The 64,527-nt window shown below is 51.6% G+C and overlaps 1 protein-coding gene across 1 annotated transcript; it reads right to left on the bottom strand.

Annotated features, from left to right (window-relative positions):
- Positions 1-4,119: 4,119 nt before the first annotated feature.
- On the bottom strand, positions 4,120-51,422 carry CASTOR2 (cytosolic arginine sensor for mTORC1 subunit 2). The gene is made up of 9 exons (XM_081133152.1): positions 51,068-51,422; positions 22,199-22,269; positions 16,172-16,365; positions 15,366-15,498; positions 14,818-14,941; positions 13,961-14,071; positions 13,480-13,562; positions 9,965-10,059; positions 4,120-9,885 (listed from the first exon to the last, which is right to left on the bottom strand). Exons 1-9 carry the CDS (start codon positions 51,178-51,180, stop codon positions 9,820-9,822), a joined length of 990 nt encoding a protein of 329 aa, XP_080989278.1. The 5' UTR covers positions 51,181-51,422; the 3' UTR covers positions 4,120-9,819.
- Between the last annotated feature and the right edge of the window lie 13,105 nt (positions 51,423-64,527).

Below are 64,527 nucleotides of genomic sequence, written 5' to 3'. Positions count from 1 at the left end.
TGTTTTGAGGGGCCTTTTTGCAATTGCTGCTCAGAACTGCAGCCTACAGGAGGGACAGACCCTTTCAGATGGCCTTGAGGGCAGCACCCAGCACTGGCCCCATGAGGCAGCCATCACCCCAGGACCTGCCCTTCCCTGTGATGGGGCCCCAGGAGCTTGCCCCTCCCCCAAAACCCCAGGTGCAATACCCAGCTGCCCTGAGACTCGGGCTGTCCAACAAGCAATCAACCAATGGATGCATAAATAAGTGGAACAACAAATCGATGTTTCAATAATAAAAATCCCAGCCTTTTTTTTTCATACTAATCTTTCTATTAAACATGAAGCAGCAGCAGCTGAGGTTAAACGAGCCAGAGACAAGGTTTGGAGTCCTAACTGTGCTTTTCTCAGATCTGGGGCCACACCGAGGTGCATGCTCAGCAGTCAAGTTTAAAAGGATAAATCCAGATACTGTCACCTTACACCAGGAGTCAACTGTGTTGCTAGGGAGACAAGCAGGTGGGCTGTGGCTGGTAGTGGGGAGGTTGCCTGTGGAGAGAGAAATGTCTTGCTATCACTCTGGTAGCATGATGGCAGCTGAAGTGCCAGGAGACCAGAGAACACAAAGCCATGCCCATGAGAACAATGCCCCACTGGAGTCCACCCTTGGAGTCGGAAACAAGCAGCTCAGGCTCATGGCCGTAAGCTGTTCCACAGCTCCAGCAGTTGACCTTATTGCAGTGGGAGAAGACAGGGTAAGGCAGGGGCTCGGTGAGGTATGTATCAATACTCTTGGGTGCGCACCGTGCTCCAGGCCCTGCCAGGTGCTGGGAGCAGTGGTGAGGAGGACGCATCTGTCCCAGCTTGTGCATCTGGGGGCTGGCTGCCGCTGGTCTGGCCTCAAAGTGAGGCCACCTGCCCACGAGCAGCCAAGGAGGCGGAGTTCACGATGGGGCCTTGGGACAGATTCTGCCCCTTAATCCTGGGCTTCTCAACCCTGGCTGCGCCCTAGGGTCATCTGGGGAGGCTCTTCCTTCCTTTCTGATATGCCACATCTTGGTTACTCATTCATAAGTGGATGGACAGTTCGGTTGGTTCCGCTTCGGGGCTATTGAGAATAGTGCCCAGTCATTCATGTACAAGTTTTACACTGGCCCAGCTTTGTATTTTTTGGAACATTCCCATACAAGCACTTGTGTGAATGTTTTCAGTTCTCTTGGGTATATACCTAGGAGTGGAATTGTTGAGGCATCCATTTAATTTTTAACTCTGACCCTTGTTTCATGTAATCCATAACACACACTGTAAACTTGAGTTCCAAGACACTGAATATTTGTTTTCCTGAACACGGCGTGGGCGTTCCCCACAGGCCCGTTAGTGGCTCTGCCTGCTTCTCTACACTTCTCCCTCCGCATCAGGACCCTCTCCGTGCCCAGAGCTCTCCAGTGTGGAGATGGGCTGCAAGGCTGGCTGATGGCTGCCAGAGCTTCTGCTGCTTCAGCTCAGAGTTTTGGAAAAACATCTCAGAGGATGTGCTCCACTCCCAGCCTTTGTTCTCTCCATCTCACTCTTCCTTCTCTGTGCTACCCTTCACTGTGCTTATAGGAACTTTCTCTAGCTGTCAAGAGCTCTCAGAATAACACACATTTCTTTCTTGGCTGTCCTCCACACGGTGCATCCACACTTGTTGCATTTTCTACATTCCTTTTTTTTTTTTAATCTTTATTGATTTCAGAGAGAGGAAGGGAGAGGGAGAGATAGAAACATCAATGATGAGTCATTGATCCGCTGCCTCCTGCACGCCCCCCTGCTGAGGACTGAGCCCACAGCCCCGGCATGTGCCCTGACCGGGAATCGAACCACAATCTCCTGGATTGTAGGTCGATGCTCAACTGCTGAGCCATGCCGGCCAGGCTACCACATTCCTTTTTTCAAAAAATTGAGATGTAAGTTGCATAACAAACCATTTTAAAGTGTACAACTCAGTGTTTTTAAGCATATATTGTCTCTGTGGTGCAATCATCACCTCCATCTCATCCCACAGGCTCCCTTTGGAGAGCTTCCCCAGCTTGCCCCCTCCCCTCCCCAGCTGAATTTCACATGGTAAAACCAGGAGAGGCAAAGTGACCACAGGTGATGGTTTTCCTTTCTGTAGCCTTGTGCTCTTTTTGTTACTTTTTGAGAGCAAGTAGAGGAGCTTTTAAAACTATATTGATGCCAAGACCAGTTGAATCAGACCTTCAGGTGGAGTCCTGGCATGGGTAACCCCCCCAGGGGATTCCAACATGTTGGGGTGGGAACCCTGCCAAGAAGCAGCCAAAGCTGCTCCCAGCAGGAATTATGCCCTTGTTGGGGGAGGGGAACATTCATGGTTCTACATCCATGACTGCCCACCACCCTGACTCTGCACTGGGAAGGCCCTGAGCCAGCCAGGGTCATCTCTCTGAAGAACTGAGGGCACCTGACCATCCCACTTTCCTTCTTCTATTGCCATAGTTGATGACCCTGACCCACTGTCTCCTGCATAGATGTCCTCAACAGCTCCCCGTGGCCTGTAGGAAAGCATGCGACCCCTGGCTGGTGTGAACACCCGCCTTGCATTTCTGCTCCATTCCCCACCAGCCTTGTCCGTTTCCTCCTTCCCCTCCTCCCCCAACCCCTACCTCTCCACTCCCACTACAGTTCCCTCTAGGCCCTCTGCACCTTTGCTGTTCCCTGTTTGGGTTCCCCTACCCCCACCCCCAACCCCCTGCTTCATCTTACCAAGCTCAACTCTAGGGTCCTGGCTTCCCGGTCTTCCCCCTGCTGCTGCAGAGGTCATTCCCCTGTCCCAGGGCGCAGCACCTCCGTGTGGTCTAGCCTGACATTGCACTCCCTGGAACAGCTTCTGTGTCTACGCCTCCTGGAGCAACTCGGGTCCCAACACTGCAGATTCATCTGGGTCCCCAGCTACTGCACAAGGTCTGGCACTGCCTGGGTGACTGAATGTGAGTGACTGGTGGGAAAAGGAGGCCTTTGTGACTGGCTTGAGAGTATTGGGGTAATCAAGTCCCCATGGATGTTGTGGCTCCAGTGGGGTATCTGAAGGACTGAGGAGGCGTTAGCCTGCAGACACAAGAAGAGTCTTCACAGCAGTCAGAACTTCTTTGGGCTCTGGGTAGCTTCAATCCAGACTTTCACTTCCATCTCCAGTGCTGCTGCTTCTGCGGGTGGGGTGGGGACAGTTTGGTGGGGTCAAGTGCGGGCACGGCCCTGCCCTGCTCATACCTGCCCTCCATGGTAAACATCAGAGAGCGGCAGGGTGAAGGGGATCCAAGTTCCAGGTCCTGCTCGTCTTAGGCCTGTCTCTCTCTTACCTGGGCAGTCACACTGCCCACCTGCCAAGAGGGCAAGAGCCAAACTTCAGAGCACCTGTGGGACACTGACCCTCCACATTAGCAACAAGGCCCTGTCCTGCCCTGACCACCCAGGTCCACCTCTGCCGGAAGCTTGGGGAGGAAGGGTGGGTGTTGCAGCCAGTCTCCAAGATGGCCCCAATGACCTTGGCCTCTTGGTTTTCAGACGCTTGTGTGATCTCCTGTGTCAAATCAGCTGGGGGAGTATGGTGGTGACAGTGTGTGGATTCTGAGGCTAGGGGAAAAACATTTTGGCTTTGACTTTGGCCCTTACTTCCTGTGCTCTGAGGGAAACCAGACACCGTACTGTGAGGACACTGGAGCAGCCCTGTGGGGAGACCCATGTGGAGAGGAACGGAGGCCTCCTGCCAACAGCAGCCCTGTGAATGAACCGCCTTGGAAGGGGATCCTCCAGTCCCAGCCAAGCCTTCAGAGGACTGCAGCCTCGTGAGGGGCTCTGAGCCTCAACTACCCAAAGTGCCCCCGAATTCCCCACCCACAGAAGCCGTGCCACGTAAACAATCATTTCAAGCCATTAAGTTTGGGGCAACTTATTCCGCAGCATCTGGTAACTGATACACCCCTCTTGCTCTGGGGGCTGTTTCCTGTCTGGTTCTGGGTGTTGGGCTGGAAGCTTTTCTGCCTTCCCAGCCCCTGGCCTGGGCTCCCCTGACCACAGGATGGAGAGAGGGGAGATGAGCCGTGGCCCTGGATCCGAACAAAGTGAGACAGCTGTCAGCCAACATCGTTTTCTCCATTTTAATTAACACTTTACAAAGTACAAAATATACTGTCTTTTTTGGGGAACATTAGGTACTTTTTTCTCTCCGTCATACAGTACATGAATCTCGAGGGTTTTGTTTCTTCAACAAAGTAAGTAAGCGTGAGGGGCCTGGGTGTAGGGCTGCCCAGTCCTCCCCCTCCCCCAGGGCCAGGGCCAGGGCCAGGGCCAGGGCCAGGGCCAGGGCCAGGGCCAGGGCCAGGGCCAGGTGCCACTGCTACTGCTGGTGACCTGGGCCATGCCAGGCGAGGGCCAGATTCCCCAAGATGAGGCCCTGGGCAGGCAGAGGCCCTGCAGAGCCTCACTGTGCATCCAACATCCACTCGCCCCCATCTTGGGATAACGGAAATGATTTTGGCATATAGTAAGAAGAGGGCTTGGGAGTTTGTGTTAGATGCCCCCCTCCCCAGTTTTGGAGCCAAAACTGCTCAGTTCTTCCTGGACCATTTCTGAAAAGGTAAACTGAGGCAGCGGACAGAAAACACATTGAGCTTTGTCTCTGTCTTGGGACCTGAATTTGGCCTGTTTTTCATCTTTCCCCTCCCAACCCCCTGGTCTCCAATGTTGCTGGACACCCTTCTCGGAGGAGCCCCAGGAGGTGAGGGGCCCAGCACCCACAGCCTCTCCCTGTGAATACTGACTTCGGGACTGGATGCTTCTGAGGAGTCGCCCGCCAGGTCCAGCCTTTCAGTCCCATTGTGTGGACAGAGTCCCTGTCCCAACCACAGAGCAGTGCTAACAAAATCAAGTGGCCTCGGGCAGTCTTCCAGGTCTGCCACCCCCCCTTCCCCCACCCCGCCCAACCTCAGCATGTGGCCCACAGGTTAAAATGGTACCAAGGCCTCAAAATACTGAATGAGCCAGTCTCTTAGCTCAGGTTTGGACTCCGCACACATATGCTCCAACACACACTAATGTGTATGACACAGCACATACTCACACATCATGTGTAAGTGCAAACACGTGTGGCCATGCACAGAACAATGTCCTGACTCCCAGGGCGGAAGGCACCCTGTACTCCTGACTCTCACAACCCCCCCGTCCCCCTGAACAGAGAGCCACAAACTCCCGCACCACCAGCTGCCCACGGGTGCCATGAGCTGGGCTGCCGGCTTCTGCCTCCACTCTAGGCGACTCAGCCAACAGCTCCCGTCTTTACTCTTTACCTTCCCAACACAGCAGGCTTCCCAGGAGTGCGCAAATATCAAAGCTGAAGGCCACAGCCCACCCTGTGGCTTTCCCCCACGGCCTATGCAAACAATATGAGACTGTTAAGGTTGTCCTTTGGATGCCTCTAATTTGAAAATGAAAACCCCCCCCAAACTAGAATGGGCTCTGAGATCCAGCTATACCAGGGCTCAACTACCCTCGCAACAAGCCCTGGCCACTCTTCCCAGGCCTGCCCTCCTCCCAGGCGGCCTCTTTGAGTGGAGGGCTACTGCTTGCTCTAGGCCTAGCCCCTTCCTGAGCACAGCAGCTAGGAAGCCTGAGAAGGAGTCTTCCCACTGCCAGGGACTCCATGCCCCTCCCCTAAGCTCCTCTCAAGCCAACCACCTCCATTCCCAGAGGCTGGGGCAGCAGTGGCTGGCCGCTCCCCAGCCCTGACAGTGGCAGATATTTTGGGGGTGTTTTCTTCCTACCCCCCACCCAGTGTTCACTCAGGAAGTGGGATCAACAATTTCTCCGGGCTGGAGTGTTCTGCTATTAACAGGGAGAGGCCCAAGGTCCCCTCTCTTAGCTGGGGCTGGGAAGGGCCCTAGCTGTCCCCACATCCAGACTCAAGTCTCAGAAAGGTGGCTCAGGGTGGCCGTGGGGATTCTAAACGTCTGCCCAGAAAATGCAGCCAGGAAGGACCGGAGGTGGGAAGGCAGGTTCATCTTTGATTATTAGGCAAATGGTATCCGTGGCTGGAAACAGGGGCCTGGTCCCTTCCAGATCCTCAGACTTTCAAGGCATTCTGTCGTCTCAGTGGGAACAAGCCTCACCAGACCACACATCTTCTTTTGGAGACTATACAGGTCCCTGAGGCCATGCTGCCTGCTGGGGGAGGCCAGTGGGCAACTCTAGGTCGCCTGGCTCCCTCCCTGCCCACCAGGGCCCTGTAGCCTGGAGGTGGTGAATGCTGGTGCTGGGGGGCTCTTGACCCCCTGAATCTTGGGGAGGGGAGGTCTGCACGCGCCTCTCCAGCTTGGGTGTGTACCCTGGGCTAAGGGCAGTGGCATGGGTGGTGCCTCTTGTGGGGCTCTGGAGACTCTTAGGGAGCAAGGGGGTGCAGAGCTGGCATTGTGCATCTTTGCTATGTCTGGACTGGGGGCTGAAGGGGCAGGAGTTTCCTGGGAACCAGAGAAGCCCAGGCTGAGGATGGAGGAGAGGCAGGTTTTTACAGTTGGGGATGAGGGAGAAGGGTGGTCATGACACCTCCTCCCTCACTCTCCCCTCCTTGAGCTCTCCCCATTGCAGTGTACAGGGATGGGGTGGGCAAGGGGTAAGGGTGGCATTTAGATAGTTCAAGCTTTTCTTCCCAGGGAGTGGCACCAAAGCAAAGACACAGGGCCTGCCTGCTCCCCCTGAGGCAGCCTTGCCTAAGAACTCAGCTTTCCTCCCCATGCTGCATGCCCCACCAACCAGAGCCAAGAAATCCTCCGGGTATATTCCTCAGGCCACCTCTCTGGCAGGTCTGGGTACATGCTCCCTCCAAGGAGAGCCTGAGGTCTGGAGATCCCACACCCAGCAAATCTGGAGATGGTGGGGGCTGGGGGGTGAGGGGGGGTGAACTGCTGGCCAGTCGGAAAAGCACTCATGCCTGCCCCCCACCAAATGCTGTGGAGACCAAATCAGGGACTCTGCTAATCACGGGCACACACAATCCGAGAGGATGCGCCTGCCCAGCCTCCGTGGGCCTTTTCACACAGCAGGACTGGAGCTGGGAAAATAAAGGGTGGGTTTCCCAGGTGGCAGTTGCCCCATTCCCTCCCTGGACACAACATCAAGGGCATACGCAGGTCCGCTTCTCAGTCAGACAGGGCCAAACCCCAGGAGGAGACCTGGGAAAAGAACCTGGGGTTGCTAAGCTTGCAGGTGAAAACAATCAGGTAAAGCAATCAGCGTGAGCACAGCTCCTAGAGGGGAGCAGACCTGGATGGAGACTCGGGATGACCGTCCAGCTGGCCTGGGGCTTCGGGCGGGGAGAACTGGGAAGGGAGCTGTTCTGTTCAAAAGCAAGAGGTTCCAACTCCTCCACTCTTTGCTCTACCATCTTCCAAACACAAGAGTGTCAGGGGTCTTGGCCGTGGAGATGGGGGTGCAGAAAGGGGCTGAACCCAGCATTCAAGGGAGACTGGGGAGAAACCCTCGACACCCCCACCTGGGCTGCTGGTTTGTTTTTCTGTCAAGTCAGGGCCGAGGTAGCGGCCAGCTGGCTTCTCTCAGTCGTATTGCCTATATACTTGAATTAAAAATACACGGTGGCTCAAACGTGCCTGTGTGCACGGCAGAAATGGTGGGTGAGGCCCTCACGCCCACACACACGCATACACACAGTGGGGTCTGCATCCACGTACCACACACACGTGTGTGCGTGCCCACACAGTATATATTAACATATATATTGCTCAAGTATATATGCTATTTACAGTATATATCTATATCAACATAAAACACAGGTATTTATACGTGTGTACAATAGATACGCCCTAGGGGCCTGGGGAGCACGCATTTCTGGGGTCACGGGGCCTACACACTTGCTCAGAAGGGAAAAAAGGCCAAGTGACGTGATCAAGGGGACGGACATGAAGGGGCTGGGAGAGGTGTGCCACGGAAAACCAAGGCCTTCCAGGGACAGAAAGGGGACTTGGGGCTTCAAGTGCTGCCCTAACCAGTTGGCCACTCCCATTTTGGAACCAGCAAACAAGTTACACGTTTTGGTTGTTATGGAGTTTTGTGCAAAATGAATTAACTTAAAAAAAAAAGATAGGCTCCTAATCAGTGCATGGGCCCTGAGATCTCCAAGGATCCAGCTCAGCTGCACAGCTACTGCATCTGGGGGCTTTCAGGGCACAAAGGGTCCCACATAGCTCAGAGAAGGGGGAGTGGGGCTCACACAGGCCCTTCACCAGCCCAAGAAAACACCCCTTTTCCTCTGAGCTTCTCAAGGACAGCACAGATCAGCTGATGCCCGAGGAAGAGCACCAGGAAGGGCAGGGGCCACAGCAGGCCCTGTGAGCTCAGAAAGCACCCCCAGCTGGAGAGGAGGCACCGGGACTCACCCCATTCTGCCTGGGAAGCCTCCAGGGGGACCTGCCTGCCTCAGCTGGCCTGCCACCTGGCTGTCCACCTCCCTGGGCCCTCAGGTCCCCAGATACTTAGAAGCACAGCTGCCTGGGTACCTGTCATTAGGCCTGGCAGGGCAGCCCTGTATGGGGCACCCTGGGGGCCCGTGTAGTAACAGACCTCTGCTCCCAGTGTCCTGCTCCAGAGAGGGTCAAAGGCCCCAGTTCTTATGTTTGTCCCTGGAGTCACAGGGCACCAGCCAAGTGATGCTGAGCCTCTGGGCCCCCCGAAAGAACTCAGTAGGCCCTGTCTCTTGAAACAGCTGCCAACCACAGCCTGGGCGCAAATACATTAAATAAGAAACTAAAACAAAGTATGGTTTTCTCTATTAAGGCTCAGATAAGCTGCCTCCCAGGTCAAGTACTCATGAATGCCACAGTCCCCGAATGAGGGGCGGGCAGGCAGGTGAGTTGGGGGCAGAGGCCTTTCATGTTCCCCAAAGTGGGGCAAGGGAGGGGACAGGACAAGGGAGCCCTGTGCTGGTCAACTGTTGGGGAAGTGGGGGTGACCTAAGAAACCCCAGGCCCAGAATGCTGGGAGTACCCCCACTTGGGGGAAACCGAGGCTCCACCTGCCTGGGCAGGGTCCAGGGAAAGCAGCGGGGACAGGAGCTCGTGCCCTAGGCTGGTGGGTCTCCTGGGAACCACCCTCCCAGGAGTGAGTGCTTGTGGTGGGGAGGGTCTGGACAGGGCCCCCTTGGCAGTCTTGCTGGGAGTTGGGGCACAGGGTCTGCGGCTGGCAGGCAAGGTTCCGGATGGCTGGGGTCTTCCCCAGCTTGGGGCCCCACTCGAGCTTGGCCGAAGTCTCACCAGCACATGTCCCGAAGGCCGCCCACTGGCCTCCACTCTGGGAACCAGCCCCGAGCTGATGGAACCAGAGACCAGGAACCACAGAATCCAGCTTCCCACCCTCATGGGGGCCTCCCCAGGCTCCATGAACTCAGCCCAGCGTGACCCGTCCCCCAAGATAACACACGAATTTGTACCCCAGTGTCTTGTAGGAGGTGCCAGCTTACGTCAGTGTTTGCGCCTGGCTGAGGGCAAGGCTGGGTGAGGAGGTGGGTCAGCTCATCTGCTCCCTGGACCTCAGACGGCATTCTCTGGAGTGGGGGTGGAGGGAGGAGATAGGGGTGTTCTCTGGAGGGTCTGGGGGCTCTGGGAAGGCAAGATGACACGAGGCGGCCCTGGCCTGGGCTCCAGGCCTTGCGGAGTCAGCAATTGGGGGTATCTCTGAGGTCCCTTCCTTGGGGGACCTAGGGCCGATTTTCCAGTCTGTTGAGAAATACTGCAAGAAGAATCTTCGGGAGGGGGGTGGATGGGGAGGAGTGAGACCCTTCTAATGCTTCTCTCCTTGGCTGACTTTCAGGGCGCTGATGACGCCGTTAATGTTTTCTTCTGGTACCTGCAGAGGGCAGGAGGCAGCAAACGGGTGAGCTCCTGGGGCCAGCTTCCCTGCCCCGGGGCCAGGGCTGGACACTCACCAGTGCGTGGTCGAACTTGAAAGTACTGATGTAGTAGGCGGGGATGTCTGCAGCAGCCAAGGGCTCGGAGATCTGGGCTACAATGCCACACTCATCTGGGGACAGAGGTGGGGACTGTGCTCAGCCTTACGAAGCATTATCACCCGTGCACCCTCGGCCCTTCTCGCTTCTCGGCCTTTCCCCTCTCTCTGCCAGCAGTGCCTGTCCTGCACCCACAATCTTCCCAGAGAATTCCCACCCTCCTTGTGAAGGCCTGGTGCAAAGGTCCCTCGATCCAGGAGCCTGCTCTGACTCCCTCGGCCAGCAATGAGCTCTCCATTCAGTTCCTACTTTGGCCACCCTCTGTTTCCATGCTCTATAGCCCCAATTAATCTTCCTGGCCATCTTTAGTTCTCTGATGGAGCTGGAGGCAGTGTGGGCAATGGAACACATGGTTCAGGCCCCCTTTTCTGTCACTGACTCTTTCTAACCCTATGACTGTGCCCAAGTAAATTCCTCTCTCTGAGCATCAGTTTCCTCAGTGGAGCCCTCGCTGGGTGATCCTCATGGCAATGTCAGGCGTTCGGTTGGGGCTGAGATGTGACTTCTACTCCCTCTAGCATCTGAAGCAGGGTCTGTGGTGCTTTCTGGTCTCCCCAAAACCTCATCTGATAACCCTTGGGGCTAGTCTTATCCTCACCAGCAGCTTCCTCCCTGATTTAAAGGCACCATTCAAGGCTTCCTCCTACAGGAAGATCTCCAGGATCTAAGGACTACTCCTCTCCAATACAATCCCATGCGTTTTCCTAAAAGCTACTATTCGGATTTTGATGATGATGCATTTCCCCAACACTGTCCCTCCTGACTGGGGGTGGGGTAGGGGTAGAGTTGGGATCTGGTCGCCAGCTCCCATGGGATTCTGAGGCCTAAGCCTGGAAATTAACCTGGACCCCACCTCCATAGTCACCACACCCAGCATCCGATCTGACCCTCCACTCCCTGGCCCTGGCCTGCTCGTCAACCCACCCAGGGACCTGTGCAGTGACCCTGGAGGTCTCTCAAGTTACCGCTTTCTCCTTGGTCTACCAGGCTTCTGGCCAGACCCCTTTGGTGGCTGTGCAGGCCTCATGCCTACACGCCCGGGGACTGGTTGTGTCCTGAGACACCTTCAGCTACAGACACAACTATTTCTATAGGAGGAGGGGAGGAACTTAGGGTCTAGAATGGTGCATTTCAAATTACAGGTTGGGACCCATTTGTGACATTAATTTAGAAGGCTGGTGACCAGCGTTTTATAAAATGACACAATGGGAAAGGAAAGGCCAAACGGCACAGCGCGTGGCTAGGGGAGTGCAGTTTTGTGACACTGCAGTTCGAGTTGTCTGGGGGTGTGTGGTGTGCACGCTGGGTTACGATGTAAAATATATTTACTCCAACCACGGTCAAACACACATGGGATTCACCGGTCTAGACTGTTCAGCGTCTGAATCACCTTTCTTGCAGGACTCTTCAGAGCTGTCAGCATGGCCCTGAACTCTCCCCATCCTGGGAGGGCAGAGCCAGCTGCTGCCTGCTCGGCTCACACGGCGTCTTACACCCTTTCCCCATCGCTCTCCACGAGGCCAAGCTCTCCCCCAGCAATGGGCAGACGTTTGCCCACCGAGAGATGGTTGTTTCAGCTCCTATCCCACCTATGTTTTATTTCTCCTTCATCCCGGCTCTTTGGGTAATATTATTATACTGAGTGTAACTGGGTAACCTCAGAAGCAAAGCTGGGGATAAAGAGATAAGCAGGCATCTGTGTCTTCCTGCCTCTTTCTGTGTCTCCTGGTGACCCCTGGCTGCTCCCCTCACCTGCGAAGCCCCACTGGTCTCTACCGTCGGGGAGAAGTGGCGGCCGACCCCTTAGTCTGGCGTCAGGACCCTGCCTCTCCGCCTGGGAGGACCTGGCAAGTTTCCTCTCCTACCCTTTCCCCCCTTGGACCCTACCCAGGGTCCAGGGGCCTGGGTGACGTGGAGAGGAGTTATGTCACACCTCCCTCTGCTGGTATTGCCCTCTCCTCCCTGGTGGCCCAGTGAATATCCACCGGTCAGCTTTAGCGCTTCCTCTTGCCAGAAGCCTTCCCTTCCTGAACCTTCTCCAAGCCACCGGGATCCTTACAGGTGACAGTGACAGCAACTGCTGCTTGCTGAGCACTCAGTGTGACTGACACCTTATGCAGTGCTCAGAATCACCCTGAGGCAGCATCTTTACAGATCAGGAAACTGAAGCTCAGAGTTAAGCAACAAGCCTGAGGTCCCACTTCCAGCCTCCTTCACTGGTGAGTGCCTCTGGGCTACTGTATCTTCACAACCCCACAACCCTGCACCGGGCAGCAAATGTGGGCAGGAGGAATGCTGGCGTTTGTGGAGGTGGCGAGAGAAAACACGTTGGGCCCGGGGTCAGACCAGGAGCCTTCAGTGTACATTTACGACCACTGTCCTGCCTCCAGGATGGCTCTGGCTTTGGCCTGATGTCAGCAGAGTTAGGGGGCACTGTCTGTCTATCTGCAAACTCATGAGAAAGGTGGAAGCAGGTGGCAGAACCTGGCTCCATCAACCCCTTGCTCCCAGGTCAAAATGCCCTGCCGCTTCTGTGTCCTGTACCAGGAGCAGAGCCCTTGGGGCTGACCTGATGGCCCTTGGAGCAGTGTGAGCGTTACGGGAACATTCTGTACCTTATCTATGAAATCAGGGTCACCGATCCCACTGGGGCTTGCCGAGGATGCTCCCTGGAAATGACCACTCTGTGATTTACCAAGAGCTGCTTCTGGGTTCAAGCTCTTGGGTCTAATGGTCTAGCCCAAGGAAATAACTTCTAATCAAGACAGAGCTCCACTCCCAGGCACCCTACAGTCACTCCCAGTGGGGCCCCAGCCTGCACCTCACCCCTTCTAGCTGAGAGGTCTGAGGCCTGGGGCCCCTTGGAAAATGCTTACGGAGGAAACTACCAAAGACACTGTGTGGAGACTTGTAGAAAGCGCCGTTAGGCTGAGTCAGAGGGAATTACTGTGACTTTCTCCATGGGATCAGGTCACTGTGGCTCTGGTGGAGGAAGTGCTCCTCCCAGGACAGAAGGCGTAAAGAGTGGGATGTCTGAGACTGACGTGCGATCAGTGAACACATTTACTTATGGGAAGGAAACATTAAAAACTACAATAGCATTACCTGTGAGCAGAGGGACTAAGGAGTGATTTTATTTCCCTCTTCAATTTTTATTATGTCCCAATGTTCTAATAATAAGCAGGTATTACTTTTCTAGTGGGGGGAGAAAGAAGAGTGCTTTGGTTGAAGCCATTCCTCCCATCCTCCAGAGGCCTGTACCTCCTGTCACCCACTTGTCAGGCAACTCAGGCTCCCTAAATCCCAGTCTCCCCATCTGTACCACGGGGCACAGACAGTCTGAGTGACCCTGGGGGACATGAGTTCCTCAGTGCTTGAAGGCACTCGGCAATGCCAGCCCCCCAACCCCCACCACTGAACCCCACAGTGCTCACCAAATCCCAGGGGCTGTCCTCCAATCCGCACCATCTTCCAGAGCTCGCCAGATGCGCTTGTGAACAACAAATTACTAGGAAACCTTAAAAGGGAGTGAGAGAAAACCCCCCGAGGCTGATGTTAACAGTGTGCCCTGGCCAGCACTCCATGGAGATTTCCTTGCCAAGCCCCTGCTCCACCTGCCACAGGATGGCCCCTGAGGACTCCTGCCGAGCCCTCCACCCACTCTCTGTGCACCCTCCCTGCCTGGGCGTGGGGGGCAGGAAGGCAGCTGGGACTGGCTGTGCAACAACTGCCCCTCCCCAGCTCCAGAGAGGGGGCTGAGGGACAAATGGCACTTGAAGGACCAGGGGCCTTTGTCTCTAAGTTGCTGCTCACCTGCAAGGAAGGGTTGTGGGTGATTAGGGGCAAAGTGGGTGATGTGCCCACCACGGGGCCCAGCCCACCCTGGGTCAACCTCCGACCCGTGGCCCGGCTCACCTCTGCTGCGTCTGCACGTCCATCACCAAGGAGATGTAGCCCTCAATGAGGGAGAAGGAGAAGAAGCGGATGTGGCCACAGTCATCACTGGCAGCCATTGGGTCCTTCACGCTGGGGGCAGGGGTACTGGTGAGGGGTGGAGTAGGGGGCCCCACTGCACCTCGACCCCCACCTGGCTTTCCTGCCCTGCCGGCGAGCCTCAGCATGAGATGCTGGGAAGAGCACTGGCTGGGAGAGCAGGGTGAGTTCTGGCCCTGACCCTGCCTTGCTGGGTACCCCTGAGCCAGTGTCCCCCTGGGTCTCATCCGTGAGATGCGCAGGACTGCGCGGCACTCACGGTGGTGAGCACAGCGCTCCACAGTGCTGGCGACCAGCTGGCCCCCAGGGCAGCCTACACTTGCCCCTTCCTAGGCGGGGTTCTCCATCCCCGTGTGAGCCCACATCTTAGGGCACCCACCCGACCTGGTGCTGGCCTAAATTTACAATCGGCTCTGAGGAAAAATACAAAGCCTATCATCCCCGAATGAAAACCCCCGAGGTCACTGCTCCTCAAGGACTGAGCCTGCCCTTGGAGCTCAGGGGACGGCGGGGTGTTTGTTACATACACATGTACACCTGGGCTTCACCAGGTCTTGAGATTCCCAAGGAAGAACGTCTCCCTTCTCAGAATGCGGCTTTTGGGTAGAGCTACCCCTCCCCCACTCCTGCCCCCACCAGACTAGCTTCAGGGGTGCATCTGTGTCTCCCCTTCAGACTAGCGCCCAGGGCAGGTCTGTCTCCCTGATGAGACGGGCTCCTCAGCGCAGCCATGTTTCCTCTCGGCCCACCCTGGGCCCCACACACCCAGGGGGTCCTACCCGTTGGAGTAGAACATCACGTCCATGAGGAGTGTGGCAACAGCAGGCAGCGTGTCGGGGTCCAGGCTGGTGACACAGAAGCTGTTGCTTGGGCTGGACAGTGGGTGGATGACGGGCCTCTGGACTGTGAGGGGGCAAAGACAAGGGTGCTGAGGCCGGTAAGAGAGGAGCAGCGAGTGGCGGGTGGAGGCCCGGAAGAGGGCTGGGGTAAGCCACAGACACTCTGGGAGGCCTGGCTACAGGCCCTGAGACCTGGCCCATCATTCTTAGCTTCCACCACCACCTACAGCTCTTCTGATATGCGAGGCTCACATGCAGGCCCTTTGCACATGCCGTACCATCTGTCTGGAATGCCCTTCCCGACCTTCACCGCCTGGCTTAGCTCCTACTTGTGTTCAAGCTTCAGCTAGAGAGTCACTGCCCCTGGGAGGTCCGCCCTGACACTGGGGGCCAGGTTGGGAGTGGCCTCTGGCCATCGCTGGTTGTGTCCACATCTACGACCCTTATTAGACCTTGGGAACAGGGTCTGAACAGACTCCCCCACTCACCCATCTTGGGCTTCACAAAGCCATTGGTGATGCCAAGGTTCTCAGCTGCCACCGTCTCACCATTAACGACCCGCAGAATGGTAAACTCTGATGACAATGTGTGGGTGACAAAGGGCAGGTCCCGCTCACGTACCTGGGGAAGGGGAGTCAAGGATGTGAGTGTCCCGTGGTCCCTGGATCGAGTGGGCATGGGGGCAGTAACCCCTTCACTCTGAGATTCTGCCCCAGAACCAGCTTCCCCTGTTCTTGCCTCCTGCTGTCCAGGTGGGGGATGGGAGCCTTGGACCAGAAACACACCTCTCTAGGGGCAGCAGGAATGATGTGGGGGGGGAGAAGACACCACACTGAGGGCCGAGAGGTATAAGTCTGTCCCCCACCCCACCCTCTTGAAGGCTGTGCCCAGACCTGTCCCTGCCTCTCCCCTGGCTATGCTCTCGAGGGTGGCCTTGCCCCCTGGGAGAGAAAGAATGACATGGTGACCAGGAGCTGTCTCTGGCCCCATGACCAAACAGACATGCTTGCCATCCTGGCGTGTGAGTGGGGGTGTGGGGAGACAGATGTCCAGCTGAGAGGGTAGCCCACCCACACTCCTGGCCTCTAGGTCAAACCAAGCATGGCCCACACAAAAGGCAGGCGGTGGGTGAGGTGGGGCAGAGACCTAGAGCCCAGCCTGGTCGTAACAACATTTGACTCATGAGCCCGACATCCCCCTGACCTCTCCCGGAGCTGGTCAAAGAATGGGGGCCATAGAACTTTGCAGACAATGTCTGCGGGGGGTGTCCCTGTCGCCCAGCAGCTGCGATTACCAGGATGAAGTCCGTCTGGTAGGTGGACAGCATGAACACGGAGATGTTCTGGTCAGCCAGCGGGGCGATGACCGACTTGGCGATCTTGGTCACCCCGATGGGCTGGGAGCTGGAAAAGCTGCCGCCACCTGACACGACATTGAGGGCCAGCCAAGTGGCGTCTGCCACGCTCAGGTGCTCCGAGGAGGGCAGCTCTGGAGGGGAACACAGAAGGCAGGCCTGTGACTGATGGGACCCCGGTCCCCAGGGCAGAGCAGGCCACAGAGGTAGGGACTGACACGTGGGACCAGCTGTGTGACCTTGGCCAGGTCCACCCTCCGGGCCTGAGCTCTCAACTGTCAGGACAACGGGATCGGCCTCAGAGGTTCTGTTGCGGGAGGATTGAGCCAGGGAGGCCTTCAGATGCGTCAGGCAGCTCACTAGGGCGGGAACTATGGGGACACGTGGTTTATCTGTGTTGGGCCTCAGTTTCTTCAACCGTGAAATGATGAGTACTCAGCTGTCAGTAACGATTCTGTCCTCACTCCCTCTGGGTGGCAGGTGTTGCCATCACCACCTCAGAGCAGTGGAATGGGTCCCACGGTTTTCAAATTGGGTTCCCAGGAACCTCTCAAGAGGCTGGGGGTAGAGGGGAGGTCAGGAGACGACAGGATGGGGGCCCTGGGTTTCCTCCCCGCTTCAATCAGGCCTGCCTGCTGGGCTTCTCTGGAAGAACACCCAGCTCCAGCAGGGCTCCTGATGATGCCACTGTCAGGTGGGCAGTGACTGTTGTCCAAGTCCCTCCCGAGAGCCCAGGAGTCCTGGGGGCTGGCACTGGCAGGGCACGGTGGGGAGGTTCAGAGTGACAGCCACCGCAGACTCCCTGACTAGCTCACGAAGACCCGTGTTCCGTAGGTTTGGACCACCCCTTTCACTCCATCCTGTTGAGAGCCCCCAGAGAAGCCTGTGCACGGGATGTGGGTACACATGTGTCTCCACAAATACGCGGCCGAGGAGCTGAGCACAGGCTGCACACAGGACTCTCCACGCATCACAGGCACCTGCTCAAATCCACCCCACAACGGGGCTGTCGCTCTCCCTGTTGATACCACAAACCAGGGCTCTGAGAGGGCAGCCATTTGCCCAAGGTCACTTAGGGAAAAACAGTGCCAGGATTGAAACCCAGGCCTGACACCCCCATGCTCTGTCCTGGGCACCAAATGGGAAGAAGAGCCAGGTCTGGGACCGGGGCTAAGGAGAAGAGGGGCCCAGGCACCGGGGATGAAGATGACAATGCCCCAGGGAAGGCTGCTCTGGCCTCAGGCAAAGGCTTCCAAGGCAGGGAAATTGAGTGAGGCCCCACCAGGCTCCTACCTGCCCAGCTCGGTCGTCATGGTGACCACAGCCCGGCCAGCCCATTGGCCCTGCTGGCTGGGAAGGGCCAGCCCTTGGCCAGGCTGGCGGAGAGGCGGGCGGCTTTCCCAGAAAAGGGAAAAGGTTTGGAAGGGAGAGCTGGAGAAAACGTTTTAAAAGGCGCTGGGTCCCGGGCAGCTGTGCCTAGTCTCTCCGCCCATTACCCGAGGTGTCAGAAAAGAGATTTCTCAGCCCCAGGGCCGCCAGAGCAAACACGCTCCCAGAACCGGAGGCCAGCTCAGTTCTGAAATTCTAATAATTCTGTTCCTGGCTCCCGGCCCTGGATAGAAGCCCCACAGGTTCTTCAAGTGGCAGGGCTGGAATGAGAGGGTGCTCAGCTCTGGACCCGCGGTCACCCCTCTGAGGCATCCAGGAGGGGGAGCTTTGTCAAAGTGGCAGAAACAGCTGGAGACCACAGCATTTGTGGCCTCTGACCCCATGGACCCCAAACACTGCCCTGGCATTCTGGGGGAAAGGGAAGGGCTATCTAGGCGCCATCCTCACCCCGGGCCAAGCCTTGGGGTGCCTGAGGTGCTGCTTTGGGGCTGCAGGGACGAGCTGCCAAGAGGCGGCGAGCTGGCTTTTCCCTGGAGGAAAAGTGGACCCATTCCAAGACTGAAATGGATTATCTCTGTCATTGCCCATCGTCCAAGGCCCTAAAAATAACTCTTGGAACTGAGGACGCTCCCTCGTAGAGGAGGTAACAGTGTCTCTCCACCCTCCTAGTCACGAAGTTGGGCCACTCAGTTGCTGGGTGGGGCCTCCACCTCCCCAGGAGCCCCCTGTCCTGGCTGCAGGACTGCGGTTCCCTGTGCTATGTGGCCATGCCCTCCACACAGAGCCTGTGTTTCTCAGGCTCCGCCTACCCTGCCTGCAGCACAGTCAAGAGTCCCGGGGTAGGGCCAGCGGGTTTAATCCTGGCTGTGTGACCTTGGGCCCCCAGGGTTTTAGTTTTCAAATGTGGGATGATGAAATCAGGATGTACTGGAGAAGATGCTGGGAGGATTAAATGAGATAATCTCCACCAAGCGCTTAGCTGAGTGCCTGGCACCCACCCAAGTGCTCATCAAAGGCCAGAGCCTTTCAGTTATGATGCCGCTGGTGGCAGTTTTGCTGGTTCTGGATGGCAGTTGGGTAAAGTGTAACAAGAGTTTTAAACATGTTCAATTTCACTGTAAAGGAGCAGAGCTGACCCTTGAATGATACAGGCTTGAATGCGAGGGTCCACTCGTATGCCTTGTACCCCGAGCATGCCTTACAGAACTAAGAGGGAGGGAGGGTCCTGTGTGTGAGACGAAGCCACAGAGGCCCCAAGGCACTGAGTAACTCACCCAGAACAATCAGCAGTGAGTAGCTGGAACCTGGATCTTCCCACCTTAGCCCAGTGTGAAGCCAGGAGTTACCTCTCAACATCTTACTCTACCTTTCAGCCAGTCACAGCCCAGGGAACATGTCCTGCCCCAACTGTTACAGATTCACCACTGATGCAGGCAAGGAGACTGAGATGGGTGGGGGCCAGCAAAGGGGTCCTGATTAGCACTGTGCACTGCTTTACTGCAAACCTAAGATGCTGCCCACTACTCAGAGGGACTGCTGCTCATATTATTTTGGGCCCCTGAGAGCATCTAGCATTGCACATAGTAAGTGCTCATTAAATATGTAAAAGATCAAATGACACACATGCACACAAACTCCTTCTGTTTGCCACATTGACACGTAGCATGCATTTGAGCCAAAAACCTCTAAAATTCCACATAAAATAGGGAGCTGTCTGGTTAATGTCACTGACAACTGTCCCACCCTCCCAGGAAAGGCTCAGCATTCTAAGTACATATGAACTACACATAGCTGCTGCTTCTTAACTGAAAAAGGTGCCCGCTGATCATATTGCTAGCGAACAATAATTGAGGCACCTGGGCCAAGGAAGCCCCTTGGGTGAGAAGCAATTTTTGCAGAACTGGGGGACAGGGCACCATCCTACACACAGCATGGCACAACCAGCACCCCTCCCCGTCCCTAGGGGCAGCCACGGCCCAAACTCCCTTCCTGAAGAAGAGTCTCTTATGAGAACATGCACCCCCCCCCCCCCCCCCGGCCAGCTGAGGCCAGAGGGTGGAATTCGGGACTCCCACCCCAAATCCTGCCCTCTGAGGGCCTTCTCACACTGCCCCACCACACACTGGCCCACCTCCTTCTCAGTGGCCCCTGACCTTGGTCTGTTGGGAACCACCACAGCGTTTCTTGCTTCAAACGGTCCCCCGTCATTCAGGGACTCTGGGCATCTTAATGTCAATTTTTCCTCTTATAAACGGGTCTTTACTCTTTACCCTCAGGCCACAGGAATGATCCCAGGAGGTGATGCGTCTCTGCAGCAGGGAACAGGGGAGCCTTATTTTGTACTTTCCCCTGGAGCTCCACAACAGGAGTATGAGCGATACTACTTTAAACGTACATAACTTTTTCTCGGGCAGTAACAGCTATCCAGGCAGCCTGCTTTGCTAGCCCAGAAGGGAGACCCTTATACAGAAGTCACAGCGCCCTGAGGCTCTTGGAGTAGGAATGGTGTCTCTCAATTCCAGCGACATCTCCGGGGCCTAGCAAGATGCTGGCACATCCCAGGTGTTCAGTAAACATGCCTCCTGTAACCCTGGGGACTGGCTCAGAATAACCAGCCACTCCTCTGCAGGACATCTCCCTGGTTAGTGATAAATCCTGCACACATGGCCTTCCAGGGCCTGCAAAACCGGCTTGCCAGGTACTACGGCCTCTCTCTCTCCTTGCTCTTGGTGTTCTCTCATTTGCTGCCTTGAGAGGTAGAGACTTAGTTTCATCTGGGAACGAGGGTTAGATAGAATATCTATTTCCAGAGAATAAATACTTTGGAGCGTTCAGATGCCCCGATTCTCAGCAGTTCTGCATCAAAGGCGTGATGAGTGCCCATATGAAGATGGAAACATGTTTGGGTTGCCCAAGCACACAGTGTTCATGTACCTGTGGCTCCTGCACTCAGAAAATGTCTGCTGAATAAATGAGTGCGTGGCTACATGGGTGCCTTTGACAATGAGGCAGGGCCTCCTGTGGGGCCTGCCCTATCCCTGCTCTGGCCACACAGATGCCCCCTTGCAGACAGGGAAGGACACTGTGTCCTTGAGATGTGGGGGGCCAGGCCCACCCCCCACACTGGCTTGGTGCCCTGGAGCACCTGTGGGCAAGGATGACAGAGCATAGCTGGGAGGTCGCTTCCCCGGGGTTTCAGCGTCAATTGAGAACTGTAAAACAGTCAACTTCTGACCCATAAGCCATTTCTCAGACCCCATTTTAGGAATCAACCTGAAGAAGAACAAATGTTGCACATTTAAAGAGTTTATAAATGTATCACTGGGGAAAAATTAGAGCAACTTTAAGTTTAACCTTACGGGACTGGGCAAGGACTGTGGGGCTGCTGGCTGTGATATCACGGGAAACTTTAAGTTGTGATGTTATGTAAATATTGAGTGAAAGCATTTCTATATATAGTATGGTGGTAAGTAAATTAAAAAGAGACAACCAGTGCACAGAAAAAAGTTGGAAAGGAAACACTAAAAAGTTACTAGCTGTCTTTGGGGTGGGGCGGTTTCTTAAAAATGTCGGATCTGTTGTGTCCTTTGGACTGTTTTTTTAAAAAAATAAATATATCTTTATTGATTTCAGAGAGAGGAAAGGAGAGGGAGAGAGAGAGAGAGAGAGATAGAAACATCAATGATGAGAAAGTCACCGATTGGCTGCTTCCTGCACATCCCCGACTGGGGATCGAGCCCGAAACCCGGGCACGTGCCCCGACCGGGAATCGAACCCCGATCACCTGGATCCTAGGTTGATGCTCAACCGCTGAGCCACGCCTGGCTGGGCTGTACTGTTTTGAAGCATGTGGTTCACATGCCAGCTCTGGGGGAGCCCAGCTCCGAGCTGCTTGTACGCCTGGGAGCATGGCTTCCCCTTTCTGTCCTTGGCTCCTCGTGGACACACCACCTCCCCGTAAACTAACGTATACTGGTCAGCATGAGTGAATGTTCACCGTTACCTTAGAGCAGGACAAACATAAAAAACTGTAATAAGAGAACCGCAAGGACATGGGGAGAGGGGAGAACAACTGCTGACAGGTAACAGAGCTTCCCTCTGGGGTGAAGAAAATGTCTGGAATCAGAGTGGTGATGGCTGCACAGCCGTGTACTTCTCAACGGTGAATCCCGTGGTACGTGCATTGTGTCTCAATTTAACAAACAGAAAAAAGGTAAAGGGAAATCACGAAGGGTGGTAACTGGGGCTCACTCCAACGAGAACAAGGACTGAGGACAATTTAAAGCACCTCACTCAAGTAGATGCTCAGTGAAACGTGTCTCTTCCTTCTTGGCTGTTTAGCTCCCGGCTGTGCCTCACTGACCCTGTTAGCTCTGGCACCTTCCTGGGGCCATCTCAGGAGCAGAGAGAGGGAGGGGCCGTCAGCCAAGACACAGGGAGAGAAGAAAGACTCTCTGCCGACTTTCTAAGCCACCAATGGCCGGGGGCGGAGGGAGGGGGCACAGAAGGAAGGAGGCAGGCAGCCAGCACTGACCACAGGGCACAGTCCAGTCAAACCCCCACGAGAGGAGCACTCACCCAGGAAGCCCTCCTCATCGACAATGATGGTGTAATCCTCTGGTGTCTCGGTCAGACTGAAGAACTTGCACCTGGGTGGATGGACAGACAAACAAAGGATATCATGTTAGTTCTGCATTAGTCCTACACTGTGGTGACCCAGATGACTCGGTTTACCCAGAGCTCAGACTCCAGGCTGGTGGTGACCTCCAGTGAGCTGCTTATTTCTCTCTGCACTCTCCCCAGTTCTGACTCAGGAAGTCTCAGAGGGGCCTAGAGATGTTGATTGCACACCCCAATCTTTGGGGACCCCTGAATCGGTGAGCCTCTAAGATCCTGCATTAGGCCCATGGATCTCAAATCCTACGTTTTCAGGGAGGAAGTGGCTGAAGGGCAGCTCTGGCCAGGGTCATGCAAATAAACTTTTTTCCATGGGCTCCCCATGTTCTGACCTCTAAGCCTCTGTCACTGTCCCTCTATCCCCACTGTCCTGGCCCCTTCCTCACCAACTAGAGAGTTCCCACTGTCATTTAAGTCCTAATTCACATCACCTAAATGACAGCCCAGCCTTCAGGGTACTTTTCTTCCCTGCACGAGAGGGGTGTGGTTATCTGTGCCGGTTTTGGGACAAAGAACCCTGAACTGCCACATGTCGCCTTTGGTAATACTGCTTAGCCTGGGGTGTATCCTGCTTGTCCCTGTCCCTCCTAAAAGACCATCAATTTCCCAAGGCCAGGAACTAGCAATCACTCTGTCTCTTTTTATCTCATTCCTGCTGGTCTTGGCCCTAAGCACGCTCTTGGTGCCTGGCAGACACGCTGGGCTCCATGTCCAGGCTTTCCATCATGGGGCGGGGTGGGGGGTGGGGGGGTGGGGGTGTCTCCACCCCTCAATGCCTGTCTCTGTCCCCATCAGGCAGAATGGCCCCCAGAACAGTCCGGGTGCAGCTGCAGGGAGAGATGGTGTGCGAGCAGCAGCATGCAGGAAACGTGGTCACTTATCTGGCATCGCTGCTCTGGAGCGTGAGGCCCGGCATGGGCTCCGTGCCCAGTGCGTAAAACCCATCCACGGGAGCCGTGCAGAAAGAGGCCCGGCGAGCAGCCCCGGCAAGGGCCCGAATATCACTTCTACAACGATTAAAATGGGAAAGGAATCTGAAGGGGATGCAGCACTGCAGGGGGCTGGGGGCCAGCCGAGTGTCCACGGATCTCTCTCCTCCCAGTCCTCTTCTCCCGTCCGTAGCCCCCGGACACTGAAGCTTTATCAACACAACCTCTGCAACACCCTTTTACTCTATTCTTCAATTTTTTCACAAGGAATGAAAGCAACTGGAACTGGTGGAATGCAAAATGATACCGCCATTTGGAAAACAGTTTGGCAGTTTCTTAGAAAGTTAAACACACACCGATCACACAAACCAGCAATCCCACTCCTGGGTACTGGCTCAGAATGGAAACCTCTGCACATGTAAAGACCTGCATGCAAAGGTTTGCAGCCTCTTTCTGTGATCACCCCAAACTGGAAACAGTCCCAGTGTCCTCCCTTCAGCTAGAGAACGGGATGACCGGCGGCACATCCAATGGGGCCCTCGGCCGTAAAAAGAACGAATTACCGATTCGTGTTAAATGTGGATGAATCTCAAAGGCATTTTGCTAAGTTCAAGCCAGACTTAAAAGGCTGCAATACTATATGACTCCATTTACGTGACATCTGGAAGAAGCAAAACTGTAAGGTCAGAGAGCAGATTTGTGGTTGTCAGAGGTTGGACTGGGGTTGACTTTAGAGGGGTACCCGGGAACTCGGGGGTGGTGGTGTTACTGGATCACATGTTTGTCAAAACTGAAAAAACTGTACCCTAAAGGGTGAATTTTACTGCACATAAATTATACCTCAGTGAACCTGACTTGAAAGGAAAGGCTTGTGCAAGCATCGTAAACAAGGTGGCATTTACTCTCTTCCCCTCTGACATTCTGCTCAACCAACAGCACACACTCTTCCACTTCCCTCCAGCTCTTTGGTTTTCAAATGACATCTCTGCCCCTGCCTGTCCCACATCCAATTTGCAAGTACTGCCTGGACAAATGAAATCTATAATTGCTTGGGACAACAGCAAATTATCACCTTAGTAAGTGGCAATCACTGGTCTGGCCTAGCTCCTTCTTGGGGACGCCTGTGCACTCAGGGGCCGTGGAAGCCCCCCCTCCTCACTGGCCTGCTATGAGCAGGTACTCGCTGGGGGCGGTGTGGCCACCCAGCGTCTGACAGAGCCCTGTGAAGGCAAAGAGATGTGGCATTTGCTCCCAATGCCTTCTTGGCTGTGAGGGTCACTCCAGAAATAGACCATATAAATCATCCTGGAGGCACAAACACCAGCAGAAGGCAACACCGGCCTTGTTGCTGATGTGACCGTCTCACCCTTCAAGATCCAGTTTAAGCATCTTCTTTTGTGATCGGCACCAGCCACCTCCTCTCCCTCACCTCCTGTCAAGGGCTGGGCCCTCCCTTGACAACCTCATAGTCTTACGCTGTGCCCACAGGAGGAGGTTAAGGTCACTGGGCTGCTGGTACATCACGACTCCAGGGGACAGTTCATTCATCTCACGGTGTATGTGAAGTTGCCCTTAGAGCTGGGCAGTGCACAAAGTGAGCAACTGCATTATGATGGGTTCCTGCCACAGCCCGTTGCGAATGTTTGCTTCCCCAGCCGACCATAAACTCCTACAGGCAAGGACTGTGGGTACTCGGCGCACACACCTGGGATGAACACTGGCTGGGCGCGGAATCAACGCTTGTTGTCTGATGAACAAAAGAGTGGACTACAGCCACATACCTACCTCCAGGGTGAGAGAAGCCCTAATCGGAACAAGCCCTGCTTGCCCTGGTGTGGCACTGCCCTGCCTTACCCCTCCTCTGGGAGGCACTGAAGCCTCTAGTCCCAGCTCTGTGCTTGCTAATGAGTCATGGCTAAATCCACACCCCAGATGCCAGGCTCCTGCTGTTTGTGGCCTCTCTGTACTTGGTCTACCAGGAGCTGCAAAGAGGGCCAAAACCCAGCAATTAGCCAGCCTGTTAGGAAACCTGAGGAGATCTGCTTGCCCTCTAGATGCCCTCATGGTACTTAGGAACAGGATGAAACAACAGCAGAGAGAGGAGCCTGGGAGAGAGAGGAGAGGACCTCAGTCCTGGAGTCAGGAGGCCTGGATTACAGTCCCAACCTGGCACGAGGGGTGGTGAGCTCTGGGCTCCTTCATTCCTCTGTACAATAAGTGGCAGATTCAAGGTGGACCAGTTCCCATCCAGTTCCAGCTTGGGCAGTGCACGGGCGACCTGGAACCCTGCCAGCTCCATAGCAGGGTGAACCTCAAGGGGCCTGGCCAATAAGGCACGGAGACACGATCCCAGAACCACTGAGTGTCTGGAAAATGCCTTTCAAGGGGAGGGAAAACCCCCAACAAGCTCCAACCAGAACCCAAGACAGATCTGCTGCCTAGTGAGCTGGGCAGATGCTGTTACAGCTCTGGGGAGGGGGCTCATTCATTTCAGTCTCTGTGGAGAGTGCTCACAGAGTTGTGCAGTACACAACCTGAGCAGCGGTGGGTCATGGTTACTCGGCAGGTCCTGCAGGAGCAGTCGGGTAGATAGGATACAAAATTCTAGAGCTCTGACCAGTGAAGGAGGAAGACTGGGGAACAGCAGCTCTGGGGAGAACCCTGGCTCGTTGTGGTTCAGGACACACCCCAAGATTCACACAAGTCCCCTGTGTAGGGGGTGCCAATGCATCTCTGGGCTTTGTGAACAGAGCACGGTATTGTATGAGGGTAGGCCACACCAGGAAGCCCATGTCTGTTCAAAGCCTCATGGCCAACACAGAGCATGCCCAGAGGAGCTGAGGGGACTCTAGACTGTGCCACTTTGGCCTGGAGAAAAGATTCCAGCCCCCACCTTAAAATCTCTATGGCTATTGTGGACTATGGGATGGAAGCAATGTTGCTGCTTACGGCTGTGTGACCTGAGGCAAGTTACTTAACCTCTCTGTGCCCCACTGTCCTCAGGTGTACAATGGGGATAACAATAGTATCTACCCACTTCACAGGGTTGTTACTGAAGAATAAATGAATACCCAGTATGACTATGGTAAGCACTCAATGTTGGCTATTTCTTCTTCTTGGTGGGCAGGCAGAGCTAAGGGGAGGCACTGGGGAGGCCAGCTTGCGTCCCAAGTAAAGAAAAGCTCTAAAGCTAGCAGACGACAGAGACCAATGGACTGGCCTGGGAGGCAGTGTGTTGTCAGTTCTCTACGGGGCTGAGCCCCAGGCAGACAGGCTCAGGGGTGATGCTGCCTCGATGAGGGGGATGGATTAAGCCGAGTCTCCAAGTTTTTGAAACACCTGGTTTCTGCACACTGACCCCAAGCTTTGGCCAAAAAGTCTCCATTCACCTCCCCAGTAGCTCAGCTCCCACCAGGTAGCCAGTGAAGGAATGATGATTTATGACAGAAGAGACTGACCCAGCCTGACATTGCCAGGGAATCTGTGTTGGAACCAAACCTGCAGCCCTGGGCCTGACCCTGCTCCTGCTCCCTGACACACCACACTGAGGCCTCAGCAATCTTCAGATATTCGGCATGTCTGAGAGCAGGGACCATCCAGATCCGGGCACCAGGGGTGTGGCCTGAACAGATCGCCACTGGGTGGAAGCTCCTATCAGCATCCATCCCGCCTTCTCCATTCACCCGCTGGCTATGCTCACTTCTCCTTGGTTCTGAGACACCACAAAGACCCCTTACAAAGTCAGGGCTCAGCAAAGGCTGCCCGTATGTGAAATCTCGTGCAGGACCCAGGTGTCTGGGAAGTGGGAGCTAGCTTTGTGGGGCTGGGGCCTGCTTCCTGCAGGGTCGCAATGTCCTGTGCCAGCCAGGCCCTGTTGAGGTCACCTGCCAGCTCCTCACAGAACAAGGCCAGAGCTTTGCAGTCACAGCCTGACCAGCCGGGCTTTGAAATGAACCCACAGCCTTCACATGAGACCTGCAAACAGGACCGGGAACAGGCTCCCAGCACGTTCCAGGCACCTGTTTACAAACAGTTCGCGGTTTTTTGTTCAAATAGGGCCTCTGAATGCCCATGAGCCCGTTTTGAATTTCAGCACCATCCTGGAAAGCCAGGAGTCTTTCTCGCAAAGTGCAGCCCATTCAGTCTGGAACCAGGGAGGTTTTGCCACTTCCTCCTCTGCACGACGTCACAGCAAGGATAGGAGGGGCTGAGGTCTTCCCCACTTCCGAAGACCACCCGCCCTGTGCCGCTGGCCCCGCTGCCGCTTTTCTGCGGTGCGGCACAGGAGCCCTTTACTATACACGGCAAGTGACAGGAGTGCTTTGGGCCTCCTAAGAGTGCTGGCCTCACTCGTTCAGGGCTTTTCCTCCCAAATGATGGTGTGCGTCAGCCTTTGTTCTCTTAACCAGTGGCAGCGTTTTCATCTGCTTCTCCTGGGTCCTCAGTAGGTCTCTCGTGTTATTTACATTTCATTTCTACTGTCTTTAACAACTAAGGCGACCATTTCAGGTTGTAGTTAGAAAGAAAGCCCTGACTGGTTCTGTGATTTGAAGGGGAATCCCCAAGAGGAGGTTCTTTTTCATTAAAACAGAAAAGAAATCTGCTTATGTCACGGGTGGCCAGGGGAGTCACTGTGGGCAACATCTCCTGCAAATTCTAGGGGGACTTGCACAGGCAGGACTGCCTGGGTAGGGCAGAAGGGACTAGTAGGGCCTGGATAAAGCCCGAGACTCAGGCAACAGCCGAAAGCAGAGGCTAGATCATTCAGCCATTCAACAAACTAGTCAGACACTGTTTCAGGTGCTGGGGACATGCCTTAAATAAGACAATTGGAGTTTATATGTGGTGGTGGGGGGGTCAATAAAATAGCGGGTCAGATGACGGTGTGTACTGCAGAGCAAGTAAAAAAGCGCAGGGTGGGGCAGGGGCTGGCAGAACAGGGGTTTACAATTTAAAAACGGAGCAGGAAGTGGCTGCCAGGGGCTGGGGGAGGGGGAGACCGGGAGCGATTGTTTAATGGATACAATTTCAGTTTGGGAAGATGAAAAAGTTCTGGAGACGGGTGGTGGTGATGGACGCACAATGTGAATGTACTCAGTGCCACTGTGTACACTGAAAAATGGTTAAGATGGTAAATTTGTGATAAGTATATCTGGCTACAAAAAAAAAAAAAAAAAAAGTTGGGCATGGAAGGGAAGGTCCCCATAAGACCTGGAAGAGGTGGAAGAGGGGGCACGTTGCTGTCCCAGGGAGGCCAGAGCGAGGAGACCGTGCAAAGCCCTGAGGTGGGCAAATGCCAGGAGCGACAGAGGCCAGAGTGGCTGAGTGGTGGGGGCAGGGAAATGACAGACAATGACATCAGAGGTAATGGGGGTGGGATGGTGCCTTGTGGCCACTGTGAGGACTGAGTGAGGGCCGGGAGACCAGTGAGGAGACTATTCTTCAAGGAGCTGGCAAGTGCCGATGGTGGTTTGGACCAGGCTGCCGGTGGTAGGCGTGGGTCCGTTTGTGGCCAGGAAATAATATTCAACAAATTGGGGGAGAAACGTGAGGCCAAGGCAGGGAACGACTGTCTTCCATGGCCAGCGCTGTGGTTGGAGGCACCAGGAAGGAGGTCAGCAGGCAGAGGCAGGGCTCTGTATAGGCAGAATTGACTGACCTTTAAATCTGGCCCCACTGCTATAGTCCTTTCCTCTGTGGAGACCTGGGGCAGGTAAGAAACCTGGGGCTGTGGGGCTGCCCTTGCCCTGCCCTAAGGCCTAAAAAGCACAGGACTCTGGAGAACTGTTCCAGGGGCCTTGGCCAGCCGGGCAGGGTCGGAAGGGTCATGCCAGGGTAGGAATAGTCTGGGAAAGGCCAGCCTCTTGCTTTGTGAGCACATACCTAGGTGAAGGGCACATATGAGGCAAGGGCTAGTGGTTTCCTTTCTTCCTTGTGGGGACTAAGAAGGAAAAGGCCCGAGTGTGGATCTTGGCTTTACAACCTACCTGAGATGAGGCTGGAACAACTTACTGGTCCTCAAGTTGCCCCAGGTTCCTTACCTGTGAAAGAGGTTTGGAAATACCTCCCCTGCAGTCTAGGATTTAAGGAGGTACTGAACATACATGGGCGTGCTCGAGAATGCTTAAGTGTGGTCATTCGATGCAGCTGAGTGGAGCAGCTGGCCTGGGAATGAGGGGGAACTGGATGTCCCTGGCAGCACTTCTGCCCGGAGTGCTCAGGCCCTGCAGACAGGAGCACACCTTCTGCTTGTGGGCTCTTGGCTGTGTTCAGTGATCTCTGCCTGGTTTCACATCTCTCCATTCCTGTGGCCCCCACCCCATCCCCTACCAGAAGTACAGCCAGTCTCATGAGGGACAGAGGAGCCCAGTGCATTCTTGTACCCATCAGTCTGTCCCCAGAAAGGGGAATATTCAGGGTGGTGCTGAGATGATTCACTTCTGGTTTGTCTTCACTGCTCCTGGAAGGTGGGGCTGAGTCTTTCTCATCTAGGCCCCCTGTGCCCAGCACCGGACTCAACACAGGCTCTGTGCACAATCGGCTCCGAGTGAATGTGTAGTATCGTTAATTAGTGTTTTCCGGGCAGGAACACTGGTGCTCAGTTAGGTTAAGGCAGTGACTGCCTCGGGTCCACTAGGCTGTGCAATCTCTAAGGACAGGGCACCTGGAGGCATGTTCCCTATGACTCAGCTCTTCTCAGTGAGGATTTCACCTTCTTACATGTGTGTAATGGGGGACACAGAGACGAGCATTTATAAGAGCCTGTTCCCAGTAACAAAAACCTGGCTACACCCCAGACGCCCATCACTGGAACAGGAGGGGAACAATGACAGAAGAATATCACCCAACGGTCAAAATGAACAATTTACAATGACTTACAAAATATAAAAGAATCTCAGCAACGTAATAGTAGACAGAAAAGTCCCCAAATATTAAATACAGCATGGCACTTTTTTTAGAATTAAAAGCAGTTTAAAAAAAAACCAAAAAAAACCCCAAACCAACAAACCACCATTAAGACTCCATGTAGTTGCAATATAACTACATGAAAAGGAAACAGAGGAATGAAGAACACAGGTTCACTGGGTGTGGGTGGGGGACCCGGGAGACCTCTGGTTAAATGTAGAGTATTGTCTAGATCCTATTTCTGTTCTGGTTTAACACGAGCTGATTACATTATTAACACTGATTAGTTAAATGAATAAGGCGGGCCCTGCAAGGATACTGGATGGGTAAGGGTCATGAACCTGAGCTGAGGTCCCCTGAGGCAAAGGAGAGACTGTTTTCTGGGCACTTGGATCAGGTAGAAGTTTAGGCAGCAGGCGAATGGGCCTGGGGTCCAGCAGAAGGGTGTGGCGGGTCCAGCCACAGAACTGGAGCTGGGGCAGGCTGCTGGTCAAAAACAGGTGTAGGAAACTCAGCAAAAGAGGCGCCAGAGGTGGCGGCCTGATGGGTCCAGGTGCCACAATCAGGCAAGGGTCCCAGGATGAATTGGCAGGACTGGTCCCAAGGCTACAATCCCCACCATTTGGGTCATTCAATTTGACTGTGGCCAGCTGCACAGACGTTATCTTCAACTTGGTCCTCACAGCCCAGCCCCTACCTGACCCTCTGAAGGTGCTGTGGTTATGGTTAATGTTTGGCAAAAGGCACTGCTCTGGAGTCAGGGGGCTTGGGTTAGAGCCCCAGTGATGGTATCAGCTCTGTGGCTTCAGACATTTACATGGCCCTGAGCCAGTTTCCCCGACCTTGAAGAGGGGCATAACCCCAGGGATCGCTGGGCCAGGGGAGAGGTCTTTTATCTTTGCAGATAAAAGCACCAGGCCTACACAGATGCTCCAACACCACCAGTTTTTTTCTTCCTTTCAGATAATGGCACTGAAGTTCCCCTGGTTTTCTCCTGACATAATTGGAAGCTTATTCCACGTCCCGTTCTGCATACTACGCTGAGGACACATGCACAACCTCCTATCCTTCCGAGGAGGCAAACAGCTTTTTGTCAGCACACTGAAAACAATAATCTAAAGCAGTCTGTAGTCCTTGTCACCCCTGCCACCCCCCCAAGTCCCTGACACTATTAATCGGGAACTGACAGTCTCTAGAGGGCTGCTATTACAGGACTTTGGAGCCAAGCTGGGGTACTGCGTGGAGCTGTTGTCCTGTTGCCTGGTAACTCCAAGTGCCCCTGGCTCCTGGGTCACCTGAGCTCCTCTCTCATCTCCTGCGGCCTCTCCAATTCTGTACTGGCTTTGGGGCAGGGTGTCCTGGGTGGCCCCTTTGGCTGACCCCAATCCTTAGATAACCCTCTCCAGCACTGTCCTCCTCAGCAATGACCTCTAGCTCAGAAATCCCCGCAGGGCCTGGCTCCTCCCCCCCGCCTCCCCTCTCTATAGGATCTGCTCAATCCTATGTCAGGCATGATCTGAATCCCAACCTGCACCTCCAGTTTCCTAACATTTAGGACAAGTGGTGAGATCTCTCCTCAAAACATCTCTGCTTTTTCATCCATCTTAGCCCTTCTCTGGCCTCAGAAAAACAGTACCAAGGCAACCTTCTTCCTCTCTCTCCATTCCCACAGGCGCCTTACTACTCATACTTGGCTTCCTCGTCTTAGTGACAAACAGGCTCAAGTTTCCTCCATCCTAAAAAAAGTCTCCTTCATCTCCATCTCCTCCTCACGCCACTGCCTTCTTCCCTCCCCTTTACCACCAAACAGGCCTCCAGCTGGTCACCACCAACCCTCCAGCTATTGCCACTGGCCAGCCTCACCCTCCATCCAATCCTGCTCAGCTCACCAATGGCCTCTGCCAGACAAACTTGACAGCCTCTCCCCTCTTGCTCTCCTGTCCTTGACCTGTTGGCTGGGCACCACATGGCTGGCCAAGGCCTTCCCCTGGACACTAGAATCTACCACAAGGCCTTTCCCAACTTTTGACACTGACTCTTCTGTTTCCAGTAGTGATTTCTCTTCTCCCCATGTAGATGGTGCTCAAGGGGGCCTCACATGACACGCTCCCTCCAATTCTCACTGGGTTCCAGACACTGTGACCCAGGCTTTCTCCCCAAGCTTCCCACGTGCACTTCTCTGCCTACGCTGGGCTGGAAGGGTCCTGCACTGATTTCTTACATCCACCCTCTGAGAAAGGAATGGTTGATCCCCATTTCACAGATAAGAAAACTGAGGAGAGCAACCTGTCCGAAAACAGAGACTGCAGCTTGTGCCCTCATCCTGATGGGATGGACCGTAATTGCACACCACTCACTCTAAAAACCCACTGCTGTTCCCTTTGGGTTTGGCCTGCAGCCGACCACCAGGGCAGAGCCAAGGCCTGGGGCTGCCCCTACCCTGGGGCGGAGAGGCTGAGTCATCTCAGAGAACATTCTCATTTTCAACTGCTGTGGCCAGCTAACACTGGAAACTCGATCTGTTTACTCTCAGATTCCTAACCCAGCAGAGCTAGGCCCTCACATGGGCCTCTCCTTGGGCATCCTGGGCGACAAGCCCCTGCCAGTCAGAGCCCTGTACCAACAACAGACCTTAAACCAGGAGGGGAAAGGGGAGTCGGGGAGGGCCATTTCCAAGTCAACTGGTCTAGCAAATCCACTATGAGATTTCAGATTTATGAACCAGATAAATGAGGGAAAAGAACTGCAAGTTTGTTTAATTTGTGGCACAGTTTACCACAGGTTCTGCATCAAAACCACAAAGGGGACCTTCCTGGAATCACCCAGATAGGAAGGCAGGGCACAGGGAGGCCCAGAATCAAGGCAGGAGACCACTGTGTGCTGCCACCTTCAGTAATGGAACCCTGGACAGATGGAGACCCAGCCTCTATTTGTATACTCTTAGGGAGGGGGAGCTCACTCCTTTGCAAAGCAATTCATTCCATCCTGGGGCCTGCCCGGGTCTTGCCTGGGTGCTGGTTCCCTGGGTCTGGTCAGTCAGTGGGACTCACTGGTTGCACACCTGCCACCTGTGCATGCCCCGTGCGGTGGCTGCTTCACTAATGGAGAAGTCCTGGCCTTTCTTTCTGTCCTCCTTGGTTCTTTTCCATGTCACAGTCGAGCAGACATTCTGGGTGGCCTGAGTGGAGGTGGCCACATGGCTCACACCCCACGATGGGCCTCAAGGGTCCTCAGAACAAGAGTTTGAGGGGACAGAGCTGGTGATGTGAAGACAGGATGAGAAGATACTTGACCACCTGCGTGGCGACAGCCTGCTCCCTGGGCCAGTGCCCGGCAGCAGCTCCTAAGTGGCACTCACCGTTTTCGGTGTGGCAAGCTTTTCACAAGATCAAGTCTGGGCTTGCATCATTATTTCTTCCAGATCATATTTTTCCCTCCCAAAAACTTTTTATTTAAAGCTCTGGCATAATTTACCATAATAAAATGTACAGTCTGACAAGTTTTGACAAATGTATACCCCCATTTAACTAACACCACAGATCAAGATAGTGAACATTCCCTTCACGGCACCCCTGAGAAGTCCCCACACCCAATGAGAAGTCACCCCTGCTCCAGTTTCTATTGTCATAGGTTCTGTGTGCTTCAGAACCATGGAGTGTGTACGATTTTGTGCCTCGCTTCCTTTGAGCCACGTATTGATTCTGAGATCAATCCATTTTATTTTATGCACTGTACTTGCTTTTATTGATGAATATGTGTATATTTTATATATCTATTCACAATGTATTATAACATTTTTATTTATCTTTTCTCTTGATGAATTTGGTTGTTTTGAGTTTTTGGCTATTATGAATAAAGCTGCCATGAACATCCTTCTTAACAATATCTCCTGGCCTTGGTGGGTTTGGCTCAGACTGAAGGGTCCTGGGTTCGATTCCGGCCAAGGGCATGTACCTTGGTTGCAGGCTTGCCCTGGCCAGGAGGGCAACCAATTGATGTGTCTCTCTCACATCGATGTTTCTCTCTCTCTTTCTCTCTCTCATTCTCTCCTCCTTCCACTCTCTCTGAAAAGCAATGAAAAAAATATCCTCTGGTGAGGAGAAATAAATAAATAAATAAATAAATAAATAAATAAATAAATAAAATAAAATCTGGCCTTTAAAAAGAAAAAAATCCCCTGGCTGGTTCCCTATGCCCTCAATTCCTGTAACTCCACAAAGGCAGCTCAAGCTCGCCCCACAGAGCTGCTCTGCACACCTCAGCCCATCCAAGCCAGCCTGAGCCCACCCTCTCCACGGGGTGGGTCCTGTGGCCAGGCTTTCCAACTCCCTGTGCTGAGGCTGAATCTCTGCTCAGAGGGTGACGGGAACCTGCTGGGATGGGGCCCTGGCAAAACCCAGCACACAAAGCATATTGCACACAGTCTGTTGTGGTAAAACAAGGAGAGGTCTGGACAGGGAGCAGCGCAGGCCTCCCTTGGACGGGATGTCCGGGAAGGGCTCAGGGAGAGATGTGTAAGCTGCGGCCGAGAGGAAGCGGCCCAGGCAGGGGAGACCCCTAACTTGAGGAGGAGATATATTCCACGGCTGAACCATCTACAGCCATGGAAAACCACGTAGAGTATCTTCTATACTTTGTAATGTGACGTTGAGTGGAAAAAAGCAAGCCCACAAGATGACACACAGGTAGGTATCCTTTCCAGATGTATACATGGGACAAAACCATTCATAAAGTCAAGAAAAAGAGAAGCGTGGGTGAATGGCAGTTACGGTCAATGTCATGGTCACGGGTGGGGTACCGCTAGTGAAAGAATAAACCAAGGGAAAGAGCGAGCAGGATAGGTAAGTATGTCGTAACCCAAGGATGAAGAGGAATCACATTCTGTGCACTTGAGATCCATTAAAAATAAAAAGGCTTTGAAGTGTTTGAGCAACGCATCAGATCTATGTTTTAAGCAGCTCACTTTGGCTGTGTAGGGGAGGGCTGGTCCTGTGTCTCCCGGAGGATCCTGCTGTTTGATCTCTCCCTGCCCCTCTCTGCTCCTGCTTGGGCCCCATCTTCTCTCAGGTGGTGGAAGCTGGGCTCAGGCTCCATCCATTGTGGTCCATAGGGGGACCCCAGAGGATGCTGGGATGCAGGACCCAGAAACTGAAGCTGGGTGTGTGGCCATGTCAGCACTGATGCAACCTCCAGCCCACATGCCCCTCCAGCTGGGAGCCCAGGAGGACGGTCAGGAGCGCCAAGAGCAGCTGAGCCCAGCCGCCACTGTATTTACCAGTCAGCAGTATCTGCCTGAGCCCCCAAGACAGAGTTGTGTTTCTGCAGGGGCCCTAGGGACAGGAAACAAAAGGGAGTGGGAGGGAGGATGGGAGAAAGATTCAATCAAGGAAGAGCCTGGAAATGTCTAGAACAGGGGTTATAGCTCAAAGGCCTGCAAAATACTATGGTGAAAGAACCAGATGTAAGACATGCTTTCCATATTTAACACCCAGGGACATTCTTCATTCGCACCAAGAAACGTGTGGTCCTCTCAGTCTATTTTTCTTCCTTGTACTTTTGGGAAAGAACAGTAGGGACAACCAGGCTGGTAAAAGCATGACGACAAATGGGCCTGGTCCCTGGTCTCAGTGTGGGGGGGACACTGGGAGTGGGAGGGACTGAGGCTGCCAGGGGCGGGGGTTCCCTCCCTGTTGGAATGGGGGCAGCTGCCACTCAGCTCTGTGATCAGCTGTTACCATGTGGGTCCTAGACTGCAAAAGCTTCCAATTTTTCAAGGAAAAATGGAAATCCAGATTTTTGTGATCTATCTCTATGTTGAAATGTTGGTATAATTTTTAAAAAACACACTGGATGGGCCAAAGAAAACACTTCTGGCTTACAAATACCCTGTTTTCCTTTCCCAGACCCCCAAAGTTCTCAAGTGTCTTGGGTTTTAGGGGCAATTTCCTGAATGGCAAGAGGTATCTGTGAGAGTGACCATTCATGAGGTCAGTGCCTGGAACACCAAGGTGGGGGTGCAGGCTAAGGGCCTGTGGGCCTCCTCAGAGCTCCCTGGGCAGCCTTTGAGGTCAGGAGTAGGTTAAGCAAATGTAAACCAGATAAAACAGAAGTGACCTATGACACCTGCCAGCTCTGGAAACTAACCTGGGAGTCTTAGCAACTCGCTCCTCTAACTGGGCCGTGGCCCGACTCCTGGAATTCCCCAATGCCCAAGCCCAGAGCCTGGGCAGCAGCCTGTTCAGCCTTGCCCAGCATGTCGGGTCTCCCTTGCCACTTTCCTGGAAGAACCTTTAGCTTTAAGGAAGGGGGGTGAGCCTCGACTCCCAGCAAGCTGGGTGACCCTGGGCATGTCTTGCGCCTTCCCAGGCTTTGGGCTGACACCTTGTCACTCCCATGTCAGGACATGTGGCCTGTGATGGCAGAATTGTGTCTCCAGCTCTGTAAAGCCAGTGCCCTGTCCACCACAGTTCCAGGGGCTCAGCACTGTGCTTGCTGGGAAGGCAGATGTGATGATGTGTTTGCATAAGGGGAGGGTGACACAGGGAATGAACAAAGAAGGGCAACTTGGGAGTGCTGGGGGGCTGGGGTTTGGGGAAGGCATCCTGGAGGTGGTAGTGCCTGAATATAAAGTTGAAGAGCTAAGTCTGTGAATGGCTGGGATTTCAGAATGCAGCCAATTCCTACCAGCCCTGCCAGCCCTGCCAGTGCAGGCCCAACCACATCTCACTATACAACACAGAGGCCCGTGGCACGTATCCCCAGCACCTGCCCTCAAACGGCAAACATGGCCAGGTGTCACCCCACTCTGGCCAACTCTAAGTCAAGACAGCCATTGCCAGTATGAACCCTGGCATTCTCTCTCACTGAGCCCCAATGACCTTCTAAAACAGTGCTGTTCAATAGAGCTTCCAGGAATGACGGGAATAGTCTACAGCTACATTGTCCAGGTGGACAGCCACTAGCCACATGTAGCCATTGAGCACATTGACATGTGGCTCATGAGGCTGAAGAACTGAATGTTATATTTCATTTACATTTAAAGAGCCACATGTGGTAAGAGGCTCCCAATTTGGACAGCGAGGTTCTAGAACTTTCTAACCCATCGCTCACTCAAGCAATCCCCACCCAAAACAGAGCCCATGTATCATCCCTGGCCTGCAGCTCCGGGACTCACCCCGCCTGGCCATTCAGCTGTGGTTCATCCTCATGCCACTGGCACTGAGACTGTTTCAGGCTCAAATTCCATCTTCAGGTCCATGATATTGGAAACTTCAAGAGGCCCTCAAGAGTGAATGAAAAGCTGCTGGCATGAGGCGGGGTCTCCAGTTTGATGTTCATATTATCCTGCTTTTCCCAGGAAAAGTTCCCTTGTTGTTTGCTCAGCTCACAGGAGAAAATGTTTAGCACTGACAATGAGCAATTTAATAAGCTCAACCCTGAGCCAGGAAGAAAGGGCAGGAAAATGTCTATCATGCCTATGGTTACTGACTTCACTTGCCTCTCTTTTCACCCTCCCATTACTGAGATGGGAACACTGAGGCTTCAGAGTCTCATCAGTGGGAAGAAGAGGTCTGAACAAGTCCAGTCCCTGGGCTTTTTCCATTGGTCCTCAGTGAACTGCTAGGGGCCCAGGAGGGCTGGGGTGGCAGGGAGACAGAGGGCAGCAACAGCCAGGGCTGCCAAAACAGAGTACCAGATGCTGGGCAGCTTAAAGAACAGAAATTTATTTTCTCACAGCTCTGGAGGCTGGAAGTAGATCAAGGTGCTAGCAGAACTTCTAGAGAGGGCTCTCTTCCTGGCTTGCAGATGGCCGCCTTCTCGCTGCGTCCTTGCCTTCCTTCTTTGTGCAGAGAGAGAGAGAGGACGTGCTCTCATAAGGAAGCTAATCCTATTGTATCAGGGCCCCATCCTTATGACCTCATTTAACCTTGATTACCTCCTAAAGGTCTGACCTCCAAATGCAGCCCCACTGGGGGTTAGGGCTTTTCAGCATTTGAGTTCGGGGGGGTGGGGGGAGACGGGGGACACAGACATTTATTTAGTTCATAGCACCCTTAAAGACGTCATAGGCTACTGAGAAGAGACCCTTGTGAAGCAACTGGTAAAAGGAGCAGAGATGATGGATAAAGGGCTGAAATGAATATAAGCTCATGACAAGCTGTATGGGATGGTTCCCAAACTGAAGAAAGGGAGAGGAAGTATCAATAGCCTAACAGACAAGGGAGGTGGAGGAATCGGGAAGGTTCCCAGAAGGGGACTCTTTCTATGGGGCCTCGATTTTGGGTCCTCAGGACAGAGAGAAGGCAGCACTTTCCAGGGATGGGCCCGACACAGTGTATGGTGAGAACTAATGGTGGGTGAGGAGAGAAGGAGCCGAGTGCATGCCCGCCACCCCCACCCCCTTCCCCATCTCAGCCACCACAGGTCCATTTTCACACCCTTCCTGACACAACTGTTAGTGAACGCCACCTGCAGGGCCCTGGTGCTGGGCCTGGGAATGGTCTGAGCTGGTCAGCTGTGTGGCTCCCCAGGGCCTGTCTGCACCCAGGGGGATTGCTGTGACTACTGTGTGCCATGGCAAGTCCTTTCTTTCTTGGGCTCAGTTCCAAATCCATGAATGGAAAGAGCTGAACTAAAGATGTCAGGCTTGGTCCAGCCCAGAGGGGCCAAGAATCAGGTGTTCAGTGTGATACCCTCCACCAGGAAGGGCAGTGCCTTCCCGGACTTCTGGGTTGGGCAGCGAAGGGCTGTATCAACCACTGTGTCCCAGGTTCCCCCGGGCCAGGGCCAGCTCAGTCAGCACAGAGCTTTGCTTACTACTGCACTGGGGTCAGGAGGCCCTGCTTCTTCCAAAGTGCTCAGGCATCTGGCCTGGGGGTCAAACAATGGCTTCAACATACCTGCAAACCCAAGCTCGAGCTGTCATGTGGCCCTACGGCCCCGGCTAATCATGGCATCAGTTACCTGCAGTCAGGACTGGGGCCTAAAATTGACACAGACACCCCCAGGCCGGTTCGGCCCCTCACAACCCAACCTTCTCATCATTGTTTTGTTTTGCTTGGTTTCCACCTGTCATCACCTCTCTGAACTGCCCAGAGCAACTTGGTGATGGTCTAGTGGCTGAATGGCCTTGTCCCACACGTGAGGAGAGCTATACTCCGTTGGATTTGGGCCAAATAGTTCACTTTGATTAAAACTGTCACTTGGCTATGGTCAACATCCCTGAAGCCATGTCCAATTTGTTGAAACTGAGTTGGAGAAAGTAAGGGATACTGTGGCTTTAGAAAAAAAAGAGAGAAAGTAATCAGAACTTGATGTAAAATGCAATTCTGAGAAGCTGGCCAAGTCAGCATTATCACCCCACTCTGCAGATGAAGAAACCGAGGCTGAGGAGGTCAACACCCTACCCAAGGCTGTGAGGTGGTGAGTGGACAGAATGTGTACGTGTGACTGGTGAGGGGGTGAAAACCTCTGGGCCTCAGTAGTGCCACGTCCTCTCTGCCCACACGGGAGCTGGGTGACCTCTGGGGTAATCATCTTAGGCAGCAGTGAGGAGCCTCTTCAGAAGCCCTCTGAGGGTGGAAGGGGCGAGGAGCTGCGTACTCACCACGAGCCTTCTTCAGCTCTGGGATTAGGACTGTGATCTGATCCTACACAGGAGCCTGGACAGAGCCCTTCAGCTCCCATGGCCAGCCTCCCCTCTCCTTATAAGGGCCCCTCTCTCCAGCCCCCACTCTGCTCCTGCACACCACAGGCCACAGGGGCCAGGCCTCTGTGCTTTTGCACATGCTGTTCCTCCTTTTTGGAAGTCTCTTCCCTACCTCAATGCTTCAAGCCTGGCTCAATGCCACCTTTTCTGGAAGCCCTCCCTGCCTCACCCCTGTACCTCAAGTTCCCCTGAGCCTTTGAGGACTTCCCTCTTCACCAGACTACAGCGTGCTCAAGACCATGGACAGCTGTGTCCTCCACTGCACTGTCTACAGTGAGTCCAGGGTCGGGTCCGAGTCCTCAAGGGATCAGCCCCCACTATGGGGTGGGTGTCAAGACACACTTGTGAACTAGTGGAGAAGAAAAAAGCCTCCAGGGCCAAGGGCCCACACCAGGTTTAAGGAAAGAGCAGAGAGAAAGAACCTTCTCCACTGTGCAGCCTCTGCCTTCCCCAGCCACCACTGGTGGGCCTGACTCCCCTTGAGAGGGACAGACAAGCCCTTGGAGGGCTGGATGCAGAGAGACAGGCGCCTGGTTCACACCCTCACCTGAACTGCTGCTCCCTTGGGGCCCTCCTTAGCCTGTCCCTGGGAGGAGGGACGAGGTGCAGAGGAAACCTGCCCTCACAGGACAGACACGTGTGTGCCGGTGGGGGTATGCAAGAACTTTCTTTCTATGCAAGAATTCAGGGGTCCTGGCTTTTGAGAACCAGCACTCCTTGGGGCATTAACACACAGCAATTTTCCAATGGTTTGATTTTTCATGGGATATTTTTGCAGCACAAATGGATGCAAGATGAGGCCCACAGTACAGGTGGACACTGTGGAATTACAATTCTCCACCATCTCCCGGCCCCACAGCCCCTACGTGCTTGGACTCTAGACCAGGTACAGATCAAATCACTTTATCACTTTATCTATATGATCTCATTTAATCCTTGGGGCAGTCCTAAGACGCAGGTGCAGTTCCCACATGGATAAGATGGGATTTGAGCTGCCCTCCTGCTGAGAAAGAGAGCCTAGGGTCAGGTGAGGGGCTTGAATGAAAGGGAACAGGGGGAATCAGTCACGGGGCCAAGAGGGAGGATTAGACAAAGGGCTTGGAGATAGGCTGGATGTGGGGGAGACAGATGGATGTGGGGACACAGAGGATGGTAGGAGCAGGTCTGGGAGGAGGCGCCATTGGGGACACACCAAGTCTAGGGTGTCCAAGAATCAGTGAGGCAGAGCTTCCAAATGTAGGGTGCAGAGAACAGCCTCCAAGGCCTTGCTGGGAGCAGACAGCTCCCACCATTAAAAGGCCAACTGGAGGACACCAGAGCTCTAGGTTCTGACCAGCTGCTGTTATAGCGGGCAGCCTGCAGACCTCACCTCTCCCAGGACCTTGGACCAGCCTCCGCCAGTCCCCACAGCTCCCCCAAATCTGAAAAAACTCCCCTTGTCAAATAAAAACCTGAATTAGTCATTCTACCCAGCAACTATCAGATCGACCTTTCCAAGGATTCTGAAGCAGGACAGACTGTCAGCACTATGGGGCAGAGGCCACCACCACCCACTTGCTAACATTTGCCATCTAGCCCAGGGCATTTTGGCCATCAATAAATATCTACTGAATTCATACGAACAGCCAGTTTACTGTGTGCCAGACACTTATATCCCTGACATAAAATTTCCCAGCTAAGCCTCACCATGACCCAAAGAGGTCAATATTATGATGTCCATTTTAAAGAGGAGCAAACTGAGCCTCCTTTGAGGCACCTAATAACTTTTCTATAGTCACACAGCTGGTAAGTGGTAGACTCTGGATAAGACACACATTTTCTTGACTGTTATGTGTACATCCCCTGGAAAACGGCCCTCAGCATAAGATCTTCCATCTAGAGTTAACAGGGGGAGTGAGCAGAGTGGGCCACAGGCGGAGAAGGGCTGGGAGTGGGAAGCTGGCCTCAACCCCAATCTGCTATGTGTCTGCTGCATGATTTGGGGCAAGTGACTGAGCAGCTGTCCCCCCTGTCTGTTGGGGTGGGCAATCCCTTCTTCCTACCAAGCGCTGGTGGAGGTAAAATGACAGAAAGCCCCAGTGTGACTGGGCACACAGTAGGCTCTCAATCAAGATCTCTGAGCTTAAGCTTTGTTTGTTCTAAATCCATCATATCAGTCAGTACACCAGTGACTTTTGAGCTCTGAAGGAAAGAGATTGAACTTTGAGAACAAATTTCCACTCACTGCCTTTCCTGCTCAAGAAGGGGAGTAAACTGTGGGGTGGGGAGGGGATCAAAGGAAAGGCAGCCTGGTGCAGAGGCCCTGAGGGTAGAGAGAAACATCCAGGTGAGCATCCAGGAGGCCCAGCCTGGTTTCTGTGGAGAGGCAGCCTTTGAGGGAAAAAATAACCCTACCCTGAAAATAAGCACTAGCTACTGCCCAGGGCGAGGGGCCAGTGCAGAGGGAGGAGGCCTGACCTGACCTCCCTCGTTCCGCCCCTCCCTCCCTGCCAAGGCTGTTCATCTCCTGGCAGCCTCAGCTCAGATCAAGTGGCCAGAGCTGAGGCGGGGTCAGTGAGGGACCCCACCCTCCCCCACTGACACCTCACCAGGGCCTCCAGGTGTGGCCACCCCAGTGTTGACTTACTCTCCCAGGGTCCACCACTCCAGCAGCCAGCTATTCAAGATGGGTGAGAAATAGAAGGCACGCAAGAGCAGCCTCTGAGGGCCCCAGGAGCCATTGGAACCCACTCATACATGACAATTCCTTGCCTCCTCTGTACTAGGGACTACTGGAGAAGCCTGCTGTGGGCCAGGTGTTTTATTCAGGCTCTCCTCCCCCCACCCCCACCCATTTGCCAGGAAGAAATCCAGTCTCCCAGAGGTTCAGTAGCCCAGACTGTGGTCACCCAGCCGGTAAGGGCCTCCAGGCTTCTATCCAAACAAAACTAGTGTTGCTTTAAGAACATGCGCTCTGCAGCTAGAGGCCCTGGGTTCAAATCCCTACTCTTCAGGAATTTTAAATGGTACAAATGCTTTGTAAAACAGCCTGGTGGTTCCTCAAAATGTTAGAAACAGACTTATCACATGACCCAGCAATTCCACTCCTAGGTATGTGACCAAAAGAAATGAAACACACATTCACACAAACACCCGCACTCAGACGTGCAAAGCAGCATTACTGACAACAGCCAAAATGTGGAAACGATCCAAATGTCCATCAACGGATGAATAAACAATAGGTAGCATATGCATACGATGGAATATCATTCAGTCATAAAAAGGAATGAAGTACTGATACATGCTACAACTTGGATGGACTTTGAAAACGTTCTAAGTGAAAAAAGTCAGTCACAAAGAACCACATGTTGTATGATTCCATTTATACAAGATATTCAGAATAGGCAAATCCACAGAGACAAAAAGCAGATTAGTGTTGCCAGGGGCTAGTGGTGAGCTGGAAAACGGGGAATGACTACTTAATGGGTAGACTTTCTTTTGGGGTGATGAAATGTTTTGGAATTAGACAATGGTGATAGTTGCACAACTCTCTGAATGTAACAGAAGCTACTGAACTGTAAACTTTTAAGAGGGTGAATTGTATGTAGGTGAATTACATCTCAAAAAAGCTGTTATTAAAAAACAAAAACACGCTCTACTCTTCACAGTGTTTTTGTGATCTTAGGTAAGGTGCTGAACTATCTAGTGCCTCAGTTTCCTCACGTAAAATGGGGTCGGTAACTGTACCTGTGTGATAAGGGTAGTTGTGAGGATTAAATGAGTTAATATATAACATGCTCAGAACTGCTGTCTTGCTGGGTGTGAGTCTTTCCCTTGGCCTTAATCTGTCACCACACTGCCCTAGCTCACTGGCCTCCACTCATCACACGGTCCTGTGGTCTCCCAACTCACTAGGCTCCTACCTCTTTTTTTAAAAAATTTTCGTAAAACATACATCATGTAAAATTTGCCATCTTAACCATTTCTAAGTGTTCAGTAGTACATACAGTCATGCTATTGTGCAACCAATGTCCAGAACTCCTTTCATTCTGCAAAACAGAAACTCTATACCCATGAAACAACTCCCCATTCTTTCCTCTCACCAGCTCCTGGCACCCACCACTCAACAACTTTCTGTCTCTATGATTTTAACCACTCTAGGAAGGTACCTTGTTTAAGTGGAATCATACAGTATTTGTCCTTTTATGACCGGCTAATTTCACTTAGCATGATGTTCCCAAGGTTAATCCATATTGTAGCACATGTCAGAATTTCCTTCCTCTTTAAGGCTGAATAATATTCCAAGGCATGTATAGACCGCATTTTGCTTATCCATTCATCTGGCTGCTGTGAATGTTGCTTCTATGAACATGCATGGACAGATAAGACCCAAGCTTTTAAGCACATATCTCAGAGGTCAGAGTATGTCCAATATATTACATTTAAGACAAAGATAAGGCATTTAGAAGTATTTCCCTTTAGAAGTTTTAATTTAACACATGCACACCAAACTGAGTGGCTAAAGGTTCAGGTGAACTGCTTCTGGAGAGCTCGGTGGGCCTGCCTGCCCATGCCAAGGTACAGCACAGGGCCGGGACAACCAGAACTGACTATTCCAGCTCTGGTGGGACTTGTCTGGTTTACTCAGGGCTGGTTCCTCATACCAGAGGTCTGTTATAAGGAAAAAAGTTGCCAGCCCTGTGCAGGCTCAGAAGAGACCAATTCAGTCTTTCACAAAGGCCTCTTCTGATCTATAGGAGGTCAGTGCCATGGAGCACTGGTCCTGAGGCCTGGACATGCCCCTGGGAAAAGAGAGAGGGGGACCAACCCTCCCAACCTCTATCCCAAGGCATGGGTGATCCCAGGAAGCCACTCATCCAGCTCCAGGGTGGCTTCCTGGAGGAGCTGATGCTTGTACTGATTCCAAGAACAATCTGTGTTAGGTTAAAGGACTTGGGAGAGCTGTCTGGCTGAACCAAAGCCAGGGTGATCCCACATCCTGGTTTGCCCTGTTCTTCAGGGCAATTGTTTTTAGTGCTCCCTGTTATCTGAAAAGTGTCCCCACTAGGATGAAAAATAGTCGCTATATTAGCTATCTATTGCATAGCAAATTACCCGAAAACTTAGTGGCTTGAAACAACAAAGTTTTATCTCTCATAGTTCCCAGGGATTAGGAATTTGGGCGTGGCTCAACTGGTTGAGGATCTCTTATGAGGTGGCAGTCGAGGTACTGACTGGGGCTGCAGCCATTAAAGGGCTTGGTGGCGGGGAGGATCTGTTGTCAGGGTGGGAGGCCTCAGTTCCTCTCCACTGTGGGCCTCTCCAGAGGGCTGCTTGAGTGTCCTCACAACATGGCAGCCAGCTTCCTTCAGAGCAAGGGATCCGCACGCAAGAGACACAGAGACAGAAAGAGAGATAGACAGACAGACACGCACACAGCAGGCAGCAGCTATCCTTCAACGCCCTTGCCTCAGAATACTTGGAAGCCTCGATTCTGTCATCTTTTACACCAGTTAGAAGAAAGTCAGTAATCCAGACCTCACTTAAAGGCAGGGGAGCTCTAGCTTTTGAAAGGAACAGTGTCAAAGAATTTGGGATATTTAAAAACTACCAGAGTTACTCTAAAAATAGGGCATGTGTGGTATAGAGATAGGACAAAGCCAGAGAGGACAGAAGTCAGAACAAGGAATTTTCATAATGCCAGGTAAGGCAAGTAAATCAGGAGCAGGGCACGGTCTAAGAAGGGCTTTGAGCAAGGCAAGCTGTGGTCAGGGATTCAGAGTGAACCCTGACACCCTGAGGTTGGGCTCCATGGCCTCTACTCAGGTCCCGAAGCTGTCCCCTCCATCTGGGCGACTGGACCTCTCACCCTCCAGCTTTGGCAGAGAACACACCTTTTCCCCCACGGCACAGAAGTTCCTTTTTGTTTCCCATTAGGCTCTGCACATAGCAGGTGCATGCTGCAGGGTTTCTGCATGAACAGAACATACCCCTTTGCACCAACCCCATGCTGTGGTCATGGCAGGCCACAAGTCAGTCACTCTGCATACACCTTTCTCTTTCTAGCCTCTAGGCCTTTCTTTACTATGCTGCCTAGAGGGCTCTGACGGTGCTAAGTACTTGCATTGCTCTGGAGGCAGGCAGACAGGAGACCTGCAGGATTGGTGTTTCTGTGGGCATGTGCTTAGTGCACACTCACCTTGGGGACTTTCAGTTTCCTGCACCTGAATACATTTCAGGTTAATGATCTTGCCCTCCACCTTCCCCTTCCTTGCTGGGGGGAGCGATGCTATGGCTTCTTAGTGACATCCCTGTTGAATGGCTCCTGGGGATGGTTCCCCAAACTGGTGTGCTTTTAGACTTGGCCTAGCGGTCATCAAGACAGTTCTACAAACAGACTTGGTGGGTTAGAATCCCAGCTCTGCCACTTCTGTGTGTCCTGGGGGCACTCAAGTTCCTCAGTTTCCTCATCTGTAAAGGGGGGACAATTCAGCCAACTTGGGTTGTCATCGTTGCTTACTGTATGCTTATTAATTGTTCCCAGTTTTGCCTTACAGGGTTGCAGAGAACAAATCTGAGTCCCAGAAGGATGGCACTAGCCTCCACTTCTGGGTGGCCACAAGCCCCAGCTGCAGTGATGAATCCTGACTGGTCCATGATGGTCTCACTCCCTGTGCATGTGACTCATGCAGGCATGCTCACGTGACCCAGTGTGATCAGTGAGATGAGGAAGTCTGTGCAGGAGAAGGGCGTGTTCCTAGAAAGGTTTTCTCAGAGACACTTCGAGACAACAGCCCTTTCCCTCCACTAGGTTTTCTCCTGACTGCCCATAAGGCCTGGAGTTGCCCCTGCTCCTTGACAGGGAGCCACACTGTAAAGCCAAGGATGGCCAAATAGAAAGACAGGAAGACCTGGGTCCTTGATGACATCATCAAGCCTTTAAGTCACCAACCCTAGAACAGCCGGACGTATAAACCTATCATGCAAAATTCAAACTTCTTATTGTCTACGGCAGCTAAGTAATGGTTTTCTGTTATTTGTAGCCCAAGGCATCCTGCTGATATTCCATGGTGGGTCACATTTCATCTTCTTGAGATTAAGCCCCTCATACCAGAGCTTGAAGGGTCTGAGCTCAGCTGTGCACCCAGGGAGGACTACCTGGAGGTGGTGGGGCTAAAAGGGAATCTAAAAGAATAAGCAGATGGACAAAGGGGGTAGGGGAAAGAGTAACATTCCAGGCAGAGAGAAAAAAAGGCATGAGGCTAGAGATACCATAGGGTGAGTCTGACTGGAAGCCATGAGCGATGAGGCTGGAGAGAATGGTGGGTTGGGCTGCAGTGGGTCTTTAGCCAGGTTACAGAGCCTCAGTTGATCACAAGAGTAGAGAGGAAGCTCTGTGAGCAGACTTTATTTTGCTCACCCAGGGTCTTGCCATCCAACTTTGTGCCAAGAATAAGTGCACTTAGCTGGCCTCTGCCTCTTATTCTGTTCATACCCACATGCTGCCCTGAGTTGGGGCAAAGAGCCAGGGCAGGGGCACTGGGCCTTGCTTTTCCAGGTGTGATTCTGTCTGCCATGCTTCTCCCAACCCCCAGGGCATTCATAAGAGACTCTGGCTGAAATCTGGGTCACTCTGTGCATGAGTGGGACATCCATCAAACAGGCAGTTACTAAGTGCCTACAAAGCAGTGTGCTAAGCACAGTGGTGAGAGGACCTGGTTCAAATCCCAATTCTGTTTCTTTCCAGTGGTGTGACCTTGAGCAAGGCACTCTACCTTGTCAAACCCAGTGTCTTTACTTGTTTGTGATAGATGGTAAAATCAATGATGGCTCTATTATATCTGGTACTGGGGTGGGGGGGTAAAAAAATGCACAAAAAGCTTCCTGGGCATGAAGTTCATAATCTATGTGGGAGAATAAGACATGCAAACAATATGCTGTTATGAACAAAAGTTGAGAAGTGATGAAAGGTTTAAGAGGAAGGAGCATCTGAGCTGGGCCATCAGGAAGTAGAAAATCTAGATGGGAGGTGATGAGAAACAACATTCCTGTTGGAAGACAAGGCCCACAAAGGCGGGGCAGAAGGGATACAGAAAGCCTGCAGGTGCTACTCTAGGGCCAAACATAACTGCTGCATTTGGGCATCATTTGCAACCTGTAATAGCAAACCTCTGAGCTTAAGTTGGAAAGATGCAGATTCAAGTCCTGGCACTACCACTTACTGTGTGACCTTGAGCAAGTCACCTTTGAGCCTCACTTTGCAAAATAGGTGTAAAACCTAATTTGCAGAGTTGTACCAGGGTATATGAAAGGTCTGGGACCAGGATCCTCTTTCCCACCTAATTCCTATTTTAAAGTCCTAAGATCCAGTGCCACCTCCTGCAAGAAGCCTACTTGCCGCCCTCAAGCAGTCACCCAACACCCCCTCACCCCTTGACTCTACTTGCTGTATTGCGATCACCTCTGTCATTCTCTCTTACCAGGCTCTGGGCTTCAAAGAAGGAGGGGCAAGGTATCTCAGCATGTCCTGGACCCAGCTGCACCCCCACACAGAGTGGGTATCTACCAGTGCCATGTTTCTCCCCAAACCTCCACCCAGGTAGACACCAGAGGAAGGCAGTGACTAAGTCTGCTGGGGTGGAGGGAATGGGGTTTCAGGAAAGTTTCAGAGTGATATCACTAGATCTTGAGGGCTGAATAGGAATTTACTGGGGAAGGGGTTCCAGGCAGAGATGGAAGTATTAAAGCACAGAGGTGTGAAGGAACGGATAAAGTAAATTGTGAGTCACCAGAGTGTTTGCCAGAAAGTGGCTAAAGAGGAGGATTCTGGATCCAGATCCGGAAAAGCCTCAAATGCCATGGCAAGGAGTCGACCCTATAAGGGAGTGACTGAAAACTTGTAAACAGGCAGCACAGAGACCCTGGGGGGGAAAGAGGGGGGAGAGGATGCTGTACTAGTTTGGGCTGAACGTAGGTTGGGGGTGGGGTGGGGAAAATGACAGGACTATGGGCCAGCACTTGGGGATAGGTACTGATGAAAAAAATCAGAGGACCAAAAATTCGACCTGGATGACCAATTATTGAGAATAGCTTAAACAATATATCCACACTCCACTATACCTTATACTTGCTAAAAAACGCCATTTCCACAATCACTCCATGCTACGCAGAGCAGCTCTCTGAAAACTAGTGGGTCAAGTGGTGCTATCTTCATTATAGACGAACAAAGTGAGAACCAGAGAAGGAATGGGACCTTGCCACAGTCATGCAGGCAATGAGAGTGCTAGTCACCACCTGAAGCCAGTGTCCTGCCCAGGAGCGCCAGGAGGCAGCTTTCAGCCCTTTGACAAATGAACTCGGCACCTTTCTGAGCCAGGCCCTGGAGACAAGGAGATGACCTTTGACCTCTGAGTCATCTTGAGACTTGACCGGTCACCTGGGCTTTAGACCAGCTACCTCCTGCAGGAGAGGGAGAAGTGGGACCCACTGAGGGGTAGGTTTTCCATGCTTAGAAAGGTCAGCAGGGGCTCACCCCCAGGACGTTCCTACCTACGAGTCCTCCAAACTGGACCCTGGGGAGGGGCTGGAAGAGGGCCAGTCCCTCCACAAAGGGAAAGGCCCTGTTTAGCCTTTCTAAGAAGCCCTCCAATGCCCCCTCCTCCTGGCACCCAGGCCCCGCACAGCGGCAGCCTGAGTCATCATCCCAGTTTGAATGGTAGCCGAGAAATCAGCCAGGGGGCTGCCTGGGGCTGAGGGCCAAGGGTTGGAAAAACAAGGCCGCTTTCTCTTACTCCAGCCTTGGAACTCAAGACAGGGTAGGGGGTGGGGGACAGAGGGCAGGTAGATGCAGGCTGGTGAGTGTCAAGGGCCAAAGGGGGCTGGGAGGGGGGGGGTGGAGGGAAGGGGAGATTCAGAATCTGAGCTGTGGACTTTTGTTTTCAAATGACCTGTTTAATAATTACCTTTGCAATCAAAGGAGCCAGGGCCCAGCAAAGAAAAGGATTTCAACCCTCCATACCCCATCGAGCAGCCGGAGAAGAAAGTAAACAAGATGCCACTGGCAGATCTCGTTCCATCTCGCAAACAATGGCGGGACTGAGCTCCCGGCTCAGACACACACATTAAAGTGAGATTTCCAGGCAAGAACTTTACTAGGGAGATAAGAGGCTTGGATTGAATTATTTCCCTGCATCCCCGGAGCTCCCTTGAGCTCAGTGCCCAAGGGGGGCAGCTTAGGGGTCTGTCATTTTAACGTTAACCTTGACCTGTAATTTATTCATTCATTTTGAAGCGAGGGAAAACTACCTCCGCCTCAGCCTCTGAAAAACCCAACCAGCAACAACTTCATCCCTTTGAACAGTCACAATGGTGGGCAAACAAGGGATTTAAGTTACAGAGGCTAGCTCCACTCACACTGGACTGGGCTCAGGCTCCTTAAAAAAAAAACCACAAACCAAAAAACCCCACCGTAACCCAAGCACCCACCCGGCTCACAAAGTCAGACCTAACCTGGTATTGGGAAAATCCAACTTGTTTTTTTTCAACCTCCCAAGGCCTTCAACTATTTTTCCCCATGCAGCATCCAAGCCCAGCCTCAAGGCAGAGCCATAAACATGCCTGCTCCTCCCCCTTCCACGGTTCGGCAAAACACCCCCCTCCCATCTTCCCGGACCCCAAGGATTAAGAACCACCGCGACCTTCACCAGCAGCCCCTCTCCCGCCCTCCCCCAGGCCCCTGCACCGTCAGCAACCCTTGCAGCACCTTGAGATAAAACACCCACTAATGATTTTATGATTTTCTGCTCCGGGTAGCCGCGCTCAGCAGAATCCCTCCCCGCGGCCCTGGAGACGGGGGCCGGCCCTGCCGAGGGACTGGGGGATGGGGGGTGGTAGTTTGTTTTTTCCACTGCCGCGTCCCCACACCTGTTTTTCATTCATTCATTCGTTCGTTCATTCATTCACGGATTCGTCACTGCAGCCTCCCCAGCCCTCCGGATCTCGGGGAGGGGTTGGAAGGGAGGGGGCTGAGATGGGGGGAGACAGCGGCGGGGGTGCATCTGGGGGGGTCGGGGTGGAAGGACCCCGTTTGAGGGCAGGTTGGGTGGCTTTGTCAAAAGCAAGGCGAGCGGCGGGGCGGGGGCGCTCCCCGGGGCTCGAAGTTGTTTTCGGAGCGGCGGCGGCGAGGACAGCCGCCCGGGTGCGCCTCTTTGTCTCTCTCCGGCCGGCGCCGTGTCCCCGCGCACTCACCTGGTCTTGGAGGACAGGAAAGCAAGTTTGATCAGGCCGTAGGTGAACAGCGGGATACTCTCCTTGGCGACGCTGGCAACTTGCAGCCGGTGCTCCAGGATGTGGAGTTCCATCGTCCGCCCGCGCTCCGCCGCGGCTCATCCGCGGGGGGCGAGCCGCGGCCCCCGCCCCCTGCAAACCCAGCCGGCACCGAGCGCCGCGGGCAGCCGGCCCGGGGACCTGGAGCTCGGCGGCGGGCGGGCCCGAGCGGACAAAGGCGAGGCCCGCCAAGCCGCAAGGGGCCGCGGGCGGCGGGCGGCGGGCGGCGGGCGAGGGCGGCAGCGCTGGCGGAGCGGCGGCGCACGGCGCCCGGCGCGGAGAGCAGCTGGTGTTCACTGTAACAAACAACTTGCCACTCAAACGCCGGCCCGCTGGGCATGCGCGGCCGCGGCGGGGCGTGCCGGGACTTGTAGTCGCGCTCTGCCCGGCGCTGCCCGCGGCTGATGTCAGGGGCTCGGCGGCCGCGGAGGGGTCGGCCCGGTGCACGGGAAATGCGCGAGTGCCGTCCCCCGCGGGACCACCGGTAGGCGGCGGGCAGAAATGGCTTTCGAGCCAGCCTGAGCTTGGGTGCAAGCTCCGTCGCTCAGCGCTCGGAACTGGGCGCTTTGGGGTCAAAGCGAGGAGCCAACGCAGCTCCAGCGCTGGAGGAGGCCAGAGTCTGGGAGGGGAGAGATTTGGAGAAACCGGTAATCACAGCGCAGAGAAGCAAACCAGAGATGGGTGCTGGGGACATAGATGGGGCCGAGGGGCTTAAGGGGGTTTCTTGGAGCAGGGGACATCCAGGATGGGTTCTGAAGGATGAATGGAAGCTCGCCGAGGAGGGCGCGGGGGGCGCGCAGGGATGGAGGCCAGGGGCCTTCCAGGCAGAAGGAACAGCGTGTCCAAAGGCACAGAAGCGTGAAAGCCTCCACCGTGCTGTGTTTGGCTTTGTTCGAGCGGAAAATATGAGGGAGGAGAGGCAGAGATAAGGCAGGCGCAGTCACCAGGAGTCCGGTTGAGAGGGGTTATGTGTGCAGAGCTAATGAGGGGGCTATTTATCCCGCGGGGGAAGGGGTGGTGAGGGCTTCGAAGGCCGAATTGGAGAAAAGTCTGAAATACGTTGGAATGGCTTCCCACCCCTGGGCCAGTGTGCCAGTGACCATAACCCTCAGTGGTTCCCCTTAATGGCTGACCGGTTTTGAAATTTTCTAGGTTAAAGTTACTGGTGCTTTGCCATTTGGCAGAGTAATTTGGGGATGTGATTGGCGGGCTGGGAACTCTCTTTTTGAGGGAAGTTCTGGTTGTACTCCTTCACACTCAGCCCTTCTCTGTTAGGCAGAAGCATGTTAGGCTCCCTCATTTCCACAAAAGCTGCATGCTGATCTTCGAGCTTGCTGATTGTCATTGGAAAAATTATTACCCTCTAATAAAGAATATATATATATATTTTAAGTTTTCTCCCTCTTCTAGAATCTCAACTCCATTAAGGCAGTGGTTTTTGCCTGTTCCCTTCTGTATTCCCAGTGCCTGCAATATGACTGGCATGTACGAGACACACATTCAATATTCATGGAATGCGTAAGTGCATCCATCCATTCCTTTAGAATCTAGAGATGTAGAAGGCCCAAAAAGAAATGCACTCAGGGGCCAGACAAGTAACCTAAGTGTGTGAAGCAGTTGGGTATCAGACACTTGGAAATGGTACAGGAGAAGGGAGGCCTGACTGAAGGCATAAAATTCAATTTTTAAATGAACAACCAACAGGTGAAACCAAAGCAAGCTAAAGGCAGGAATCAGGCCAGTTTTCTGACTTCTGCTCTGATGGCCAAGTCAGTAGTTTTCAGTCAGTAGGCCATGACCCACGAGTGCATGGTGAAATTAATTTAGCAGGGCATGACTAGCATTAAAAAAAAATTGAACAGAGAATGACACAGATCTTTGCACATAGTAAGGGTAAGTTACTATTATATTCCCTATGTTTCAGGAAACTTTCATTTGGCCATGTGTGTACATGTGTTCATGTATGCATGTGTGTGTGTGTTTCTGTGCATGCATTCACTGGATCTTGATGTAAAGGTATTCCTTACTGTGGGTCTTGGTCAAAAACATTTGAAAACGCTATGGACTTTCCATTTAATCAAGCCAGACCATCATAAAGTTTACAAATTGAGAGTGTTTTGATTTGACTTGTACAATTGCTTTTGTGTTTGAAGTTGTATTTGGTGCTTAAGATTTTTGTAAAGCTGACTATTGGAATTAGTATTGGGATGTTAAAGAAACTGGCCTGTGGGTTGCCAGATCCAGAGGATGGTTTCAGGCTGGGACTAGGGTGAGATATTCACTCTCAAGGTCATGCAAGTGCTAGCTTGGCACTTTCCCAGTGGAATTCACTCCCCTCTTGATTCCTTAGCGCTGCACTCTTCTTGTCCTCTTCTGGTTCTTCTGGGTTTCCATCTTTGGTTTCTTCTCTGCCCAACCCTAAAATGAATGGAGGCCCACCTGGTGTTCCTTTCTGTAGTGTATTTTTGCAGTAATAGCTGCTAGTGAATCATGCCTCCTGGTCAGGCAACCCACACTGACTTTGAGTTTGGTCGTGTGATTTTCTTTCGCCAATGAGATATTAGCAAATGTGCTTGCTAAGTCCTGTGAATTGGGACTGCCCACTTAGAATGATGCCCTGAGACCATGATGCTGTAAAGCAGCCCAGATGAAAGACCACATGGAGAGAGAGGTCCAAGTGTTCTAGTTGTTCCAGCTGAGCCCAGCTCCCTGCTGACAGCTGGCACCAACTGCCAGACACGTGAGTGAGACCATTTTGGACCCTCCAGCTCAGTGTTTAGCTGCATGTGGCCACATGAGCGAGCCAAGTAAAACCAGAAGAACTACCCAGCCAATCTATAGAAATGTGAAAAATAATAAATCATCATTTTTAGCCACTAATATTAGGAGTGGTTTATTATACAGCAATAGATAGCTGATATATTCCCTCCACCCTCATCTTCTCTCATTCAATGGGTTTACCCAGTCTCTGGCTTCTAATATGTTGATGGCCCCAAATGGACAATTGCAGCTTAGAACATATTCCTGTGGTCCTGATTCACATATTTTCCTAGTGGTTGGCTACATCCACCTAAATGTTCATAGGCTTGGCCAACCCAACCCGTTTAAATACTGCATCATCTAGCCCACCTCAGACCATCAACTTTTCCTTTTGTAACCTCTGTCTTGGTTAGTGACACCATCCTGAGTCCCTCAAGTTACCAGCCTGGTATGGCACACTGTATTTTCCAAGGTAGCAGCAACAAGGTCTTGTATTCTACATGCTCTTCTCACCGCGTGACATTGGTAATCATCTCATTAGGAAGTGGGTCTATGTTCCCTCCCCTTGAATCTGAGCAGGCCTCTGATTACAGAGCAAATGATCATACCTAACTTCTGAAGCTAGGTCATAATAGGTAATATTGCTTCCACCTGGTCTTCTTGGGACACTCATCTTGGAACCCACTTGCCATGCTATGAGGTAGCATGAGCCACAAGAAACGACCACAGGTAGGCATTTAATTGGTTTGCTAGAGCTGCATAACAAAGTACCACAGACTGGGGGACTTAAACAATAGCAATGTAACTTCTTACAATTCTGGAGGCTAGAAGTCCAAGATCAAGGTTTGGCAGGATTAGTTCCTTCTGAGGTCTCTTTCCTTGACTTGCAGGTTGCCACCTCCTCCCTGTGTCCTCACATGGTCTTTCTTCTATGCATATCTGTGCTCTAATCTCCTCTTCTTGTAAAGACACCAGTCCTATTGGATGAGGGCCCATCCTAATAACCTCATTTTACTTAGTTACCTCTGTAAAGACCCTATATCCAAAACAATCACATTCTTAGGTTCTGGGGCTTAAGACTTTAATATATGAATTTGGGAGGGGGTGGACACAGTTTGGCCTTTAGCAGTATTCCAGCCAACAGCCCCAGCTGAGGTTCCAGCTGACAGCCAGCATCACCACCAGGCATGTGGTGAGAAAGCCTTTGCTTGTCAGAAACCCGTGAGAGGACCAGAGCAAGAACTACTCTGCTGAGCTTAATCAGCCTCTAGCACCATGAAAGATAATAATAAAATACTTAATGTTTTAAGCCACTACATTTTGGGATAAATTGCTAAGTAGCAATAGATAACTGGAACACTCTGGCATCAACTTGGTGGTGGTGGCTGCGGACAGGGCAAGTTGACCGAGGGATTATCCTAGTTGCTACCCTTGCTTCCTGCTTGCCCCCTGCCCCAATATCTAATCAGTCACCAGGTCTTAATGATTTTATATATTGCACACCTCTTGTCATCCAGTTTCTCTATCTGGACCACCATGATCCCAGGTTAGAACATAACTCTCCTGTCCTAGATGGTCACATTGGCCTCCTAATGCCCATTTCATTCTCATTTTGCCATGGTTGCTCTTCAATGATGTGGCCCTATTTCTATAACTACTCTGGTTAATGCCTGCTAGGGACCATGAAGAAATCAAAGCCCTCTAAAGAAAACCAAGCCCAGATCCTCCATGGCTGGTCATATGTAAAAGGGAATGGGCTTCCTGACTCCTAGGCCCATGCTCTCCAATATGGTAGCCATTGGCCAGATGTGGCTATTGAACACTTGAAATGTAGCCGGTTTCATGAGAAGCAAGTTTTAATTTTACTACATTTTTATTAATTTTAATTTAAAAACTAATACTCAATTCAGGTATTGAAAAGTGTTCAAGTACGTTTGGAAGAGGGTAACCAGCTGTCCTGGTTTTCCTGGGACTGAGGTTTTAAAACCAGGACTTGGGTAAGCTGGGATGAATTGGCCACACTATTTTGAAACAACTTGGTTGTGGAAATCTATGAAACCTAAATACAGATCAAATATTGTGGATGAAAAGAAAGCATTTGAATGGCAATGAGCTAGAAATGTCAAATACACCCTGGCTTTCAAAGACTTGGTGTGGAAAAAAGAATGTAAAACATCTCATTAATATCTCATTAATAATCTTTTTTATATTGATTACATGTTGAAATGATAATATTTTGGATATTGGGTTAAGTAGAATATATTATTAAAATTAAGTTCATCTGTTTCTTTCTACTTTGTAAAATTCAAAATGACATATGGCTTGCATTATATTTTTATTGGACAGCAAAGCCGTGGAGTGGTGGTTCTCAAATTGTGGTTGGTGTCAGAATGACCGGGGGCACTTGGTAAAAATACCCAGGCCCGGGCCCTGTCCAGCTTCCTGGAACGTGAGCCTCTTTTTTTTATTGGCTCTCCAGGCCTCAGTCACCCTACTGGGATGGGGTGAGGTGGGAGGGTGTTGACTCCAGAAACCCCTTTCCACTTAAGTTTGGTCTTTGGACCCAGTAAAGCTATACCCAGAGACAGGCAGGACTTCTCTGCCTAGCTAAGGCCTAGTATGGGCTTTATCAGCATGGGCTGCTCAGACAGGGTGAGAGTAGAAACAAGAAGAGGAAAGAGAGGCTCAGAAGAACTCTATTTGGGGCTCAGGTTTTTTTGGATCCTAGGTGAGCTGACCTTAAATCTCCTCCCCTAAGTTTGACAAACAATAGTGAGGGCTATGGTGAGGCACTGAGGGTTCTTGAGCAAGGGAGAAGCCTGATAAAATGGATGCCCTGTTGGTCTATTCTGAGGGATCCTAGGCCTTAGCCACCTGCCTTTCTCACACTTTTCTACAGCGCTGTAGAAAGAGATTTCTCTGATTCCTTGCCATAGATGCCGCTTCCACATGCCCTCCCGCACCCTCACAGGGAAGGATTACTGGTCCCTCAAAGTGGACTGGATTAATGTAAGTAGCCATAACTTTATCCCCACCAGCCATTATCCTGGTCTCAAGGACAGGGTCTTTCTGCCCTGCTCAGCCTTGCCAGGAGCCCCCAGGGACCAGATGCCAGCCTCTCTACTGCAGATCCATACTTAGACACAAACACTAGGCATCACTCAGCTTCACCGAGGTAGATAGTGTGGGTTATGGGAAACCAACCAACCAACCTAACTAACCAGTCAACCAACCAACCAACCAACCAACCAACCAACCAACCCACCCACCCTGCATCCTAGAGAGCCAGGCTTGGTCTGAATTTGGCCTCTATCTCCTTATGTACTGTGCAAGTTAAGTTTTCTTTCTCTATTTGGGTTTCCTTATATGTAATGTGGTCATAATGGTGCCACTCTCATAGGATGTGCACATGTGCACATGTGTGTGAGTGTGTGCATCTGTGTGCATGTGTGGAAGTGTGCGTGTGTGCGCATGCACCTTTGCATGGGGATTAAATGAAAGAATGTCTTCGGGAAAGCATCCAACATTATTCCTGGTACACAGTAGATACTCAGTAAATATTTGTCAATGAATGAAAGAATGAATGCATGAATAAGCAGTTCTTTGAGAGTCTGGCCTTAAGGGCAGGCCTCCTCTGTGCCTCCTACTCTCTACTTCCTGGCTTGCATGGTTCTCCTCACTGAAGGAGGAAAGGAAGGAAATGGGTGTGTCCAAGCATTTTCCTTGGTGCCAGCATGTATGTTGTTGCATCTGACCCTCAGGAGAGGTAGGGAGTCATATGCCCATACTGCAGGCTGGGAGACTGAGGCTAGGGGAGGTTAGGAGAAGAGGAGCCTGGGGACATCTTTTCTTGGGTCTGCCAAGAGCCTATGCCAGGGCTGAGCATGCAGGGGTACTTAAGGAACGCCAATTGGTTGAATCAATGAGTGAATATTAGGTGCCCTGGTGACAGCAGGAGCCTCATCCCCTTTCTTGTGCTATCCTTGGGCAGGGCTAGGGCAGGACAGAGGGCACTGAATCTTTCTCTCTTCTCTCTCTCCCCATCTTGAATCATTTCCTTCCATACCCTCTTCCTGTCTCCTCCCCCTTCCTATATACATCTTGGCCTGTGTTCTTTAAACAGTTTTTCTTTTGTGTGTGTGTGTCATAATTTGTGTCTGAGGACCAGCCTGTGTAGTCTCTAAGAACCAAAAGGTTAACATGATGGAAGATAGAGGCTGAGGGGCCTCCACACCCCTACCACTCACACTCCTGTACCTCAGTTTCCTCATCTGTAAATTGGGGTGGTTGTAAGGATTCAGGGTGGTGCATGTAGGTTTGAGTACAGGCCCAACCAATGAGAAGTGCCTGATAGATGTGCACTGTTGCTGTTGATATTCTGCCGGTTCTGGAGAGGGTCAGGTCCTGACATTCTGAAAGTGTGATTCTGAATAAATTGTGCCTCAGTTTCATGGTCACTAAAATGCATGTGTCTGGATGGCTGCCTCCCCGGAGGGTGATGAGATGTCAGTCATTAAATCACTGGGACAGGGAGACCATACCTGTGTCCTATGGAACTAACACACAGTTTAGTTTGAATTGTAGGTCCAGGGAGGGCAGAACTGGGATGACTTGTTGCCTTCCCCACAGTGTGGTTCATTCAAGGCTGTGGAGTGACTCACGGTGCACCTGTAGTGACTGGCAACTGGGGTGTGTGTGTCTTGGGAGTCCTGAGTGACCCCAGACCCAAAGCAGCCTCAGAGTTCCTTCTCAGGAGAGGGAGCTGTGCTCAGGGTGTCTTTTTGGACATTGCAAAGGTGATCTTCTCTCTTGGGAAGCAGTTTGGTATCTTTAAAATCCTTTGTGAAAATTCAGAAACAGCTGCAGTGGACACTGCTGGAACCACTTATGAGACATTAGCCACATCTCGGTGAAAAGAGCAATTTATCAGGGGACATTCCTTCCAGCAACGAAGAACCTTTCAAAACTTGATTGCAGCTAATGCACCAGCCTTTCCAAAGTGTTTTTTTCCACTCTCAATGAGATAATGAAGCCCTTTAATTTACTGTTCAACCTCCAAACAGAGTGAGAGGGTCAGGCGTCATCCACGCCCTAGGCCCAAATAGATAGGAGGCTGAACCCAGGTTCAGGAGGCCAAGTGCGCTGAGCGTGCTGATGGCTCTCTCAGCTGGAACTGCCCATCTCCTGGTGGGAGTTGGCGTAGAGTACGGGTCAATCCCAACCTTGCGTCTTCTTTCCTGTGTGTCCCAAAGAAAGTCACTTACTCTCTTGAAGCCTCAGTTTCATCATCTGCTGAATGGGGATGATAACACCAACATGGGAGGGCCTGGCTAAGAGGGCAATGCCTGGATGGCAGTTGTCGTTGGGTAGTGAAACTGAGCCCTGAGACCCAAAATTCTCAGAGAATATTGTACTTGCTGCTGGTCCTGGGAACATTCACATCCATGGCTCTGTACTGGAATCACGCCATCAGCACCAAATAAAACAGCCTTCAAGACCTTCACCTCCTGCTCATCTGCCCATCCTATCTTTATTATTTCAATGGATGCTGCCCACTCAGGCAAATAGATAATGGATGGGTATAAAAACCCAGCCGCAGACATCAGATCCCATCTCTGGACCTTGTCTAAGCCTCTGCCAGCCTTCCTTTCTGACCTGGGAGCTCCTTGAGCTCACTTGCCCTGGTTCTCACCCCTTATTGGACACACATATTATGTAAAACATATGGTGGGGCAGGTTCTGGGTACATCTAAGGGGTGCCACTAGATTTGTGTTATTTATAATACTGTCCCAACAAAGCAATAAAGTTGCTCTCTCTTACAAAATGAGTATATTATGATAATTTTCTGAAGATAGAAGTAATATGTCCAAAGGTCAATATGGGTGAATGGCTTTCTCAACCTTCCCCCACTGCTCCAGTGGCCTTCTCTTGCACAACCTTGCACTCCCCTGTGGTAAGATTCTGGCATTTACCCTCTGCTTCCTGCTCTGTTCTGGGGGGACCAGCTATAGGGCCTCTTAGTCCACTACTTGTACTGCTGGCCCCATCTCAGGCTGGCTTCCTGACATACTCTTGTCTCTTTGGTTCCTGACCCCAGATTGGTTCCTGTTGACATCCCTCCTCACTCTCTACACAGAGCTCTCCACCTTGCTCCTTCTGCTCTGACCTTAGCCTACCTTGTGATCATCATTCAGACTTACCCCTGTGTCTGTGCTTGTGGTGGCTGATAATGGCCCCAAAGATATCCAGGTCCTAAACCCTGGAACCTGTACATGTTACCTTCTATGGAAAAGGGTCTTCGCAGATATTAAGTTAAGACTCTTGAGATGGGGAAATTAGCCTGGATTCTCCAGGAAGTCCCAATGTAATCACAGTAACTTTACAAAAGAGAGACAGAGGAAGATTTGACACAGACATTAGAGGGGAAGGTGATATGACCACAGAGGAATAAGATGATCATAAGCCAAGGAATGTCAGCAGCCATCAGAATCTAGCCACCAAATTCTCCCCTGGAGCTTCTGAAGGGAGCACAGCCCCGGTGACACTTTGATTTCAGCCCAATTATACTGATTTTAGACTTCTTCCCCCCAGGCCCATGAGAGAATAACTTTCTATTGTTTTAAGCCACCAGATTTGTGGTCATTTGTAATAGCAGCCATAGGAAACTAATAGAGTGTTCTCTGGGAAAATCCCTTGTCTGGCTATCGGCTCTTGGGCTTCACCCTGTTCATGGCCCTGGCCCTGATGGTAGCTCACTAGCCCTTTGGATGGGGCCTGGACATTTGATGCTGCATTGCAAGATCTCAGTCCTGATGGGGGTTTGGGGACCTTTGTATTAGCTGCATATGCAATGTCTGCTGGCGATCAGCCACTGGGTGGTAGAACCCTAATAGAACCTCAAACCTAGCTCTCCTCTCCTGTAGTAGAATAATCAAGGCTCATTATGGGTGGGGAACATTTTAGACAGTTCAGAAGAACAATTGCTGAAGTCCTACCATGTGCTAAGTAAGCTATGCCGTGGGCACTTGACATACATCCTCTCTTGTTACCTTTCTCCAGGCTGGGGATAAAACTCTGATTATATCAATGGCAAAAAATATATATATTTCTCTGGCTTATTTCCTTTCTGCTATAATGACACCTTTGTGCTTTTCAAAGTTTCTGTTTTTTTTCCAGGAGCCTCAGTGGGTGTCTCACTTGTGCTCACAAACATTTTCCCACTGTGTGGTAACGACCTTTTCCCTCCTGTGATCGACTTCCAAGCTGGGATGGCTGCTTTCAAGCTTTCTGCTGAGTCCAAGGCAGATGTGCTGTAGCTGGAGTCTCCTTCCCTGCAATCGGTCCAGACTTCTGGGAAGGCTGAGGACCTCTCCTGCATGAAGCTTGGCCACAGTCCAGGCCTCTGAGCTGCCCCCACCACCTTAAAAGGGAGTTTCCTCTCCTCACTTGTCCCTCCAGGCTGGCTGTCCGTTGTCACACAATTACAAAATATGCCACATTAGCATTCAGAATTGTGCAGAGGTTTTGGGGAAAGAGCTTCCGGCAGATTTTTGTATTCTCCAAAAATATCTCCCATCCCACATGGTCTTCATGCAATGTGGCTTTAACACTTCTCCTTCTCCACGTCTAAGTCTTTAGTTCACTTGTAATTGATATTTTTGTGTGATGTAGAGATATAATTTTATTTTTCCATATGCATAACCCCACACCATTTATTGAAGAGGCACCCTTTCCCCATTGATTTATATATGCTTTTAGGCTCTTTATTCTATTTTATTGGTCCACTTGTCTATCCTTGCACCTATACAACACCATCTTAATTATATAATAAATCTTTCTATCTAATAAATCTGTCTAGGGCTATTCTTGATCCTTTGCTCTTGTATATCTATTTTAGAAGCATTTTGTCAAGTTCCCAAAAGAATCTTTTGGACTTTTTAAAAATTCTATTTAATTTATAGATAAATTTGGGTAGAATTGACACCTTTATGATATTGAATCTTTCCCTCCATGAATGTGGCCCATATATATATATGACCTAGAAATTCTTTTGAGTCTTTAAATAATGTTTTGTAATTTGCACCATAAAGGTCTTTGCACAACTTTTGCTAGATTTATTATTAATTTTTTTTATTTTTTGCTATGGCAAATGGAATTTTCAAAAATAATATATTCTAGTTATTAGTGACACATAGGGATGTCATTGATTTCCCCCTTTTTACTGAATTTATTGGGGTGACACTGGTTAACAACATTTTTTAAAAAGGGAATATTATTGATTTTTATATGTCAATTTTGTATACAGCAGTCTTCCTGACTGTAAAGTGTATATAGATTCTTTTGGATTTTCTTTGTAGACAGTGAGACTTTCTCCAGATACACTTTCCCTTTCACTTAGTGTCTTGTCTTGTGTGTTATCCACTTGCCTTCTTTCATTGGCTAAGTGCTTTAGTGTAATGCTAAAAGGAAGCAGTGTTAGAGGGCACTGTTGTTCTGAGTTTAATTGAATTGCTTGTATAGTTTAACCTTAAGTGTAATATTTGAGTAAGTTTTGAACAAATACCTTTTATCACATTAAAGACATTATAGTCTATTTCTGGATTACTGTTCTTTTTCTTACTTTTTAATAGTATGAATGAGTATAGAATTTTATTAAAGGCTTACCTACAGCTATTGAGATGATCATGTGCTCTTTTCCTCCTTTGATCCTATAATGCAGCATATTATATCAATAGATTTATTATTATTAATGAGATAAACCCCACCTCACCAGTAACTATTATTATATATATTTTTACTGATAAATTAAATTAGATGGTATTTTATTTAAGATTTTAAAATACATTTAAATAGATCTATAATCTATAATTTTCATTAAAAAAATTATTTTTGATTTTACTATTAAGGTTATACTGGCCTCATAAAATGAAATAGGTAACTTTCACTCTTATCCTCTGAAACATTTTTGTAAAAAGTATTTATTTTCTGGTCCTTAGCATTTTGGGAAGATTTGCCTCTAAATTTATTTGAGCCTGTGATGGTGGAGGCCAGCTTATGAATTGATTAAATGTATTTACTAGTGTAGCTACTGTTTGAATGGACATCCCCCCTTTTAAAAAAAAATTTTGAACAATTTATTTATTTATAATATATTTTTATTGATTTCAGAGAGAGGAAGGGAGAGGGAGAGAGAGAGAGAAACATCAATGATGAGAGAGTCATTGATCGGCTGCCTCCTGCACTCCCCCAACTGGGGATCGAGCCCACAGCCCAGCCATCTGCCCTGACCAGGAATCGAAATGGGATCTCCTGGATCATAGGTCGATGCTCAACCGCTGAGCCATGCCAGCTGGGCTGACATACCCTTTTTATTTCTTATAAATCTTATTTGTGCCCCCTTTTTTTCTTGTATAGGCTAACTAGTAGTCTTTTTATTTTACTCCACTTCTCCCCTCCCCCAAAGAACCAGCTTTGGATAGTATGTAAATTTGACTGCTATAATAGAAACCTAAAGTTATTAAAGATTTAAACAAGTCATGCATTTATTATTATCTGTTATGGACTGAATTATGTTCCCCCTTACTCCCCAAACTCCCTTAGAATGTGACCGTATTTGGAGACAGCGTCTTTAAAGAGGTGATTAAGTTAAAGTGAGATACCATTATAATGGATGGGCCCTCATCCAACCTGAGTGGTGTTATTATAAGAAAAGGAAATTTGGAAACAGAGAGACACCATGTATGTGCACTGAGAGAAAAGACCACGTGAAGACACAGTGAAAAGGGGGGCAGCTGTAAGTCAAGGAGAGAGACCTCAGAAGAAACCAACGCTGTGGTCGCCTTGATCTTGGACTTCTAGACTCCAGAACTGTGAGAAATAAATGTCCATTGTTCAAGCCACCCAGTCTGTGGTATTTTGTTATGGCAGCCCAAGCTGACTAATACTCTGTGTCACAAAAAGCCCAAGCTTTTATAAAGGTCACTGGAGGCTCTTTCTATCTTGTTGCTCTGCCACCCTCAACATGACGGGCCAGCACGCCTGCATTTCAATCAGCTGGAAGAGAGAAAGAGAAAGGGAGAGTGTACAGCTTCATTTTAAAGACATGACCCAGAGGCTGCAAGCAGTACTTGTGACCACTTCCATGTTTCACATCTGGCTGCAAAGGTTACTGGATGCCATGCACCTCCTAAGGATTCTATTACACCGCAGGAGACAGAGAATGGAAATGGGAGGGTAAGGGCAGTCTCTGCTATGTTTTTAAAAAATTCCTTTCTATTGCTCTTTTATTTTCCAGCTCGTTACTTCTGATCTGTATTGTTTCCATCTTTGCACTTTCTCTAGATTTTGCTCTGGTGCCCTTTTTCTAGCTTCTTTATCATGTAACTCATTTATTTTAATCTTTATTGATTTTCTAATCATGAGTATAAGGCTACACATTAAAAACTGTTTTAGTTACATTATACAAGTGCTACTCTAATTGCCACTTCGTTACAAAAACATTTGTAATTTTAAGTACAGTTTTCCTTTTCATCTAGGAGGTATTTAGGATGAATTTTTAGATTTCCAAAGTTTTATAAAATCTATCTATTCCGGAGTCCCATTTTAATTGAATTGTAATCAG

This window comes from Miniopterus schreibersii (assembly GCF_964146895.1).
Source record: "Miniopterus schreibersii genome assembly, chromosome: 3".
NCBI lineage: Eukaryota > Metazoa > Chordata > Mammalia > Chiroptera > Miniopteridae > Miniopterus > Miniopterus schreibersii.
This window is presented reverse-complemented; position numbering and strand designations above follow the sequence as displayed.

What these genes read in the sequence shown, in the direction of transcription:
- CASTOR2 (XM_081133152.1), bottom strand. Translation starts at nt 51,180, where the DNA reads ATGGAACTCCACATCCTGGAGCACCGGCTGCAAGTTGCCAGCGTCGCC. An exon ending in CGATGAGGAGGGCTTCCTGG is followed by an intron (nt 16,366 to 22,198) that starts GTGAGTGCTCCT and finishes GTTCCCCTCCAG; the next exon opens with AGCTGCCCTCCTCGGAGCAC. An exon ending in ACCAGACGGACTTCATCCTG is followed by an intron (nt 15,499 to 16,171) that starts GTAATCGCAGCT and finishes CCCCTTCCCCAG; the next exon opens with GTACGTGAGCGGGACCTGCC.